General features: G+C 36.1%; 1 protein-coding gene across 1 annotated transcript; it reads left to right on the top strand.

Annotated features, from left to right (window-relative positions):
- The first annotated feature begins 31,974 nt into the window (after positions 1-31,974).
- LOC113322140 (condensin complex subunit 1-like) lies at positions 31,975-39,884 on the top strand. Its single transcript, XM_026570167.1, has 15 exons — positions 31,975-32,121; positions 32,242-32,570; positions 32,775-32,935; positions 33,027-34,215; positions 34,335-34,526; positions 35,364-35,993; positions 36,179-36,355; positions 36,431-36,498; positions 36,592-36,814; positions 36,890-36,989; positions 37,084-37,199; positions 37,272-37,329; positions 38,410-38,561; positions 38,641-38,845; positions 39,186-39,884. The coding sequence occupies exons 1-15, from the start codon at positions 31,989-31,991 to the stop codon at positions 39,515-39,517; spliced, it is 4,065 nt and encodes a 1,354-aa protein (XP_026425952.1). The 5' UTR covers positions 31,975-31,988; the 3' UTR covers positions 39,518-39,884.
- The last annotated feature ends 32,205 nt before the right edge of the window (positions 39,885-72,089 follow it).

Raw genomic sequence — 72,089 nt, 5'->3', positions numbered from 1 at the left:
CAAAACAAGTTTATGAATTTACTTCCTTTAAACGAATGTAAAACATTGTTTCCTAGGACGAAATCTTCACCCATACACATACATAACCACAATAGCATTCATACCATTATGTCGATGTCTTATATACGAAGTTCAAAAGATACACGTTATACTTCGTATTGTATTCCTTAATACTATGTCTAACTAGAGGATAATCATTCACAGCTTCGCATTTATGTTAATATGCACGACTTCAAAGATACGTTAGGGAACAAAACAGTTCAAGTCAAATATTACTAACCTCAAGTGGAAGGATGATGTCGTCATTGTAGCTCCTTACTTCTTCACATTCTTCAAGTCTTCGCGTAATACTTGTAATGTCTCATATCCTAATACTTTCAAGCTAACCTATACAAAGTTGACTCTAGTAAATAATCAAGCGACTCTTTAAATGAGTTTTGGTTCACTAAAATATGACAACCAAACTTGACATACTAACGCTTGGTGGGTCCAACCGAGCTACGCTCTAACAATCTCCCCCTTTGTCAATTTTAGTGACAAAACTCTTACATCATATGGATAAACAAATTACAAGAATTCATTACACATATGCTTGATTCCCAAATTCAACAACACAATAACTTGTATACATTCAATTCATCAATGTCGTTGTTGACATTATAATAACAAATCTAATACTCCCTCTAAAGGTAAGATAGGTAGATTTTCAATCCGCACGTCTTTGTTATTTCCATCATCATATGATATGTTACTCCCCCTTAGTCTATGCTTTACTCTTTCGTTAGATATAACATTTAAGCACCATTGTCCTTTCCCTTAGTGATACCAAATCAATACAAATCAATATCAATATCACTTGTTTACTCCATATATTTCTCCCCCTTTTTTTTCACAATATGACAAAGGTACGTGAAAAGACGAGGGTACCCAAATATACCTCAATCTAACACTTTTCCACCTATAAGTCCTTTATCCGAAAGTCATTGTCTATAGACCGAGTCGAGACAATACAAAAAATCGATTCACACTTCGTGTGATCATCTATGGATACGAGATCGAGACAATACGACAACAAGATAACTTGCATGATTGACTATGGATACAAGATCGAGACAATAAAACAATGAAGTATGTTTACTTGATAAATGGTTCGGACTTAACCAAACACAATAAGGAATTAACGTTTGTGTATTTTACTTCTAATGATAATAAAAACAATTATAATTGCGGGAATAGAAAAGTAAAAGACACAGCAAGATTTTGTTAAAGAGGAAACCACAAATGCAGAAAAACCCCGGGACCTTGTCCAGAATTGAATACTCTCAGGATTAAGCCGATATACAAAATCAAACCAACTTCGTATAGTTGAGACCAAGCAACTAAACCTATAGTTCACCTAGTTTTGTATGTATCCCTGCACCTCCAACTTGCAATAAGTCACGCATTTGGAATAATTCCTTTGGTTCATATTCCAAATAGTAAAGGAACGACAAATATGTTCGGTGACAACTATTTTCAACCAAGTGATATGAGTTCGACAAAAGGCTCTTCCGTTTATCCCAATAAACTCTCTATCTAATAACAACTACCAAAGTAATTGTCAAGATTTTGCACTCAATACTTTGAATCACAAAGAATTGTATTGATGCTGATCTACTCAACTAATCAATCCAATCTACCACAAGGATAAACCGATTGTAGTTGGATACTCTTTACCCGAAACAAGTATTGTGCACACCAAAGATTATGAACCCAAATCAGAAATCTTCTTTGTCTTCAAATTTTCTTATATCTTCAATAAATACCTGCACACAATCAACTTGAATCTCTTGTGATCAATCACACACATAACGGAGTCTGTTAACAATGGATTATCACAAGACATCTTTAGATCTACAAACAGTCTAAAGATCCCCGTCGAAACTTCGATCTTGTTTGAGTGAATCTTATATCAGAAGAGAAGATTCTCAAGCATAAACAAACTAGATGAAATCAAAGTTCAACAACAATTAGTCAATCAAATCAATCGAAAACTAATAATAAACCGCAATTATCTAGTTTCCCACCGACGGTACTAATAGAGCTTCTCAATCCCAAAGAAGTCTTTAAACCGAGCGGCCGTAAGAGATTTCGCCTAATTAGGTTACTCTCCTCTCCGAATAGGCGGCTCCACCAGTAACAACACAACAAGGTAGTTTTGCTGGCTCTGAGGATTAGTTTGCTCGAAATGCAAACTTTCATATTTATAGACCAAGGAAGTTTGGACACCAAGGAATTTCCAAAACCAAAAATATTCTCAAGATATGCAATATATTTCCAAATTCGGTATCCATAATTCCTGGAAATGCTTTGTCCAAATGTTGACCAAAATCTCTTAGAAAATCTCCAACTAGTAAATGCACATTACTAATTTTTATTTTCCAAATATAAAATTAAAAACCTTAATTAAAAGATTCTCAATTTATTTTTGATCCGGGATTCTCCTTTAGCTATTAAGGAATATCTTTGAACAATAAAAGATAAGCATTACTGCATATGTTCAAAGTATGTCGACATTTTTACTTTGTAAGTCCTCTTTCATACTTACAATCTTGGAATCGATTTGCCACACTTCCAAACAAGTTTAGAATTGGTTCATCTGACTTCCAAGAACTATGTGATTGATTATCCTATCAAATCACCAAACATGGGTTTCACGGTTCTACCAAAACAAGTTTATGTTCTACCTCCATGTGGGTACTAGAATTAGTCACGCTAGTTAACAAAACTTGGTTGACTAGGTACCAGGATCGGTTCCCACATATATATGGTATCTAACTTGTATTTTTTGCACATGTCCATAGGATCGGTTCCCAATAACTAAAAACGTGTTGCACGTGTTCATAGGATCGGTTCGCAATAACTAGAAACTTGATTCACCTCTTACAAGGATCGATTCCCCTCTTGTGATCGGTTGCACCTCTTATTAGGATCGGTTCCCCTTTGCCTAGAGTTGGTCATACCAATAACACTAAATCGATCATACCATCTCAAGTGATTACTTAAGATCGGTTTCACTAATAAAAGTCATAACAATACAAAAGTTAGGCATTGTGAATAGTTTTACCAAGAACATAAGTAAGTCATGAGCGGTTATACTAATCACACATATTGGTAGTTCAAAAGATATGCAATGAATAACAATACCAATAAGCCTAGCGATTTCCCTTTCGATTCACAAAACAACTTAATGAATTTACTTCCTTTAAACGAATGTAAAACATTGTTTCATACGATGAAATCTTCACTTCATACTCATACATAATCACAATAGCATTCAAACGATTATGTCGATGTCTTATATACGAAGTTCAAAAGATAAGCGTTATACTTCATATTGTATTCCTTAATACTACGTCTAACTAGAGTATAATCATTCATAGCTTCACAGTTATGTTTTCAATATGCATGACTTGAAAGATACGTTAGGGAATGAAACAGTTCAAGTCAAATATTACTAACCTCAAGTGGAAGGATGATGTCGTCGTTGTAGTTCCGTACTTCTTCACATTCTTCAAGTCTTCACGTAATACTTGTAATGTCTCACATCCTAATACTTTCAAGTTAACTTATACAAAGTTGACTCGCACATAATCAAGCGACTTTTTAAATGAGTTTTGGTTCACTAAAATATGACAACCAAACTTGATATACCAACGCTTGGTGGGTTCAACCGATCTATGCTCTAACAATCTCCCCCTTTGTCAATTTAGTGACAAAACTCTTATATCATATGGATAAACAAATTACAAGAATTCATTACACATACGCTTGATTACCAAATTCAACAACACAATAACCTGTATACTTTCAAAGGATCTTACAAATCTCACAAGACTTGCAACCTATAAGAGTTAAGCACGAGGGTTCGACACACCATTTTTGATAACCAATATCAAAACCGAAACTACAAAGTATTTTTGTTTTGATATGTTACCAAGGAATCAATTTCCCGAATCAATTTTTCCTAATAGTTTAGCAAACCAAAAAATCTACTAAGCACGTTAGTTCATTTGCTAAACCGATTGCACAAATACAACCGCTTGTTCGATAAGAACAAAATAAAGATAACTTTATTTTTCTCATCAGGTTCTAATTATTCATATAACTTAGACCTTTCACTTTTGAACAAGACAAGTACTAGTTTAGTTAACTAGCATTTCTTGTTAATGCATTCGATTATACATGAATAACCAAAACTTCCACTTTGATAAGTCTAACTAAGATCAGAATTAACTTAGTTCCTCTTAAACCAAACGATTAAACATATTGTGACTTTTTCACATATTGTTTCAATCATAATCCCTCGTGATCCTTTGATAAAGCCTACCAACATGGGCTAGAACTTAACCCTGCTAAACCAAAAAGTCACCCAAACCATAAGAGTTCACACATATGAGGTCGAATATTAAGGTTAGAAAACCGAAATCAAACATCCCATATACATACATGGAAATAAAATAAAGCATTTCAAGCACAGGCTATGTAAACCAAAACTATCACAAGAAAAATTATAAACCAATAATTTTATTCATAATAATAGTTTTATTTATAATAGACTTGATACAATCATTGAAAGAAATCAAAAATTGATGCCTATTTTTCCTGGATTAAGTATTCAGCATATAACTTAATCTCTAGTGGTGCTCTTGTTGTTCACTGAGGTTTCTTCAGTGTTCAAACTTTTGAAGCATGTCTCAAGAGACTTGTCTGCAACCACTTCTTGTTTCTCAAGCTTTTCAACTTGAACCTTCATATCAGCAAGATCAACTTTTGTCTCCTCAATTTTATCTTTGAGCCAATCTTGATTTCGAACCATCATTACCAGGTTGGTTCTTAGTTCTTCAAAACCTTGGATATAGTCAATTCATACAAACCAAATAATTGTGATTCTTCCTCTTCTAATCGAATGGTTTCGATATGGTTTCCTGTCAAGTGACTGAAAGTTGTATTCCTTAAGATCACTTACACGGAATCGGTTCAAAGTTTCTTTTGAAAAAGATTTCGTTTGATCATCAGTGGAGGAACAATCACAATTACCAAGAGCTTCTAATTTGACAGTGAGTTCAACCAAGTTTATGACTTTACTTCCTTTAAACGAATGTAAAACATTGTCTCCTAGGACGAAATCTTCACCCACACCCATACATAATCACAATAACATTCATACGATTATGTCGATGTCTTATATACGAAGTTCAAAAGATTGACGTTATACTTCGTATTGTATACCTTAATATTATGTCTAACTAGAGTATAATAATTCACAGCTTCGCAGTTATGTTTTCAATATGCACGACTTGAAAGATACGTTAGGGAATGAAATAGTTCAAGTCAAATATTACTAACCTCAAGTGGAAGGATGATGTCGTTGTTGTATCTCCTTACTTCTTCACATTCTTCAAGTCTTCACGTAATACTTGTAATGTATCATATCTTAATACTTTCAAGCTAACTTATACGAAGTTGGCTCTAGTAAATAATTAAGCGACTCTTTAAATGAGTTTTGGTTCACTAAAATATGACAACCAAACTTGACATACCAACTCTTGGTGGGTTCAACCGAGCTATGCTCTAACATAAGCAATTGAACAACTCTATGAGTAACCAAAGCAATATCTCTCCACCATTAGATGGTCTTAGCTTGAATATTAAATCAGGTTTTCATCTAACGGTGAATATTGATTGCTTTGTTTCAAAGCTCTCAAACCCTGATTTGAAGACTATATAAGGGAGAACTCTAGCAACTGGAAAACCTAATCCATACACCTCCTGTGTGATACTAGTTGCGACTAGAGTCGATTCTCCTTTAACCTAGGTTTTTCCTAAAACCATTATAGGTTAACGACTTAAAGACTTCATTGGGATTCTGAAGCTAGATCCAACTATTTTATCTGTAGTTGCGTGTTCTGATCTTACTTATTTTATCGTGTTGAGTATTATCTTCTCTAAGATTTGCTCGAGATTTATTTACGATAGGTAAGTTGTAAAAAGTAATCACAAAGCTTTTCATCTCATTCTTTGTGATTACACAATAACTTGTTCTGCTACCATATAGTTAATTTATTGTGAGGTGATTGATATTTCTAGGCTGTTCTTCGGGAATATAAGACCGGATTATCAATTGGTTCCCGTTCACCTTGTGAATTTTTCACATATTTTTTAGCAAAGGAACTAACATGGGAGACAGATTTCTAAAGACGGAACAAAAACTTCGTAGATATTTATGTGGGAGATAGATTTATCTATCAGAATAGACTTTTTTGTGGGAGACAAATTTGTTTATAAAGTCTTCGACTTTGGTTCGTAGCAACTCTTAGTTGTGGGTGAGATCAGCTAAGGGAATCAAGTGCGTAGAGTCCTGTTGGGATTCAGAGGCGTAAGAAACGCGATTATACCATAATCAGCGTGAGACTTGGTTAGGGCTCGACTACATTCCAGTCCGAAGTTAACTTGTAGTAGGCTAGTGTTTGTAGCGACTTAATACAATGTGGTTTTCAAATCTGGACTAGGACCCGGGGTTTTTCTGCATTTGCGGTTTCCTCGTTAAAAAAACTTCTGGTGTCTGTGTTATTTCTTTTCCGCATTATATTTTTTTATATAATTGAAATATCACAGGTTGTGTGTAGTTCAATCAATTGGTAAATCCAACCTTTGGTTGTTGATTGAAATTGATTGACATTTGAACATTGGTCTTTGGTACCGCTCAAGTTGTTTCTCATAATAATCAGGCTCAAGGATTTCTATCTGTTTGATTTGCTGATTACATTGAGAAACAGAGATATAACTCTTGAACTTATTTCCTTGATTGAGTATGACTATCTAGTTGATTCTATTGGAATTATATTGGAGTTAGTCCATACAGATTGCCGAACGAAATGTTTGGTGTGGTTGTTAGACCCCCCCCCCCTTTTTTAGTAATGCAAGTTAAGCGAAATAGGTTTAACGGTGAAACTAAAGATGAATTGATCCAAATAGATGCAACGATGTGGCAGCAAATTAACGGAATACCTTTTTCTGTTTTTAGGTTGTCTCATCATCCTTAGAGCTCTTCACAGTTTCGACCCGTTCTGCACTCTAGATGCTCCGCCAGCCGCTCCACAAGTCGCTCCACCAGCCGCTCCATGAAGGGGGGTGTTTTCTTACCTTGTTTATATAATTTGGTAATTAAGTCTAATGTAACGTTTAATGAAAGTTAGTTTGAGACTAATGTAACGTTTAATGGAGTCTAATGTTGTTTGATATAAACATAAGAGTGGTGCAAATACAAAGACATTTCCATTAATTAAGCTAATGATAACATAACGATGGTGGAATTACATCATACACTTAATCAATGCACTCCAACTTAAAACACGAAGGACATTCCCATATGTGTCTTCTTCAGTAGAATGTGCAAATGCATAAAAAAATTGCAACTAGGGCTTAAGCATTCACTAATCATGTATTTTGTAAACTCTACTTCTCCGTAGTGGTCGTGTTGTGGCTTCTTCAACATGATTTTAAGCTTCGAGTTTTTCCACGATGTTGCTTCTCCGCAGTGGTCGTATTGCGGCTTATCCCACCTGACTTTAAGTTTCAAGTTTTTCCATGATTCTGCTACCTTTTCATCTTCTTGCTCCTTCATAACATCACCTAACATTTGTGGTTCTTAACGATATTTGGGATCTTGACATTGCAAATATATGAGTTTTTATGGTTGTGATTCAATGACCATTTTGTTAGCTGGACAACCAACTTGTGTACACTTTGAATACATCAAAGGGCATTGCACCAAACTGTGGTCATCCATGAAACATAATGGACAAACCTCTTTTGCTTCCACACATACAAATTGTTTTCCTTTGCTTTTAAAAACATGATGTTGGTTGAGAACGTTTTCAGTTGAGAATGTTTGTGGCCGTGTTTTGAAAATATTGGTTACCATGTATGATTTATATAAGGAAATATATGACCGTTATAATTAAACCGTTATCTCGTCTCACATTGAGCCAATCGTCCTTGGTGAGCCGAAACGTGTAGTCTTATCCAAAGAATTTTATTCCACTCCCTATAAAATTTAAAGGATTTCAACTCCAAAACCACACCTTCTCTATCTTAATCTTTCATTCTCAAAAAATTGTACCAAAAATTCTCAAAAAAAATGTCTGCTAAAATTCGTCGTCCTAATTTATTGAAGAAGGGGATTTATCTATAAGCAAAGGCTAGGTTTTTCATAGGGTACAAAATATTATGCGCGATCAAGACATGGCGGACACGTCTTTTTGGCACAACATTTTCATAATGTTCGTTTCAGAAACGGGGAACCTCGGAAACCGAGATACTGGTGGTTTGTGTGGTCGTTTTCAATCAATTAATCGCGAGGTCACGCGATTCCTTGACCGAGTAAGAGAAATTGATCAAGAAAGATTCAACTATGTAACTGACGCTGAAGTGATCCAAATAGCTCTGGATGAATGGCAGAAAAATCATGATAAGCCTTTTCTTTACGAAGTTTGTTTCAACATCCTTAAGAATTGTTCCATCTCAATCACATCTTTACTGCAGCGCAAGGGATCTCCATGTCTTTACTATGGAAGATGTTACTCTTATTTGATGTTGGATATATATTTTTATCGATAAATATAACCAGTGACTAGTTTTGGGAAAAAGTGTTGCAAAGGTTTGTAGCGTTGCGAAATGAATATTTACGAAACAACAAGAGCCTAGAATTAGGGTTGTCAATGTGTCTGGGTCCTCCTAGGTAAGATCTTACTTATAAGAGTCGGGTCCGGTTCCTAAATTTGTGGACCCGGAACCGGACCCGCTAAAAATCCCGGGTACCCGTCGATTCCGGGTACCCATTGGGTATCAAGAAAACTGTTAAAAAAAATTAAAACTTAATTTCTTTCTCTTTTTGGCTTGAATCTAAATATCTTTTACAAAAAATCATTATTATTTCATTATTAACATATTAAATAAATATTAAATGTAAAAGAAAAAATGAAAAATGAAAAAAATATCTAAGCTAAAACTAACAAAATACTTAAATTTTTGCTAATAAGATGAATAGAAGTTAGAATAACCGGGTACCCAACGTCTATTACCCGTCGTTTCTTATATTGTTAACACTAAAAAACAAGTAGCTTTTAGGGACGGCTGTTTTGAAAAAACCGTCCCTAAAGAAGGATATTTGGGACGGTGATGGCCTGACTGTCCCTAATAGTCATAAAATATTTAAATCAAGGCTAAAATATGTCCGTCCCAAAAAGAAAACATGGCCAAATAGTATTAGTGACGGTGGAATAGGGGACGGTACATAAACCGTCCCTAATACCTCTTGGGACGGTTTTTTGTCCTCTTGGGACATTGTTTGGCCGTCCCAAGAGGCCTTCTGTTTTGTAGTGTAATGGGTCCGGGTAATGGGTGTTAGAGCATTGCTCGATCGAACTCGCAATCGTTGCTATCTCAAGCTTGTTTGTCAAGTTTAGTTGCCAAAAATGTAAGTCTTGATTTCTAGTCTACTATAGCTAAGTCTCGGACTAGGATAGAAAGTGTAGTTGAGCTCTAGACTCCACGGCGCATGAAAAGACGAAGAACTACTCAAGGAACTGGTGGAACTTCATCGACAAAAAGGTATGTGGAGACTTGAACTTATCTATCACTCAAAAGTCTATCTACTCTATCTCCTATCTTGAGACAAAAGTCGTATTGCTATATAGACTTTGATTATACACATTTGCTATTTCGAGCCGAGTTTATCTCGCTTATCTATTTCTCGAAATATGTGTTTCTAAGCCTTCGCTTTGGCCAAGTTCATCTTTATTAGTGACGAAAGTCATGTTGATTATTTCAATTACTTGAAAATCGCGTTGATTAAAAATAGTTTGTGAATAACAACTATATAACATCCTCTAAGAATGTTTCAATTATTGAAATGAGAGTTTAGAATATATAACCATGTTTAGATATAAACATTGTATGAGAATTCATACTTGTATAAGTCCAAAATCCTTGAACCAAAGCATGCGTACTTAGCTGTTCAGGATGACCATAGCTAAGTCCGCGTACTGTCGGAAGTTCAAATCCCGTGAATTTCTGCTGGAGTTTGTGAACTGGAAACAAGCTCAGTCCGGGTACTTAAGTATGCGTACCAGTATGCGTACTTAAGTGGGTTATTTTCTAAAACAGTTTAATTCGTGAACTACATTTATAAATTAAGTAATGCAATATTTGCAAACCGTGGCTATAATGTTCATGAATTGATTCGAGTGAATCAAAACTGTTTTTGCTTCGATTTTGTCTTGTATACTTCTATGAGATCTAAGCAATTGAACAACTCTCTAACTAGTTCTTTTGAGTCATTTGAACTAGTTATGGTGAAGAAGAATAAGGTTGATATGAAAGTGCTCATATGGCTAACCATTGGTTAACTACTGTTAGACCAACGACTTGTACACGTTTAGGTACGGTTACTCAAACCTAAATGAATTTACATTTCATGTGTGTATGAAAAGCTAAGTTCGATCTAACGGTTGAGAGATATTAACTTGAATCTAATCAGGTTTTCATCTAACAGTAAATATTGAATGCTTTGTTATCAAGGTAGCATTGATTGTAAATCCTGATTTGGAGACTATATAAAGGAGAATTCTAGCAACTCGGAAACCTAATTCCCACACCTCCTATGTGATACTAGTTGTGTAAGCTAGAGTCGATTCTACTTTAACCTTAGGTTTCTATCGAGACCCTGTAGGTTAACGACTTAAAGACTTCATTGGGATTGTGAAGCCAGACCCAACTATTTTCTCTGTAGTTGTGTGATCTGATCTCGTTGTTTCTATCGTGCTAGAGTGCAATCGTAAAATTGGCTTGAGATTAATTTCTCCGATAGGCAAGATTGGAAAGTAGTCACAAACATCTTCGTCTCATCGTTTTTTATTCCGAAATATCTTGTTTCTCTTGTCGATTAAGATTATTGTGAGGTGATTGATATTTCTAGGTTGTTCTTTGGGAATATAAGTCTGGTACATCAATTGGTTTTCACCTTGATTTATCAAAAAACGGAACAAAACTTGTATGTATTTCTATGGGAGACAGATTTATCTATTCATGTAGACTTTTCTGTGTGATACAGATTTGTTTATTAAAGTCTTCGACTTTGGGTCGTAGCAACTCTTAGTTGTGGGTGAGACTAACTAAGGGAATCATGTGCATAGTATCCCGCTGGGATCAGAGACGTAAGGAGCGCAAATGTACCTTGGATCAGTGTGAGATTGATTGGGGTTCAACTACAGTCCAGACCGAAGTTAGTTTGTAGTAGGATAGTGTATGTAGCTGCTTAATACAGTGTGTGTTCAATCTGGACTAGGTCCCGGGGTTTTTCTGCATTTGCGGTTTCCTCGTTAACAAAACTTCCGGTGTCTGTATTATTTCTTTTTCGCATTATATTTTGTTATATAATTGAAATATCACAGGTAGTGCGTTGAATCGATCAATTGGTAAATCCAACTTTTGGTTGTTGATTGAAATTGATTGATCCTTGAACATTGGTCTTTGGTACCGTTCAACTTATTTCTCTTGTATTCAATTGGGCTTGCAGATTTTAATTTGTTTGAATAAGGATTTAATCGAGAAATTGAGATATAACTCTTTGATATACTTTTTTTATTAAGATTGAGTCTAACTGTCTAGTTGATTCTCTTAAAAGTATAGTGGAGTTAGTCCATACAGAATGCTAAGCGAAATATTGGGTGCGGTTGTTGTACCCTCACTTTTTCAATGGGTACCCATTGGCAACAAGATTTGCATTCATTGGTAAGGATGTCAAATGTTATGCAGAAGTTTTATGGATGGTTCACCGTGAAAATTATGGATTTTCCAACTAAGAACTAGTGATTATCTTAGTACCCTTGTCCTCATTGAGAAACTACATCACAGTTTAATTAGAATCATATTAACTAACTTGTTGTTTATCTGTTTTTCAGAAAACCATGGCTCAAGCCTAGTTTATTGAAGAAAACGGAAGAGAGTTTAAGCATTTTGAATGCTTGGTGTTAATTTTATCGTTATGATATCAAGTTACTATATATGTAAGTCTAAATGTAACAAGTATCACTTAATATAAAATGGAAATAAACTTTTGCGGCCTAAATATTTTCATTAATTAATATTACAACCACTTCTTTTGCAAGATATAAACTTAGACAATAATAAGAACTTAAATAATTACATAAAAAAAATCTAGTACAATCTTTGGCCTCCTGATTTTATTAATTTGATGTAATTTCCATTCAACGCACTTGTGAACTGTTTCTCATTTGTTTTTGAAGTTTCGGTTGTTAACTCTCAAAACTGAAGCTTTTATTTGCTTTTTAACGAAACATTTTTCTGGATCAACTTCTAAAATTTGCATAGACCTTTCATTCTTACCATTTTTGATTTTTTAAAAATTACCGCACATTTTATTTACAGCAGCCTCAAGTTTTGATTCACAGAAAAGAGAAACTGCCTTATGAGACATTTTAAAAGGAAGTTGACTGGAAAAAATTCAAGAGAAGATTGAATTTTGGTGTGAGTTGAATGTTTGAATGGATTGAATATCTATAGGGTAAAAATAGTCGTTGGAAATATGACCATTACCGAAGCAGTTGGAGACGACCGGCCCACATGGTCGTCTTATTTTGCTTCGATAAACCCTTTCCCTACTGCCTGAAATTCAGTTTGTCCATCCACCTGGACAGGCATACCAAGAAATTAGATGGTGCCCAGTGGAGTTGCTCTTACTATTGTGGATAAACGAATTTTCCATGCCAGGTAATTTTATACCACTCTCCATTGGAATAGGCCTTATAAGGCTTATTCCTATGCACATGTCAAACATTAGATTTTGCCATATATGCACCCATTATGGGTATGCCAGAGTGCCAAACATATATGTCTATATGTCAAAGTGCCAAACATATATGCCTATATGTCCGATATAACATATATGCATACACGATAGGTTTTCCAGCGAGCGATAGAGTGTCCATCGCTAGATGGTCAAACAAGCACTCGTTGGTCATTCCAGCGCCAGCGATGGTCATATGTCGCTTGTTGACCTGATCATCGCTTATCAGTTCCTCATCCAACGGCTACAATTTCTCCCATCTATAAATCCCCAATTTCAAACTCATTTCAACTTACACCAGAATTTCTAAATCTCTCTACAATTTCTCAATCTCCAATTCCTTTCATCACTCTTACAATTCATCAAAGAGCATGGCTGAGTTCGTAGCAAACCAACATGCTGTCGAAAATCAAAGAGTTGTTAATCGTGCCAATATGCGAAGTCGAATTAGGAGGCGAGTACCAAAATTTACTACTGCGGAAGATGAATGTATTTGCAGGAATTATGTTTCTTTTACTGAGACTTTATTCGGAGATGCATTACATCCCCAAACATTTTGGCAAAGGATTTTTGGGAAATTTTAAGAACAAACAATGAACCTCAACAATTGTGATGTTTCAGGGTTGAGTTATTGCTTCACTATAATTAATCAAGAAGTTACTAGTATGTTGTTTTACTTCAGCAAGAAGGTCCAAACACGAGGGATGGTGAAACCATGGTGGAACTTCAACAAAGGTGTCGTGCGGAATATCGTCGCATCTATGAAAAGACTTCCAATTTGGAAGTTGTTTCGAGATTTTAAGATATTTTCCAAAATATTGTTCAATATTTATGTTTTAATTTCTTAGTTGTCCACTTAAGTGTCTAAGTATAAAGTTTTAATATTTGTTTAAACTATCAAATGTATCTCTAATTAAAATGTAAGATTAGATTAAGAATAAAAGTAAGCTTAATTTTCAACAATACTCGTCAAATTTTCAAATTCATTAAACTTCGATGTAATCATTAATAGTCATTTTACAAGACATAAAACTGGAAATAATAATTTGAAACATAGACTTTAAAAATAAAATTTTGGGATAATGTTCTTCATCTTGTTAATCTTCTTCATTTCACAAAACTTCCAATCAATGCGCTCGTGTTTATCTTCTTCGTTGGCTTCAAATTTGTTTTGCCTCTATTTTCCTTGCCTTGAACTTTTCTTTGCCTTTTCTTAGTTGCGGTTTTATAAAGATACGCAAGCTCGTCAACGCTATTAGACCAGTAAAGAGACGAGTTAACCTCTAATGACTCGATTAGTTAGCGCAGATTTTAATTAATAGAAATTAATATAACAATAATTTAGATACGAAACTAGTACCATTAAATAGATCTCGAAAAAGTTATGTGAAATAGACTACTCGAACGCATGATTTGGATATCGGATGAGAAAAATAATGCACTCGAAAGGCGGTGTCAAGATTAGTGAACAACCTTGACCATTGACCACGCAAGTCAAATCAGAGTTGACCACGAGTTGACCCTTGGGTGGGCTTATAGTTAGTACACAATTAGAAGTGTAGTTTATGGGCTTTGCTTCTAGTATAAGCTGGACCCATTAGTGGTAATAATTATATTTAGTAAAATCCGTTAGCATAGCCAAGTGTTTAGATTATTAATATTCTAGTTAGAGGATATGTACGAAACCAAATGGAGGTAATAACCTTTTCTTATGCCACCTAGAGTAGCTGCCTGCCTTTAGGACATTTAGAGAGAGTGGAGTATATAGTAATTAGAGGAGTAGTGGAGATGGGTAAAAATTAAGTTTGCTAAAGAGTTTAGGTTAACTAGAGAAAATAGAGAAGAGAGAGAGAGAGTGCTGTAGTGGTGGAGGGAGATTTAGTTAGGGAAGATGAAAAGCCATATTTGTGAGGGACAATTGTCGATGAATGGATTATGGGTGAATTATATTGGGAGATGGAAAACACTTGAGCATATGAACTGTTAGTGGCTGGCCGGTGGGAGAGAAAATATGAGGGATGATTTGGTCGTGACAATGGTGAATGTTGGTGATTAGATATAGACGAAGGAATAATAGATTAAGTGGAATTGTTGATGGACTGATATGATTTGATGGTTGAGTTTCAATTTCATTCATACCTAAACCGTAAGGTATAATATTGCTACTTGGCACATGCAGATATATATGTCGTTGTGGTATTAATAATATGTCTTTGGGTATTATTAATTCTTGATGTTTGTCATAGCTGAACAAAATTAAGAAAACATACTTAGACCAAGGGAATTATTAAGATAGTTTTATTTGATCTAGAATGGATAGATAGTGCAAGATTACAAGCTGGTCATTTCTTCTCGAACTAGAATAGTTATTGCAGTTAATTAGCTTATCATTAATTTGTGCTAGTTGAATAGATTATAACCAAGATTAGATAATTAAATAAACAAACACATGTTTGATCAGGGGGATTTGAGCATCAACAGATGGACTGGTCTTTTCTATAAAAATCCATTTAGGCAGTACCAAGATGAGCTACGGTGTAAAAAATATAAATGGTCAGGGAGAGTCACCTAGAACTGTAGAGAGGAAAATTAAAGTGAGGAAGAAAATTGAAGATGTTGGGAGAAATAGACAGATAAAGAGTAGTAGCTGTAATACGGATGCGTATTAATGTAGATGTTCATAAGATCACCAGTGTGTGGAAACATTCGAGTCTTACTACTCAGATTTAAATTAATTGGTTGATTGAGGGTGTCCTTTATGTGGGCTGGACTCCATTTTCTTCTTCCGGCACTGTGCATACCTAAGATGATCATGGAATGAGATTGTACATGATTTAGACTTAAAAGACAACTCTGGTTGGTATATAATGGAGTCTAGTAATAGTCAACGTTGGCTTGCTGTCACTTAGGCTCATATACATTAGTGTGTACCCATATAGAGATGGAGTTGTGAATTATTAACAGAAGTAGGTAGATAGTAGATATTTATTTAAGATAAAATTAGAGAATACCATGCTACGGAATCGTCCATAAAAATAGAACAGTTAGTAATTTCAGTTAAACATTAACGGGAAACTTGTATGATATTACGTTATGAACTTTGTTTGAGTCTTTTGGCTAAACTCGTAGATTTATTGTGTGGTTAACAGTTATTCTTTATTAACAATGATCGATTCAAAGGATGAACTAGTGAATTTTGGATTTCAAGGTAGGCGTGGCTTGTCATCAAATCAGGTGGGAACTCTGTAACCTTCTTGTAATCATTAAGCTTTATTTATTTGCGAGCATGATGAGACTTTACTATCTATGTGAATGATTGCGTGTAGTTTAATGTGCTACTCATGTATTTTGAGTATGATGTATATGTTGCATCTGTATGTGCGATATTTTGCTGCGATGTTTTGTATGTGATATTCATAGTGAGATTTCCCTGCGAGGAGTGTCTTTGTTTCCCCACGGCTCTTAGCTAAGCTAGGTAAGGCGGTAATTTATAGGTCGACAATATTACCTAGTAGGGCAGTAACTCATCCTTTTTAATAGTATTATATCTATTTCATTAGTTGCGCGGTAATTCATCCGTTATAGTATTATTGCTTATTAATATAGTAAGGCGGTAACTCATCTGTTTGAATATTACCTAGTAGGGCGGTAATTCATCCGTTATGATATTATATATACTATTTTATTTTAGGGAACTCACTCGTGTGCATATTATACTTGTTTGACTAACTTTCTGATCTTGATAGTGATATTCTGAATCATGGTTTGTATGGGAACTCTGTGTGGACGATGTTATTATTATTGATTAGGGATGTTCTCACGTCATCTTCTCCAATGAGTTTGGCGAGGTTAGAGTGACACTTGCTTCGTGTTGCATGAATTGCAGAACTAGATTAGTTTCTTCTTGTTTCTTTCAACTTATATTCATGTAGAACTGTGAAGCATGTTAGTGATTACTTGAGAGTTACATGTTTTCACTGAGCACCCTTCTGGATGATGTGTTCACTCGTTCCCACTTCAGTTTTTCAGTAATCAGAAAGAAAGGAACGCTGGAAGATATCCGTTTTCGTAGTTTAATGCTTTACCGGATCTGGTGTTTTCGGGTATCTTTTATTATATGTATTCTTTCTTTATTCTGTATAACAACATAATTATATATTCATATAACACGAGAGACTTTCAAATATACTATATTAGAGAGTTTGGGATTGTTTGTAGCACTTTATGTGAAGATGGTTCTTTAGATCGGTAATCTGGATTCTGATGCTTCAATTAGGTTGTAGTCCTTCTTGCTAAGTAGGTATTTAGGTTGGGGCGTCACAGGTTTTGACTTGGTTAATGTCCAAAACTTGAAGACTTTATTTGCTTTTTACCTATTTCTTTATAATTATTACATATATCTTCTTAGCGGCACTTTCAAGCACTACTCCACAAAAATCAAGTTGTGTTGCTGAATCAAGTTGGGTTTGAAGTTGTGCCATTTGGGAAAATTTGAAAAAAATAAATCAGATTGAGAAAGAAATAAATAGAGAAATTAGATTAATAAATTGAAAAAAAAAATTTACATAAAAAATTTGGGGTAAGTTATGAGTTTGAAAATTACCTATTTATAGCGATAAAGAACCAGTCGTTGGCGCTAGAATCAATATCAAGCGATATTCCTGGCAGCGCTGGCGATATTATCAATATCGTTCGCTAAAAACTCTGTCGCTCAGTGGTTTTCTCAAACTAACGCAACACGTTTTCCATGCCACCTGGTATGCCAAATAGCATTTTTTTGGCATGTGCATAAGAATAGACCTAAATGGAGGTTTTATTGGACAGTGACTGTCACTAAGGTTTTACATTAAGGCCTATTCCTATGCATATTCCAAAAAAAAAGTTGTTTGACATATCTGGTGGCATGGTAAACCAATCGTGCTACTATGGAAAAACCACAGAGCGACTGAGTTTCTAGCGAGCGTTATTGACTCCAGCGCTGGCATTATAATCAATATCATCGACGTTTGACTTTCTAACGCCTATAAACACCGCACCTTGTTCTCAAATCTTCTCAACTCTTCTCAAATCTTCTGCTCAAATCTTTTGTTCTTAAACTTAAACAATTATCTTTCGTTTTAAACAAATATGGAGAGAAGAAAAAAAAATAAAAAATCCAAAGTATGTACTAGTACCCAAGCTAGTGGAATAAGTTTTGTTGTGGATACAAATCATGAGTTTGATAATGTCAGACAAGTAGCCGGTGAAGGTATGTTCTCTAACCACTTATATGACCATGAGGAGCGAGTTAATTAGATAACTCTAAGAGGTGGATGGACTGAGTTACATACGATTTTTCAATTACTTCCCCTGTTGTTCAAGAGAGAGTTAGAAGATATCCTTGGCGACATCTATATCATATACAACCTAGAAACCATAGGACTCAAGGAGTTCAAGTTATATTAGAACGATGGTGGAAGACTACAAACACGTTCTTTTTCAAGGACTTTGAATGCGATAAGTCAGTTTTTTTCTAGTAATTTAATTTTTTAATTATGTGTTTTGTTTTATAAAAATCAACAAATTCTAATTATGAATAATTATTGTTAATAAGAGTTACACCGATAGATTTGTACATGTTAACGGGAATTCCATGTACTGGAAACCTACTTCCATTTAACAAACTAAATTGGTTAGCAGAAGATAAATAGAAACAAAGACTTCCCTTATTTTCAAGTGATGTAGAAGGAAATGTTTCATATAGACAATTAAAATCGCATGGGTTAAAAGTAGCTGGGTTGAAAGCATTTTTTATACGTTATGCTAGGAAAATGAATGAAAATAGGGTAGCTGGTAATGAATATTTGTTCCCCGGCCATTATGAGGAGCTCGAACGTCTGTTTGTATTGTGGACACTAGGCTAATGTATATTTCCAAATGCTAGCTCAGTGGTGTTAATTGGGTTTATCGAAGCATTAGAAGTTTTAGAGCAAGCACCAACATATGATTGAAGGTCTCCGATTTTAACAGAGATTTACATGGCCCTCAGTGATTGCTCAACGTGTGTCAAAGATAGTTTTAATACATTTTGGGGAGTTCTGGAGGTACGAACCAATATTTTTCACAATATTTGTTTGTTATTTTCATTTGGAAAATTTAATAACCAATAATGTTAATATTTTCAGTATTGGTGGTATACATGGTTTCGCGTTTCAGAACCTTCTCTTAAGAATCATACCTATGTATTTCCGATCATACGAGAGTACGATTCCGAGAATTGAGAACCTATACAGATTGAAGATGGTCAACATACTACTATTGTTCATAAGATTCATCAGTTGTGTAGAATAAGCCTTAACTTTATCTACCAGTCGTATGAAGCAATACCTTAGTTCGAAGAAGAACAAGCTCAAAGAAAGGTACAGCTAAGCCTTACAAGGATGGTGTTATACATCCTTATTTCTGAAAAGGGTGTTTGGTATTATGGTGAAAGACAACTTCTTCAGTCACAAAGAAGATCAGTGATAGTCGTCAACCCTTACCCAAGTTTAGAGGTTTCAGAAGACGATTACTTGAAATTGATAAGGGAAGGTCATCATTGGAAAGAAGCTGATCAATTGATCCAGGAGCCAATGGACAGAAATGAATACCTAGTTTGGGTTAACACTAACACTATTTTCAAGCCCAATATTGCTATGCAACCGCAAACTTTGGGTCAGATGGATTTCCCAGCTTTAGGTAGGATGCCACTTTTCGGTGAATTTCTTCATTCCCAACCTCCACCAGAGACGGGTGATGCATTTGCATATCCTTCTCAAAGTTCATCGTCAACCATGCTACCATTTTCTTGGGAGGTACAAACTATTTCCAGCACATATGGAGAGGTTGTTACTTATCCTATTGCTTTTAGTGCACTTGATCGGACTTATACATATTTGGGGATCAATGCTACAGAGTTGCAGTATCAGACCCAGTTGAACGATTTCCATGCTCTACTTCAGGGATTTCAGAGATTGCACTTGGATGAGTTGAAAAAACTGAGGGACAACATGATATTTGACATGAGTCAAGGATCTGAGGGCAATGATGGTTCATGTAGTAGTAGTAGGGGAATGAGTCCCAATGTTAAAGGAATAAGTCCCAGTGGTAGAGCTGTTAGAGGAATGAGTATCAGTGGTAGAGGAATGAGTCCAACTGGAAGTCAGCAAAGTCGTGGAAGTGAAAGAATATTGAGACGTCGTTCTATGCAGGAGTTACTAGAAAGTTCTACTCCAAACCTAGTGTTATATAGTCAAGTAGTACGTGGTGGTGAAGAAAACATTGGCTTGGCTACAACTCCTGCACGTATGTGTAGTCATTTGCCAACTGACATAATGAATCCAGGTGGTGGTGTGAACATGGAAGTAATTACGCAATCGACTCTGTATACCCCAATTGCCTCCACCACCACCACCACCACCACCCCTCAATTGCCTCAAGCTTATCAGCATTTCAACCATTCCAGCAGCCATTGCAGCAAATTCCTTAAGAATATCAACAACACGTATTTCAAGATATGTATCGTGTTCCCATGCGCCCTGAACCCATTGCTTATTGATGTAATTTTGATAGTGGTAAATAGGTTGTCCCTCACTCGGACTTTGTTGAGATTTATTCTAGGCTTAAATACTAAAAATAAGAAAATATATACAAAATATGTCACAGGATGAAGAATTTACTGGGACTCAGGATTTCACTGTTTTTCACATTCAAGTGGTTCAGAAATTAATCCTGAGAAATTATAGCTCAAAATAAAAGAAATATTAACTCTATTCTTTGCCAAAGTAGATTTCATAAAACATTAGTTGTAAGTTGTGAGCATGACGCATCAAAAGTAATCAAAACTAAGCATGCGACATCAGACAAAATAACAAATAATTAATTGAAATCATAAAACAATTAAATTCTATGCACATAGTTATAAAAGAATTAATTTAATTACCATATGGGTGAAAAACAGCTTCCTCCATCGTCCCAGTGATGGGTTTAGCTTCTCATGATGCAAACACACTCAAAAAGATAATTCATTGCTCAAAAGGTGCTTACACAAATGATAATATGAGAAAATTATTAAAGCAGTGATTTTCTTTTCTCCCAAAAACTCTCCCCAAATGTGCTCTCTAGTTCTCTATTTATACACACAAATACATATCACTCAAATATATTCTTCCATAACTCCAAAATCTTCTTCTTTTTAATTAAAACTATCTTCAGGAATTTTTCCTTCTCTTTATTGTATATATTTCTTTACTAAACCCATATCTTCTTTAATTCGCATAATAAAATCCAAGATAAAATCTTCTAAGGATATCTTTCTTGTTTAATACAAGATAACTTCTTTTTCTTCAAAACTTCATGTTTGTAAGGAAAGAAGATATTCTTATCTTAAAGATAATGAATCCTTTACCGTTGAAACCAAATTTCTTTTCAAATCAAGGAAGAAGATGGAGTCCTCTTAACCAATGATGGGGTGCGATTAGCAGTTGGCTCCATGGGGTGCCCCTTATCAGTTAGGGGCCCCTTATCCAAAACCGAGAGTCCGAATAACATGTGTCCTCCGGGTGCCTATACCAACTTTTCGAGCCGAATTTTCCAAAAATACCTACAAACACATAAAACACCATAATAAGTAGAAAATCGAGTACCAACAATACTGAAAATTGAGGACAATTCAGTCACAAAAATGTGTCTATCAAATACCCTCAAACTTATTATTTGCTAGTCCTCGAGCAAATCTAACCTAGAAAAATAAAAATGACTACACTTAGCACGTGCAACAAGCCGTTAAACCGCTAGGTGGCCCTAGCGGCGGAGTGTTGTCTCCGGAGGGTTTACCAGAGGTGTACCCACAAAAACTTTACTCCGGACCCTAGCTCTCTACGCAAAACCTTGGAAGGCACTAAAGAATCTCCTTGGATGGCATACTCTCATTGACTACAGGAGGAAGTACCCTGATGCGAAATTCCAATTGATGTACACGAGTTTGCACTCAAGCATACTAAAATTCATATAAGTGACAGAGCTCTACTCAGATAGTTTATGTACATCATAATCGGAGTCAACCAATCACATGGAAAGATTAAGAAGATGGATAAAGAGAAAAATAGATGGTTTAAAGTGAACGGTGTTTCCCATATCTGTCTGAAGGCCTCTGCCAAGATGAACCTATCTTAATGGACTGAGATACCAGTCTGACTAATATCAACACAACTGGCATATACAAGGGGACCAGTGGTCGGTAAACCTAACTCTAGGTCAACACAACTGGCATATACAAGGGCACCAGTGGTCGACTTTATTGAATTTATTCCGGTTGGTCTAATGGTATGTTCTTTTTTTTTTTGGTATCTCAATCACTCTATTTCACCCTAGCAATGGTAACAACTTGAATCGTGTACCCCACCAAATCACTTAAAAAATAAAAACAGAAGGATTGGGATTCAACGAGATACGGCGAAACTACCATGTTTTTTTTTTAAATTCTAACACCCGAGCTTTGTGCTTTTATGAATAGACTCTTTAGATGTTTCCATCTAATCAGATTAGTTCCTCAATTCCTACAACCAAGATGTTCCCCTCCACTTAGATTGGTTAGTGCCAATCTTAATAAACATAAATTTCTAGGCTTTGGAGTTTATTTATTGCAACTAAAAAGTTTCTCCCATACCCCCAAACTTAAATCTAACATTGTCCTCAATGTTCTAAAGATAAAATTAAAAGCAGGAACAAGGAGAAACTGTTACCACTCGAAGCAAAAGAGTTAAGGAAAGATATTACCGTGTTGCATGAGATTGGGTTACCTCCCAAGAAGTGCTAAGTTTAATGTCTTCAGCCAGACATCGGAAGGAATTAATCACCTCATAGAATCATAAAGCAGTAGCCGGAATAATTGTGGATCATCTGGATCAAAAAGTGTTAACCAAAAGAAAAGGAAACTACAATAAACCAAGAAGACATCGAACATACCCTTGTTTAAGACAACTACATCTAGTTGTGGTTCAGGTTCAGGCTTTATAAAAGGGTCCAAATAAAAAGATTTCATCGGTTGGGTTTCCTCAAAGGCACTCTGAATATCAGGCTGAAGAGTCTGGAAATACTCAACTAAGAACTTATAAGCACATAACAAAAGCCTGAATAATTTAGGATCCTCTAAGTCAATCAGATTTGACTCACACAACTGACCACAATGAAAGAGGTGGTCTTCCTTAAGAAAATGTGTCGACCCTATTTTCCTAAAGTAATTAGGTTTAATCTCAAAACTTAATAACCGACACATCTGAAAATCATATGTTCCCACAATTGGAAGAAAAGTTTTAGGTGGGAAAACAAAGTCAATCTTGGTATCATAGCCTGGGTTAACCACATCAACCAGAGGATGGGTTTCTAACAACTGAGCTCTCTTATGGACACAACTAGGTTCAGGAAAAAGTGTATGAAGATAATCTTGTAAGATGGTTGAGGCACAAATGTTAAGTCCTACACGAGGGAACTTTCTAAGAGTTAGAGGTAAGGCACCAGGAAAGTGATAATCAACCTCAAACTTAGAGTTTTCAGTGTCTCTAGGTAGACTGGTCACAATTTCCCTGATTTCTAAATCATTAGATTCCTGAAAATGGTCAATTGATTCTTCTAAGTTGTAATCAGGTGCATCCTCACTCATTTTTACGAGTTCAATTTCTTTGTCTAAGACTGTTGTTTCTAAATCGCTAGACTCAAAATAAACTCGTTCCTCTAAACCATCATCACAATCATATAAAGGATTATCAGAGAAAGTTTCTAGTAAAGGCTCATTTACTAAGGTGTTAATCAAAGTTACTTCCTCCGATTCACTGATAGACACATCTAATAATGGATTATCCAACACACTGCAGGCTAAAGGATTATGAACTACATCGTCTAAAACGGTGGTATCCCTAGTCAAATCCTCATTCTTTTGAATAGGTGAATAATTATTAAAATTATTTGGATTTGTACTAGAAACAAAACTATCATTATAAATCTCAATCTGAGTAACAAATTCCTAATCACTATGCCTACATATTTCATGTTTTTCATCAATACTATCCTCATCATAATCATCATTATAGTAACATGAAAATGATCGAGCCTCATCTAAACAAGTAGTGTTACCAATTCTAACCTCGTTATCTTGATTATGTGAATAACTATTTTCATTCTCAAGGGTATTATTGGATACACTATTTTGGAAATTCAAGTTATTTCGAGCAATACTTTCGTTCGTCTCTAACTTAAGTCTACGTGTCGACCCGGCTATCCTCTCAAGGGTCTCTTCCAGAGAAAGATCCCTTAGTGTTGGATCTAAGTTTTCAGTTAACCTATCGAGGATATCTTCTAAAGAGGATTCAGTCATTGTTCCAGTTCTTTCGTCCATAACTTCGTTATTCACCTTAGCTAACTTACATGTCGATTCAGCTAACTTACGTGTCGACTCAGCTAAACCCCTGAGGGACTCTTCTAGGGAAGGAATATGAACAGATGGACTTTTAAAAAGTACTACTTTTCAAAAGTTTTATTGTATCCTCTAGAGACGAAGAACTAGTACTATAATCTTCTTGCTCGTATAACTGATGCACGTGTGGATAGTAATTGGGATCACCATGGTATGACCCATAACCTTCAAAAGGTTGGCGTTCCCAACCACTATTCACACTATGGTCATAAAAAGAGTAATGTACATATTGTTCAGTTGGATAATCATATTCATTCTGATGGCTATTATAATACCAGTTTGACATCCTAACTGCAAGATAATTCTACACAAACACAAACAAAGATGACTCGACCAAAACAAGCCTATTTTATCTAGCAAACAAAAAGCATGATGGCTCCCTTAGATTGTTTCTAGACCAGCTTCTATTCTTTCGAAAGACAATTCGTTACAATTTCAGCAAACCCCTCTGGAATCAATCTGAGTTAAAGTAAGTTGAATAGAGACGAGGGAAGCTCAGTGGAGCTTTGATACCCAAGGCCTCACCGGTATTACAAGGCGGCGTATTCAATTTCCAGAAACCATCATGAACTTCGAAGTATGCTCAATAGAGCAACCAATATTTTTCGAACGACTTTCCTATTAAGCTCGTTACCCTATCGGTCTCGTTCTAGTCCAAATTTTAAGGCTTAGGTTCGCGTAGGTTACGTGTTCCTAAGGCGGGAAAGAAGGAAACGATGATGAAATCCGAGTCCTTATCTTGATTTGGCCAGGCCTTGCCTTGTAAACCCGCTGAGAGGGGATTCGCGGGTGTTTAGAATTCTTACCTACCGTTCCAGACGGGGGATGAACAGTTGAAGTCGACTCGGGCCACGACTCCTATGTCATGTACGAACTCGAGGGGCCGAGGCGATAACGTAATCTCCGTCCTTCTCTGCAAACAGTTTATTTAAAACTACCCTTCCGTAGGGTTTTAAAAATAAAGTCCAATGTTCAATGTCCAAAAGAAAAGAAGAAGAAAAAAATGTCCAAAAATAAAATATTACAAAAATAAAAACCTTAATTACAATTTCTAAAAAAAATAAAAATAAAATTATTTACAAAATCTTCTTCTTCACTCGTTTTGGATTTCTCTTTTCTTTCCTTTTTGGGTTGTTCCTTTCTTTTCAGCACTTTCTCTTTTTCCTTTAGCTTAGCTCCAAATCTGAAAGCAAACAAAAATACTAAAACGCGTAAAAAAGTACAAATAAAATAAAACCTAAAAACAAATCCGCGTCGGCGGCGCCAAAAATTGATGTAATTTTGATAGTGGTAAATAGGTTGTCGTTCACTCGGACTTTGTTGAGATTAATTCTAGGCTTAAATACTAAAAATAAGAAAATATATGCGAAATATGTCACAGGATGAAGAATTTATTGGGACTCAGGATTTCACTGTTTCACATTCAAGTGGTTCATAAATTAATCCTAGGCAATTATAGCTCAAAATAAAAGAAATATTAACTCTATTCTTTGCCAAAGTAGATTTCATAAAACATTAGTTGTAAGTTGTGAGCATGACGCATCAAAAGTAATCAAAACTAAGCATGCGACATCAGACAAAATAACAAATAATTAATTGAAATCATAAAACAATTAAATTCTATGCACATAGTTATAAAAGAATTAATTTAATTACCAGATGGGTGAAAAACAACTTCCTCCATCGTCCCAGTGATGGGTTTAGCTTCTCGTGATGCAAACACGCTTATAATTTTCCAAAAATGTTTATTTTCCAAAAATACCTACAAACACATAAAACACCATAATAAGTAGAAAATCGAGTACCAACAGTACTGAAAATTGAGGACAATTCAGTCACAAAAATGTGTCTATCACTTATCAAGGTTATGGTGATTCTGATGAGACTCAAGCACCAAGTGAGTCTCAAACCGGCTCGCTAACTGATATGTTGAACAACACTCTTGATCCAGAAAACGCGGGTAATTGGATCTTTAGTCAGGGAGGAAGTGGACAAGGTAATGAGTAGTTTAAATGTAAGCAATTTAGTTGAAATGTAATTATTTTTTTAATTAATGGAAACTTTTTTTAAAATTAATATTCAAATACAAACTAGTTTTACATTTCATTAAAAATTAAGATTGCAAATACAAAGTTATAATTTGAATCCATGCACATGAACATTGTAGAGTTCATAACATTCGTCGTGACCAAACCATCTTCCGTTGTCTTCGGCGAATTTGGTACGAGCTCTATTTTTTAGTTCTTCATTTGACAACCCAGAATTATCCCCTTTTATCAACCACATAATTTGCTAATACTTTCTAACATTGTTATTGATGAAACAATAACAATTTTGAAGACACTCATTTGTTCTTCTTGGATTTACGTGACTTAACGTCGTGAACCTTTGAAACGCAGTGTCCCATAAGTTAAAAGTATCTAAATTGAAATCTCTATTGCTTGCAACTGAAACCCAACATCGAATTAGAGAAACATCTTCCTTTGAAGTAAAATCCACTAAAGTTATGCGAGCACTAGGCATGTTGAAATGAATTTGAAGTTGGGTTGGAATGGGTAGAAGTTAGATATTTATAGAGAGGTAAAATGGTAGTCGTTGGATGAAGATCTGATAAGTGTTGATCAGACCAGCGAGCGATAGCTTGACTAACGTTAGCGCTGGAATGGCCAGCGAGTGTTGACTTGACCATCGAGCGATGAACACTCAGTCGCTCGCTGGAAATTCTGTCGTGTATGCATATATGTTATTCCTGACATATAGGCATATGATTTTGGCAGTTTGGCATACCCATAGTGGGTGCATATATGCCAAATATCAAATGTTTGGCGTGTGCATAGGAATAGGCCTAAGAGCAGTTCCTATGGAATGAACAAACTCAAAGTTTGTTCATTTGCTCCCACTATGGAATGAACAAACATGAAAAATGGATTTTCAAATCAATATATTTGTTGATTTGAACATCGAGATGGACAGCCCAGCGCGCGTCTGTGGTAACGACGGGCGACCTTGCTACGAATGCTGGCGTTTGAACGTTGAATGCGCGACATGACGTAAAGCGCCAACGTCCTTACTAGAAACGCCAGCGTCTGACCCAAGGGCGCCAACGGCTGAACGTTACATTTTTTGAATTTTATAAATACTCCTCATTGCAACTCCAAATTCACACATTCTACACATTCTTCTCTTCACACTCAATTCTTGATTGAACATGTCTCGACCCCGGTTAGTTCGGAGAGTTCTGTATACTAAAGAAGAAGATGAATCTATTTGCAGAAACTATGTTTTTTTATTTACTCGGCTTGCTTCGGCAAACTATCCACGGGTGAATTTCTGGGCGATTATTCACGATGTGACACTCGTAATCCGAGTCGTCGTGCTACATGCGACATAGAAAATCGTTTTGGTACAATTAAGAAATAAGTAAGTGAGTTTGTAGCTTTAACCATACAAGCAAATCGATATCGACTGAGAGGTTAAACTGATGCTGAGATGGTAATAAGATCTTTGGCTGAATGGCGAAGATGGAAAAATGTGGCTTTTCCTTTCGAAAAATGTTTTGAAATCCTTAAGGTGTTGAATAGTTTCAACCCCTTCTTTGTAGTTGTTGTTCCACCTGGTACTTCTTCTCATTAGTGAAGCTAGTGTAATGTAGTCCGTCGTAATTTAGTGAAGCCAATGTAAAACACTTACTTTTAAACATATGTGATTTTATTTTATTAAGACTGTCGTACTTTAAAAACTAAAACTACAAATGTAGCAGAATTAAAAATTATAATAATCTCTCTAACGTCGCTCATCTCTAGCTCCCCCATTGTTATTTTCTGGAGACAAAAATTCAGAAAGTCATGGGGATAGACCTGGGAAATCCCCAGCCAACATAGTATATAAATTTTTAATTGCTGATAGACCTGGGGATAGACCTGGCTGAACAAAATTAGGCGATTAGAAAGTACTATGTGTACTCGGTCCTCTAAGCATATAAGAGGTTTGTTGTTGTGGTGGTGTTGGTGTGTAGCATTCATTTGGGTTTTAGGGCGCATTTGGGTTGTAGGGAGAGAATGATGATGAAATGCGCCTAGGTTCAAGCCGAAATACTTGAGGTTGAGATACAAACACAATTTTTGGTGCAGTATTGTGCTATACAACATGTGGTGAAGAACTCTGTCGTACCTGTGTTTCTCCCACCACCCTTTCTTCACTATCGTGCAATGATCCTGTTGCTCCTGGTGGAATCAGAAGACTGTGACCGCCCCCATCATCATCTACAGTTGGACTCAATCCAAATATTGTGTCTGTATACCATATTCGTAGTTGTTCCAAGTGCAGCGCCTCGACTTGCCGATTCCGCCAATGAAAATCGTTGAGCTGCCTCCGCAATTCTTCGTCAGTGGCAATGACATTGTAGTAAGGATAATCACGATCCATACCTTGTGAAACAATGAGGATAGTGGTTGGCTCACCTTGTGAAGTAATACTTTGCATCTCCCAACGAATTTCGGGCATATATGACGAAGATGATGAAGAACTTGTACCCGTTCTGGGATAAGTCATAAAGCTTGGCTCGTTTGGAGGTGGTTGGATATGAACGATATTTGGATCATGGTACAAGTTTGATAACCCTGGGAAATCAAACCCATAGACGTGCATGTTCTGTGTCCCAATCACAGGCTTCGCAATCGACTTGTACCAGGTGACATACTGCGCTTTACTAATATCCGTCTGTGTATTTAGTTCATACCTCTCCCAACTGTTTATTCTCAGCCGATAAAAATCTGATGCAGAGGTTTGCATTTGTTGTAGCGGGTTAATTGTAATTGCAAATATACCTTGTATTTGGTACTGCACTCTTTCTCCCAGATACCAAACCCCTCTTTGTGATTCCGGACTGTAAAAAATAACTCTACGCATAGAATAATCAAGGATACTTACTCCAACATCATCACCATACTGAGGTAAATCAACGTAAGGGGGAACAACTACGTTGTTGTGGCTCCGAGTCATATGATGTAACCTGTAAATAAAACTGGAACTCATGACGTCGCTGCCAGTGTTCTTCTCTAAGTTGTTCTTCATATACATGTCCAACATTGGAAATATAACTGTCCAGTCTTTTAGGATTGGTTTACCAACACGGAAGTAGGTATACCACCGATACTGCAAAATTACTCCATAATTCATCTGACGTAACCTGTAAATAAAACTGGAACTCATGACGTCGCTGCCAGTGTTATTCTCTAAGTTGTTCTTCATATACATGTCCAACATTGGAAATCTAACTATCTCGTCTTTTAGGATTGGTTTACCAACACAGAAGTAGGTATACCACCAATACTGCAAATTACTCCATAATTTTAGTATTTTGACTAAATAATCTACAATTGTTCATAAATATTATTTAAATTTAGTAATGATAATGAATTTAAAAATAATAATTTTGATATTTACCTTTATGATGCCCCAGAAACCAGTGAAGTTTTGATCGCCCACAGACGCTTTATCCAGCGCACAATACAATTCTGATAGAATTGCAGATCCCCAGTCATAATCTGGTGCTTTGTCGAGATCTTCTAAAGCTTCAAGCCAGCCAACATGAGCAACAGAAGTTGAGTTTGGAAAGAATGCCTGACCCAACACCCATAAGATAAACATCCTTTCGAGTTCAGGATAGTCATCCACATATTCTGGGTTTTTGGGTTTGGTTAGGAAAATCTTCAAGGCCACACATCTAATCCCACCTCCTTTCAAATCTTTATAATCTCGACGCATGTCTGTTTCCACAAACGAGGGACAAAGCGTCTCCCATTTACTATTTGACATCCATTCGTCTTGGTTGAATGTTGGCGGGTCTCCCATTCCACTTTGAATCACAACAATAAAATACAAATCAAGGGGAGTAATTCCTATTACAAGTATAACATCAACTATGATTAATTCTTTTGATTATTCAACAATTATTTAAAAATTTTAATTTAATTTAAGTTAAAAAAACTTACCAATTTCGAAATCCATAAAATGGAATATGTGCGTCGTCATCCACCACCTTTCTACCACTATTTTCGGAATTTTTTGTTATGTTTTCTAGGCTTCATTCTATAAAGCGCACGCCAAGGATATATGTCAGCTCTTTCTCGGACTGCAGGCGGTAGACCAACATAAACGACATTTAATTATGAAAATCCACCTCTCGTGATATAATAATCCTCAGACCGTTCATGATGCCCCGACGCATGACCTGGGACTAATGATGAAGCAACAACTATTCTTCTCGATTTTGAGAAAAATCTACACCTGTGTGAGGCAACGGTGTCGATTCATTTTTTCGATCTCTTTTCTTCTTTATACTATTCGCCGCTCTTCTCAATGTGTTCATATTGTATTCGAAATTTTTGATTTAGAAGAGTTTTAGAAGAAGGAAATGGCAGCGGTGTGACTGAAAATGAAATCAATAGAACGAATTTATAGTGTTGAAATTCGACCGTTGGAAATATAGGCGTTAGAGAGTCGACCGTTAGAGATTTTGTGTCTAACGTCCGCGTTTGGACACCGAACGCCCGCGTCAGGTCTTCGAACGCCCGAGTTTTGTCTTTCAGTGCCAGAGTCTGTCTTTGGGTTGCGCGACTGATGGTCCAACGCCCTACGCTTTATCATAGTGGAAAACCCAATTTGGCCATCCACGTGGCTCAACAAATGTCTGAGTTTGGCCATTGCCATAGGAATTGCTCTAAGTGTCATAGAAGATTAGGGCTGCACATGGGCGGGTATGGGCGGGTATAAGCTAAAACCAACCTCGCACCCACAGACTGCGGGTTTTTTTTTTCATAACCAACCCCGCACCCACAAACAGCGGGCGGGTTTTGTTACCCGCCCGCTACGGGTTGGGCGGGTATGGGTTTAAACGGGTTTAAACCCGCTTTATATTCAAGTATTTAGATTAACTTCTATTCTCCTTGATTAAGTGAGAAAAAAAAACCAAAACCCCCAAAATATTCATATCTAGGAAGTTCACAGATGAAGATTAAGTGTTGAATCTGTTGATTTTTCGATTGTTGTCGATTTCTGGTGAAGATTCGAAGTTGTTGTTGTCGATTTCTGGTGAAGATTTCTGGTAATTGTCGTTCGTAGGTGAAGAAGAAGAACTGAGGAGGAAGAAGAGGAGAGGCCGAACAGAGAGAAGAGTGTAGAAAGTGAATGAGGGTTATCAGTTATCCTATCTACTAGTATTAGGGTTTCATAATGGACGACTAGGATTAGTTTTATCTAATGGTATATAATCTGCGGGTTTTTTGGGCGGGTATGGGCGGGTATTAGCTTAAACCAACCTCGCACCCACAGACAGCGGTTTTTTTTTTCATAACCAACCCCGCACCCACAACGGGCGGATATGGATTAAAACCCACGGATTTAACGGGTACGGGTGGGTTTGGGTATCGTGGGTGGGTCTTGTGCAGCCCCATAGAAGATAATGAATTTGAGTTTAACAAACAACGCCTAGTGTACTTTTCACCTTCCCGCTCCTGATTTTGAAAACTTTATTTGAAGGCAAATCTGACATTTGACTGAACAATAGCCCCCCACCTCTCTCTCTCTCTCATGGCTCCATCTTTCATCTTTCCGTCAAATCTCCGCGACCTAGAAAAAGATCACGGCGAAGATCGATTCGTTGTTCAATCTCTTACCGATGTATCTTCCTTTCACACTTCACAGCTCGAGGATTTCGTCAAAGGTCAGTGAAATGCTTCTACAGAAACCCTAATATCTTTCTCTCTCTCTCTCCCTCTCCCTCTCTCTCTCTCTCTATAATTCTAATTTTGAATTTCAAATTTCATTTTTGTATGAAAAACAGAAGTGGCATTTGATTTATCCAACAAGGAATTGTTCTGCATAGAGGAACAAGAGGTGTTTGATAGAGTTTATTCACTCGTTAGGGATTTCCCTACACTCACTGCATCTTGTAAGGTTAATCTTGTTGAAGCCCTAAGGTCCAATCTCAGTGTCCTCATCCCAAGTATCGAATCTCTTTCAAGAGCTTCTAATGATGATGACGACAACACTTCAAACATTTCTGACCGGATTGCTTCGCATCGAAATGCTTTTAAAATATATACGTTTTCGCTTCTATCCATCGTTGTTGCCGAGGAGACTGCTAATCAGTCTACAGACAACATTTCCAAGGTAATTTATTTAGGTTTTATTTTTCTTTTTTTAGTTTATGCTTTCTACGGTTTGTTTGTTTAGTTTCCTAGCTGATTATTGCAATAAAAAATTGGGGTACTGGTATTTTCTAGTGTTGGAGTTATTTTATTCGCGATTTGTTGGGTACTGATTTTCAACATTCTCTTTTGTGTGTTGTTTTTGATCTTTTGCTTTGTGAATTAGGTAGGAGCAACAAACCGAAAGAAACATAGTGTAAAGTCATGGGATTGGGAACCTCAGAGGGGACGGATATTGACATTAATAGCTAATTCTCTTGAAATCAATCTGGGGTTACTCTTTGGATCTTCTGGTCCTGATGAAAATTATCTTTCTTATGTTGTGAAGTAAGTATTCCTTCAATTCCTTGTACTTATTCATATTTTCTTCTTTGTTTTGGTTGATTTCAAGTTAACCAGGAATTTTCCCCCCTTCCAGAAATGCATTCTCTTTGTTTGAAAAAGCAGTACTCCTGAAGGACTCTGACACAAAAGAGGCACTGTGCCGGATAATAGGCAGCTGTTCCACTAAATATCAGTATAAGGCACAGACATGTGCTTCAGTGTTGCATTTGATCCACAAATATGATTTCACTGTGGTCCACTTGGCTGATGCTGTTGCATCAATGGAGAAAAAATACGGAGATGGCAGCTTAGCAATCTCACTCATAAGAGAGATTGGACGGGCAAACTCAAAGGATTATGTGAGGGACACTGTTGGGGCGGAAAACATTGGACGATTTCTTGTTGAGCTTGCTGATCGTCTACCCAAGCTAGTATCTACAAATGTTGGAGTTTTGATTCCTCATTTTGGTGGAGAATCTTATAAGATAAGAAATGCACTGGTTGGGGTACTGGGGAAGTTGGTCTCCAAGGCATTTCAGGATGTCGAGGGTGATGTTAGTTCAAAGTCTGTTCGCTTGCGTAGCAAACAAGCCATGTTGGAGATCTTACTTGAACGGTGTCGAGATGTGACTGCATATACTCGGAGTCGGGTACTTCAGGTGTGGGGTGAGCTATGTGAAGAGCATGCCGTCTCTATTGGTTTATGGAATGAGGTTGCAGTGGTGGCTGCTGGGAGACTGGAGGATAAGACTGCAGTGGTGAGGAAATCTGCTTTGAATTTACTCATCGTGATGTTGCAGCATAACCCATTTGGCCCACAACTCAGAATTGCTTCTTTTGAAGCAACCTTGGAAAAGTACAAAGATAGATTATCTGATCAGGAAACGTCGGACCCTTCAGAGAGTGTCTTGGATGGGATACCATCTGATACCGATACCTGTGAAGCAGGCAATGATACTGATCATATAAACACTGATAAGATACCAGCAGATCAGCAAGATAGTGTAAGTGACAGCTGTTTACCTGATGGTGGAAAGGTTGATGAGCCTAAGGATAGTTCCATGCCAAATATAGGTAATTTGGAACACATCAGGGCCTTAGTTGCATCTCTCAAGGCTGGCCTAACATTCTCAAAGTGCATATCAGACACGATGCCGACACTTACACAGCTGATGGCTTCATCTTCTGCCACCGATGTTGAACACACCATTCTCTTGCTTATGAGGTGCAGACAGTTCCAAATTGACGGATCAGAGGCCTGTCTACGCAAGATGATGCCTCTGGTAATGAAACTGACGTTCACATTCTTTGTGACAGTATTAGATTTACTGAGGAAGTTCATTGTCTTTCAATGATCTTTTATTTTTATATGAATTTGAATTTTATCCTTGAATGCTTGCAGGTTTTTTCACAGGATAAGTCAATATATGAAGCTGTGGAAAGTGCATTCATCACCATTTATGTAAGAAAAAGCCCCGTGGAAACTGCTAAGAATTTGTTGTCTCTTGCCGTCGAATCAAGTATTGGTGATCTTGCAGCTCTGGAGTTTATAGTTTCTGCCTTGGTGTCTAAGGGTGAAATTTCGACGAGCACGGTGTGTTCCTTAGTCCACTTTAGTCATACTCTTGCCATTCCAACCCCTTCAGTATTAGATTTAGGTCTAACTGGCTACTTGACCCAAACAAAAGGTTAAGACCTTGTTTTACTGTCTTTAAGTATCAAAACCAAACAGTTAGGTTGTTTTCAGTATTGACATCATATCTTATGCGAAACGGAAAACGGAGTTGGGAATATTTTCTGACCTTGGGCGTAGGCTGCTGTTGTATTATGCTTTACTTCATATGTAGTTCCTTACATGATCATGTATCAGTAAAGCTTATCATTCCTGAGTGTTATGTCGAGAATGAAAGGTGCATACTTTGTGCCTTTTCCTGTCCTATATGTTGTCCTGAAGACTAACATGATGATAGTTGTATGTGTAGTGTTTTTAATGCCTTCCCTTATGTTCACGTGGGCCAAATGAACACTTTAGCTGTAGAAAAGAAAAGGCTCATTACTAACAAATGATGTGCATGGTTACTGCATCTGGCACTTAAGTTACTGTTTATGCAGCATATGCTCATTTCCCACTGTTGACCTCATTTCTCATATAAATACGAGAAGAAAGTGGTTTGCTATGAGATTGATGCTGAAGCTATAAGAGTAACAAAGAGGGTTTTGATCCTTATGAGTAACCAAAATTATAATCACTATCATTATTTCTTTGCAAGTTAAAAAGATTGGGAAGTGAATTAAATTTGGATTTTTGATCCGTACGAGTCAGCATCTTTTAATTGGTTTTATTTCAGCACATACCTTAATGAATATGACATTAAATTTTGATTTAAACTCTTTCATCTGTTGACATGAATCAAACTTGTTTGTCTTGCAGATATCTTCCTTGTGGGATTTCTTTAGCTTTAGTGTCAGCGCAGTCACAGCCGAGCAAAGCCGCGGAGCCCTATCAGTTCTTTGCATGGCAGCAAAATCTTCTGCTGGTGTTCTTGGTTCTCGTCTGCAGGACATTATTGATATTGGTTTTGGTCGTTGGGCGAAAGAGGACCCTTTGCTCGCCAGAACGGCATGTGTTGCCTTGCAAAGATTATCTAAAGAAGATAAGGAAAAGCTGATTGCTACAAGTGGCAGTAGAGTGTTTGGTATTCTGGAAAGTTTGGTCACTGGGTTGGGGCTACCGCAAAACATATGGTATGCTGCAGTAGATAAAGCCATTGCTGCTATATATGCTATTCATCCAGCACCAGAAACATTAGCTGCTCTGGTGGTGAAAAGATCGTTTAGTGCAGTGTTTCATTCTAATGGAGACGAGTTGCCAAATGGCACAAATATTCTTTCCACTGTGCAAGTAGACAAACTTGGTAGATTTTTATTTGTTGCAAGTCACGTAGCTTTAAATCAGCTAGTTTACATTGAATCTTGTGTTTTAAAGATTCGTAAACAAAAAACGAAGACAGAGAAGTCAAATACTGAGACTCAGAATGTCCAAGGTGATGAGTCCTCAAAGGTATGGAAAGGAACTTTAATCTTATTAAGTCGTTTGTACTGACTGATTACATTTGTGCTATTCCGTAAATCCACTTATCATCTATCGACCTCATTTTGATGTTTGAATGTTTCTTTTGCAAAAATTATATTATATTTTCATTGTAAATTTAACTGAACCATTTTTGTACCGAATGTATTGTGCAGGAGAATAATATAAACTCTGAATTAGGTCTTGCGGTTTCTGAAGATGCAATAATTGATGCACTCTCTGAAAGAGCAGAGAAAGAAATTGTTTCAGTCCATTGTGCTGAAAAGACCTTAATTGGACACTGTGCACCTTTTCTCTCAAGTCTTTGTAGAAATTATGTTTTGATGCAAAAGGTGATTGGCTTCATTTCTTTTTACCTTTTTTGTTGGTGTATTAGAACTGACTTGAATCAAATGTGCATTTTCTAGTATCCAGAATTGCAGGCTTCTGGAATGCTGGCACTTTGTCGGTTTATGATTATTGATGCAGATTTCTGGTAAGAATCTAATGTGGCATCTTGTTTGTTATACATAAAGAATAATAGAAAACAAAGTACTGATTTATGGTCTTTAACTGATTGACTGATCAGTGAAGAGAATCTTCAGCTTCTCTTCACAGTTGTGGAGGGCGCACCGTCAGAAACTGTTCGATCTAACTGCACAATTGCTCTGGGAGACTTGGCTGCTCGGTTCCCTAATCTCTTAGAGCCATGGACTGAGAAGATGTATGCTCGACTGCGAGATCCATCAATCTCGGTTCGGAAAAATGCAGTGTTGGTGCTTTCGCACTTGATATTGAATGATATGATGAAGGTTTGCTCAAAATCCTTTGTCCTTTGAATTTACTAACAGTGAGTGCATGCTAATTTAGAGACTGACTGTTGATAGGTGAAAGGTTATATAAATGAAATGGCTGTCTGTTTAGAAGATGAAGATGAGAGGATTTCAAGTCTTGCAAAGCTTTTCTTTCATGAATTATCTAAGAAAGGTAACTTTTGAGTATTTTATAATATGATAATGTTAATGTGATTTTACATTGCTATCCACGATATGCTTGTCTAAACTGGATGTCATAAATGCAGGGAGCAATCCAATTTATAATTTACTTCCGGATATTCTTGGAAGACTATCCAACCAAAATCTGAAGAAAGAGGTTTTCTACAACATTATGCAGTTCTTAATAGGCTCAATTAAGAAGGTATTCAAGTTTCAGTTGCTTTAATATACCAACCTTGTTTCCCCATATTGATACTCTGTGGATCTTTGTCAGGACAAACAAATGGAATCTCTTGTGGAAAAGCTTTGCAACAGGTTTAGCGGAGTCACAGGTATATCATATAGGTTCCTGTTCATACATTCTTTAGTCTGTATATATCTGGCTATTCTCTACTTTATGTTTTTCTTACAAAACTCATAAGCATAAAATAAATGCGATAACCTATCTGGTCTAAACCTTCAAATAGCCTTTTTAGTTCTTAAATTTCTTTCAACAGAAAATAATGTCACTTCAAAAGTTGAACATAATCCAAAATGTTTATTATCAATCTTAACCTAAACTTCCCCAACTGGTAAGTTACATAATTCACAGCTGTTTATTGTCTCCTTTATGAAATTTGGTAAGGTTGGAAAGACCCTATAAACCTTTGCAATAAGGGCACTCTCCTTTATGAAACCGGTAAGGTTGGAAAGGTCAGTTCAGGGACTTGAACGTACTACTGACCTCAAGTATTAAGTTTGGGGAAAGTTTGGAAAGGTCAGTTTAGGGACAAAGGTTGGAAAGGTCAGTTCAGGGACTTGAACTACTACTGACCTCAAGTATTAAGTTAGTTACTCATCTGGCCAACTGGGCCATTCCCACTTCCCAGTTGGATTTCAGCAGGTACTCATAAAAACTATGTGACGTGTTGTGTTTCTTGCACATATTGTGTTTGAACAATAGATATTCCCAAGTTAATGATTAGCATGTCTATGCAGCCTTTATAGATCTGACAAAACAAAGTACAATATAGCAAAATAGTGAAGTACAGAATTAGTGAGACAAGTAAATATGCAGCATACAGTTATGTCTGAGTTTTGGCTTTCTCTTGCCACCATGTGCAGCACCTTGTTCCACTGTCTGATACCAACATACGTACTTGTAGCATTGTTATGTATCTGCAAACTCTACTTCTGTCATCCTTCTTACACCAATTTCTGCATGTTTCTGTCCTGGATTTGAGATTGCCGAGGAAAGAATTCTATAGCTACTCATTCTTTCTGATCATCTAGAGTGCCATCTTCTCATACATTAATCGTCTTTGTGAATTAAGCTCAGTTAATTCTAATCTGATCAAGCTTCTCTGCCCAATTTCTTCTTCTATTCATATTGACCGAGTTATATATCCTATTTGTGTATAATTTGGTTGCAGATAAGAAACAGTGGGAATATATTGCCTACTGCCTTTCACAGCTAACATTCACCGAAAAGGGGATGAAAAAACTTATGGAATCCTTTAAAAACTATGAACATGTTCTATCTGAGGATTCTGTTATGGAAAGTTTCCGGAGCATAATCAGCAAGGTAATGCATATAACTACTTTTCTTAAGACAAGCATGGTTTAATAAAACGATATCTTCAATATTTTATTATCTAAATCAGGGTAAAAAGTTCGCCAAGCCTGAGCTTAAAGCTTGTGTTGAGGAGTTTGAAGAGAAATTGGATAAGTATCATATGGAGAAGAAGGAGCAAGAGCTAACTGCCAGAAATGCCCTGATGCATCAACAAAAGTTAAATAGTTTGGAAGAGCTTGTGGTAGGAAAGGATCAAAAGGGACAAGAAGATTCAGATACCGATGCTGCTGAAGGTAGGTTTGGACTCATTCTGTTCAATATCAATTTGCTGCAGTTTTTTATGGAACTCCCGTTACGCCTCACCGTTAAGTCCTTTGACATCCACTTGACAAATTAAGTATCCGCTATTCAAATTCATCTTGATCCACTGGGCACGTACATTGCAAGTGTGTTTTACGCTTGAGTATAATTCCACGTGTACTTATTGTACCGTATAGATATTTTGCATTGTGCCAGTTGCAAGGCACTTCACTATCTCATCCTTGATTTGCATACTCTTATTTGGTTTCTAATTTTACCTTGTGCTGGTACTGGAATGATGTGGTTTAATCTTTTATGTTGGGAATGGAACAGCTGGTGAGGTGATTGACCCTTCAAATGAGTTGGATGACGAATTAGAAGGCTCAGAAGAGGTTGAAGATCAGATAGACGAAGCCACGGAAGAAGTTGAAGGTGATATTGAAGCTACAGAAGAAGTGGAAGAAGGCACCACAGAAGAAGATGAAGGCGACGTAGTAGCTACAGAAGAAGTGGGGGCTACTACAAAAGCGGTAACGAAAGAATTTGAAGGTGACTTAGAAGAAGTAGAAGAGGAAAGAGATGATGCCACAGAAGACACCTTGAGTGAGACAAATATGTCCACAGAAATGGATGAGGATAGCGAAGATGAAGATGAAGAAGCTTAAGCACCAAAAAGTTCTTGCACAGGTATAATTCTCTCTCACGCTGTTGGTCTATTAAACTTCACATTGTTGGTCAGATTTTTTTATTTTAAAAAAGGGAAAGAAAACTTTTTCCCTGAAAGCATTAATTTGGTCAAATCACAGGTTGACTTTTGGTTAAGCTGTTTCCTTTTTTCTTTTTAGCGCTGGTGTATTGTAATTACAGTTCTCATTTTCCAGCATTCCATGTAAGAAAGGAAGTAAGGGAACTCGCTTTCTTCCGTGATAGGTGTTTGTATGGTGTTGTAAGTCTCGATCAGTATATTTGTAATGTGAATTTTTCTGGAGTTCAGGTTATGCACTTCTTTTTAAGCTATTTCAGAAGCTTAAGCACTCCATGATATATGAAAATAAAATACATGGTTTCCAACTCTCACAAAAACAATGCTAGGCTTGAAACCCGGCTGTATAAAACATGATTTATATGGGCTGATAGATACCAGTCCATCGATCCAATAGTTAGAAACGCCAGGATCTTTTTTGTTCTATATGGAATGATATCAGCCCTTAGAGCAAGGGATATGGGGGTTGAGAGTCTATTTCAAAATGAAAGACTTGATTAAATTAGGTCATCCTATGGATAGAATAAAACACCTTTTCATCCAAAACTCTATCACACTCTCTTTCAATCGAAGGAGTCCCAGGAAGTGTTCCCTACACGGCTAATCATTTGTCGTCTGAAATAATCAATAGAAATATGACAAATTATTTGCCGCATATGAGTAAAATTGAAACAGCAGGCAAACTGTTTGTCGTTTAAATTTGTTTCTCCAAAAACGGCTATTGAAATGTTGTGTAAATATATTTGCATTTAATACGGCTAAATGTCCGTTGTTTAGGTATAGAATTCAAAAGCTTAATAGAGCCGTTGAGATACATTCTCAACGTCTCTATATTTTCAAAAAAAATTTGAACCGTTGAACTTCTAATCGTTGGTTTTCAAATGGTTTCAAACATCTATATATATGTCTTCTCTCTGTACCTCCTATGCATTTCAATCCTGTTTCTTCTCTACTACTCTTCATCCTAATTTTCTTTCTTTACTACATCATGTCTTCTTCAAAACCAAAATCAAGAAAACCTAGAAAGCAACAAGTGAATTTCACTACAAAAGAAGATGTCGCACTTTGTGAAGCACATATCGCAATCACGGGAGATGGTTCAGGGTTGGGGTTGGGGGGGGGGGATTTTATAGCGAAATTCATCTATTAATATTTACATGATATCTCATTTCATGTTTAAAATAATGCAGGTAGCGCTGGTGTATTTTAATTACAGTTCTCATTTTCCAGCATTCCATGTAAGAAAGGAAGTAAGGGAACTCGCTTTCTTCCGCGATAGGTGTTTGTGTGGTGTTGTAAGTCTCGATCAGTATATTTGTAATGTGAATTTTTCTGGAGTTCAGGTTATGCACTTCTTTTTAAGCTATTTCAGAAACTTAAGTACTCCATGATATATGAAAATAAAATAAATGGTTTCCAATTCTCACAAAAACAATGCTAGGCTTGAAACCCGGCTGTATAAAACATGATTTATATGAGCTGATAGATACCAGTCCATCGACCCAATAGTTAGAATCGCCAGGATCTTTTTTATTCTATATGGACTGGTATCAGCTCTTAGAGCAAGGGCTATGGGGGTTGAGAGTCTCTTTCAAAATGAAAGACTTGATTAAATTAGGTCATCCTATGGATAGAGTGAAACACCCTTTCATCCAAAACTCTATCACACTCTCGTTCAATCGAAGGAGTCCCTGGAAGTGTTCCCTACACGGCTAATCATTTGCCGTCTGAAATAATCAATAGAAATACGGCAAACTGTTTGCCGCATATGAGTAAAATTGAAACAGCAGGCAAACTGTTTGTCGTTTAGATTTGTTTCTCCAAAAACGTCTATTGAAATGCCGTGTAAATATATTTGCATTTAATACGGCTAAATGTCCGCTGTTTAGGTATAGAATTCAAAAGCTTAATAGAGCCGTTGCGAGACATTCTCAACGTCTCTATATTTTCAAAAAAAATTTGAACCGTTGAACTTCTAATCGTTGGTTTTCAAATGGTTTCAAACATCTATATATATGTCTTCTCTTTGTACCTCCTATGCATTTCAATCCTGTTTCTTCTCTACTACTCTTCATCCTAATTTTCTTTCTTTACTACATCATGTCTTCTTCAAAACCAAAATCAAGAAAACCTAGAAAGCAACAAGTGAATTTCACTACAAAAGAAGATATCGCACTTTGTGAAGCAAATATCGCAATCATGGGAGATGGTTCAGGGTTGGGGTTGGGGGGAGGAGGGGGGGATTTTTATAGCGGAATTCATCTATTAATATTTACATGATATCTCATTTCATGTTTAAAATAATGCAGGTAGCACTGGTGTATTTTAATTACAGTTCTCATTTTCCAGCATTCCATGTAAGAAAGGAAGTAAGGGAACTCGCTTTCTTCCGTGATAGGTGTTTGTGTGGTGTTGTAAGTCTCGATCAGTATATTTGTAATGTGAATTTTTCTGGAGTTCAGGTTATGCACTTCTTTTTAAGCTATTTCAGAAGCTTAAGTACTCCATGATATATGAAAATTAAATAAATGGTTTCCAATTCTCACAAAAACAATGCTAGGCTTGAAACCCGGCTGTATAAAACATGATTTATATGAACTGATAGATACCAGTCCATCGATCCAATAGTTAGAATCGCCAGGATCTTTTTTGTTCTATATGGACTGGTATCAGCTCTTAGAGCAAGGGCTATGGGGGTTGAGAGTCTCTTTCAAAATGAAAGACTTGATTAAATTAGGTCATCCTATGGATAGAGTGAAACACCCTTTCATCCAAAACTCTATCACACTCTCGTTCAATCGAAGGAATCCCTGGAAGTGTTCCCTACACGGCTAATCATTTGCCGTCTGAAATAATCAATAGAAATACGACAAACTGTTTGCCGCATATGAGTAAAATTGAAACAGCGGGCAAACTGTTTGTCGTTTAAATTTGTTTCTCCAAAAACGGCTATTGAAATGCCGTGTAATTATATTTGCATTTAATACGTCTAAATGTCCGCTGTTTAGGTATAGAATTCAAAAGCTTAATAGAGTCGTTGTGAGACATTCTCAACGTCTCTATATTTTCAAAAAAAAATTGAACCGTTGAACTTCTAATCATTGGTTTTCAAATGGTTTCAAACATCTATATATATGCCTTCTCTCTGTACCTCCTATGCATTTCAATCCTGTTTCTTCTCTACTACTCTTCATCCTAATTTTCTTTCTTTACTACATCATGTCTTCTTCAAAACCAAAATAAAGAAAACCTAGAAAGCAACAAGTTAATTTCACTACAAAAGAAGATGTCGCACTTTGTGAAGCACATATCGCAATCACGGGTGATGGTTCAGGGTTCGGGGGGGGGGATTTTATAGCGAAATTCATCTATTAATATTTACATGATATTTCATTTCATGTTTAAAGTAATGCAGGTAGCGCTGGTGTATTTTAATTACAATTCTCATTTTCTAGCATTCCATGTAAGAAAGGAAGTAAGGGAACTCGCTTTCTTCCGCGATAGGTGTTTGTGTGGTGTTGTAAGTCTCGATCAGTATATTTGTAATGTGAATTTTTCTGGAGTTCAGGTTATGCACTTCTTTTTAAGCTATTTCAGAAACTTAAGTACTCCATGATATATGAAAATAAAATAAATGGTTTCCAATTCTCACAAAAACAATGCTAGGCTTGAAACCCGGCTGTATAAAACATGATTTATATGAACTGATAGATACCAGTCCATCGATCCAATAGTTAGAATCGCCAGGATCTTTTTTGTTCTATATGGACTGGTATCAGCTCTTAGAGCAAGGGCTATGGGGGTTGAGAGTCTCTTTCAAAATGAAAGACTTGATTAAATTAGGTCATCCTATGGATAGAGTGAAACACCCTTTCATCCAAAACTCTATCACACTCTCGTTCAATCGAAGGAATCCCTGGAAGTGTTCCCTACACGGCTAATCATTTGCCGTCTGAAATAATCAATAGAAATACGACAAACTGTTTGCCGCATATGAGTAAAATTGAAACAGCAGGCAAACTGTTTGTCGTTTAAATTTGTTTCTCCAAAAACGGCTATTGAAATGCCGTGTAATTATATTGCATTTAATACGTCTAAATGTCCGTTTTTAGGTATAGAATTCAAAAGCTTAATAGAGTCGTTGTGAGACATTCTCAACGTCTCTATATTTTCAAAAAAAAATTGAACCGTTGAACTTCTAATCATTGGTTTTCAAATGGTTTCAAACATCTATATATGCCTTCTCTCTGTACCTCCTATGCATTTCAATCCTGTTTCTTCTCTACTACTCTCTTCATCCTAATTTTCTTTCTTTACTACATCATGTCTTCTTCAAAACCAAAATCAAGAAAACCTAGAAAGCAACAAGTTAATTTCACTACAAAAGAAGATGTCGCACTTTGTGAAGCACATATCGCAATCACGGGTGATGGTTCAGGGTTCGGGGGGGGGGATTTTATAGCGAAATTCATCTATTAATATTTACATGATATTTCATTTCATGTTTAAAGTAATGCAGGTAGCGCTGGTGTATTTTAATTACAATTCTCATTTTCCAGCATTCCATGTAAGAAAGGAAGTAAGGGAACTCGCTTTCTTCCGCGATAGGTGTTTGTGTGGTGTTGTAAGTCTCGATCAGTATATTTGTAATGTGAATTTTTCTGGAGTTCAGGTTATGCACTTCTTTTTAAGCTATTTCAAAAGCTTAAGCACTCCATGATATATGAAAATAAAATACACGGTTTCCAACTCTCACAAAAACAATGCTAGGCTTGAAACCCGCTGTATAAAACATGATTTATATGGGCTGATAGATACCAGTCTATCGATCCAATAGTTAGAATCTCCAGGATCTTTTAAGTTCTATATGGACTGGTATCAGCCTTTAGAGCAAGGGCTATGTGGGTTGAGAGTCTATTTCAAAATGAAAGACTTGATTAAATTAGGTCATCATATGGATAGAGTGAAACACCCTTTCATCCAAAACTCTATCACACTCTCGTTCAATCGAAGAAGTCTCTGGAAGTGTTCCCTACACGGCTAATCATTTGACGTCTGAAATAATCAATAGAAATACGGAAAACTGTTTTCCGCATATGAGTAAAATTGAAACAGCAGGCAAACTGTTTGTCATTTAAATTTGTTTCTCCAAAAACGGTTATTGAAATGCCGTGTAAATATATTTGCATTTAATATGGATAAATGTCTGCTGTTTAGGTATAGAATTCAAAAGCTTAATAGATGCGTTGCGAGACATTCTCAACGTCTCTATATTTTCAAAAAAAAAATTGAACCGTTGAACTTCTAGTCGTTGGTTTTCAAATTGTTTCAAACATCTATATATATTCCATCTCTATGTACCTCCCATGCATTTCAATCCTGTTTCTTCTCTATTATTCTTCATCCTAATTTTCTTTCTTTACTACATCATGTCTTCTTCAAAACCAAAATCAAGAAAACCTAGAAAGCAACAAGTGAATTTCACTACAAAAAAAAAGATGTCGCACTTTGTGAAGCACATATCGCAATCACGGGAGATGGTTCAGGGTTCGGGGGGGTTAGGGAGAATTTTATAGCGAAATTCATCTATTAATATTTACATGATATCTCATTTCATGTTTAAAATAATGCAGGTAGCGTTGGTGTATTGTAATTACAGTTCTCATTTTCCAGCATTCCAAGTAAGAAAGGAAGTAAGGGAACTCGCTTTCTTCCGCGATAGGTGTTTGTGTGGTGTTGTAAGTCTCGATCAGTACATTTGTAATGTGAATTTTTCTGGAGTTCAGGTTATGTACTTCTTTTTAAGCTATTTCAGAAGCTTAAGCACTCCATGATATATGAAAATAAAATACATGGTTTCCAACTCTCACAAAAACAATGCTAGGCTTGAAACCCGGCTGTATAAAACATGATTTATATGGGCTGATAGATACCAGTCCATCGATCCAATAGTTAGAAACGCCAGGATCTTTTTTGTTCTATATGGAATGATATCATCCCTTAGAGCAAGGGATATGGGGGTTGAGAGTCTATTTCAAAATGAAAGACTTGATTAAATTAGGTCATCCTATGGATAGAATAAAACACCTTTTCATCCAAAACTCTATCACACTCTCTTTCAATCGAAGGAGTCCCAGGAAGTGTTCCCTACACGGCTAATCATTTGTCGTCTGAAATAATCAATAGAAATACGACAAACTATTTGCCGCATATGAGTAAAATTGAAACAGCAGGAAAACTGTTTGTCGTTTAAATTTGTTTCTCCAAAAACGGCTATTGAAATGCCGTGTAAATATATTTGCATTTAATACGGCTAAATGTCTGTTGTTTAGGTACAGAATTCAAAAGCTTAATAGATCCGTTGCGAGACATTCTTAACGTCTCTATATTTAAAAAAAAAATTGAACCGTTGAACTTCTAGCCGTTGATTTTCAAATGGTTTCAAACATCTATATATATGCCTTCTCTCTGTACCTCCTATGCATTTCAATCCCGTTTCTTCTCTACTACTCTTCATTCTAATTTTCTTTCTTTACTACATCATGTCTTCTTCAAAACCAAAATCAAGAAAACCTAGAAAGCAACAAGTGAATTTCACTACAAAAGAAGATGTCGCACTTTGTGAAGCACATATCGCAATCACGGGAGATGGTTCAGGGTTCGGGGGGTTAGGGAGAACTTTATAGCGAAATTAATCTATTAATATTTACATGATATCTCATTTCATGTTTAAAATAATGCAGGTAGCGCTGGTGTATTGTAATTACAGTTCTCATTTTCCAGCATTCCATGTAAGAAAGGAAGTAAGGGAACTCGCTTTCTTCCGCGATAGGTGTTTGTGTGGTGTTGTAAGTCTCGATCAGTACATTTGTAATGTGAATTTTTCTGGAGTTCAGGTTATGCACTTCTTTTTAAGCTATTTCAGAAGCTTAAGCACTCCATGATATATGAAAATAAAATACATGGTTTCCAACTCTCACAAAAACAATGCTAGGCTTGAAACCCGGCTGTATAAAACATGATTTATATGGGTTGATAGATACCAGTCCATCGATCCAATAATTAGAATTTCCAGGATCTTTTTTGTTCTATATGGACTGGTATCAGCCCTTAGAGCAAGGGCTATGGGGGTCGAGAGTCTCTTTTAAAATGAAAGACTTGATTAAATTAGGTCATCATATGGATAAAGTGAAACACCCTTTCATCCAAAACTCTATCACACTCTCGTTCAATCGAAGGAGTCCCTAGAAGTGTTCCCTACACGGCTAATCATTTGCCGTCTGAAATAATCAATAGAAATACAGCAAACTGTTTGCCGCATATGAGTAAAATTGAAACAGCAGGCAAACTGTTTGTCGTTTAAATTTGTTTCTCCAAAAACGGCTATTCAAGTGCCATGTAAATATATTTGCATTTAATACGGCTAAATGTCTGTTGTTAAGGTATATAATTCAAAAGCTTAATAGAGCCGTTGCAAAACATTCTCAACGTCTCTATATTTTCAAAAAAAAATTTGAACCGTTGAACTTCTAGCCGTTGGTTTTCAAATGGTTTCAAACATCTATATATATGCATTCTCTTTGTACCTCATATGCATTTCAATCCTGTTTCTTCTCTACTACTCTTCATCCTAATTTTCTTTCTTTACTACATCATGTCTTCTTCAAAACCAAAATCAAGAAAACCTAGAAAGCAACAAGTGAATTTCACTATAAAAGAAGATGTCGCACTTTGTGAAGCACATATCGCAATCACGGGAGATGGTTCAGGGTTCGGGGGGTTAGGGAGAATTTTATAGGGAAATTCATCTATTAATATTACATGATATCTCATTTCATGTTTAAAATAATGCAGGTAGCGCTGGTGTATTGTAATTACAGTTCTCATTTTCCAGCATTCCATGTAAGAAAGGAAGTAAGGGAACTCGCTTTCTTCCTTGATAGGTGTTTGTGTGGTGTTGTAAGTCTTGATCAATATATTTGTAATGTGAATTTTTCTGGAGCTCGGGTTATGCAATTCTTTTTAAGCTATTTCAAAAGCTTAAGCACTCCATGATATATGAAAATAAAATACATGGTTTTCAATTCTCACAAAAACAATGCTAGGCTTGAAACCCGGCTGTATAAACACATGATTTATACGGGCTGATAGATACCAGTCCATCGATCCAATAGTTAAAATCTCCGGGATATTTTTTGTTCTATATGGACTGGTATCAGCCCTTAGAGCAAGGGCTATGGAGGTTGAGAGTCTCTTTCAAAATGAATGACTTGATTAAATTAGGTCATCCTATGGATAGAGTGAAACACCCTTTCATCCAAAACTCTATCACACTCTCGTTCAATCGAAGGAGTCCCTGGAAGTGTTCCCTACACGGCTAATCATTTGCCTTCTGAAATAATCAATAGAAATACGACAAACTGTTTGTCGCATATGAGTAAAATTGAAACAGCGGGCAAACTGTTTGTCGTTTAAATTTATTTCTCAAAAAAGCGGCTGTTGAAATGACATGTAAATATATTTTCATTTAATACGGCTAAATGTCTACTGTTTAGGTATAGAATTCAAAAGCTTAATGAGCCGTTGCGAGACATTCTCAACGTCTCTATATTTTCAAAAAAAAATTGAACCGTTAAACTTCTAGCCATTGGTTTTCAAATGGTTTCAAACATCTATATATATGCCATCTCTATGTACCTCCCGTGCATTTCAATCCTGTTTCTTCTCTATTATTCTTCATCCTAATTTTCTTTCTTTACTACATCATGTCTTCTTCAAAATCAAAATCAAGAAAACCTAGAAAGCAACAAGTGAATTTCACTATAAAAAAAAGATGTCGCACTTTGTGAAGCACATATCGCAATCACGGGAGATGGTTCAGGGTTCGGGGGGGTTAGGGAGAATTTTATAGCGAAATTCATCTATTAATATTTACATGATATCTCATTTCATGTTTAAAATAATGCAGGTAGCGCTGGTGTATTTTAATTACAGTTCTCATTTTCCAGCATTCCATGTAAGAAAGGAAGTAAGGGAACTCGCTTTCTTCCGCGATAGGTGTTTGTGTGGTGTTGTAAGTCTCGATCAGTACATTTGTAATGTGAATTTTTCTGGAGTTCAGGTTATGCACTTCTTTTTAAGCTATTTCAGAAGCTTAAGCACTCCATGATATATGAAAATAAAATACATGGTTTCCAACTCTCACAAAAACAATGCTAGGCTTGAAACCCGGCTGTATAAAACATGATTTATATGGGTTGATAGATACCAGTCCATCGATCCAATAGTTAGAATCGCCAGGATCTTTTTTGTTATATATGGAATGATATCAGCCCTTAGAACAAAGGATATGTGGGTTGAGAGTCTATTTCAAAATGAAAGACTTGATTAAATTAGGTCATCCTATGGATAGAATAAAACACCTTTTCATCCAAAACTCTATCACACTCTCTTTCAATCGAAGGAGTCCCAGGAAGTGTTCCCTACACGACTAATCATTTGTCGTCTGAAATAATCAATAGAAATACGACAAACTATTTGCCGCATATGAGTAAAATTGAAACAACAGGCAAATTGTTTGTCGTTTAAATTTGTTTCTCCAAAAACGGCTATTGAAATGCCGTGTAAATATATTTGCATTCAATACGGCTAAATGTCTGTTGTTTAGGTACAGAATTCAAAAGCTTAATAGATCCGTTGCGAGACATTCTTAACGTCTCTATATTTAAAAAAAAAATTGAACCGTTGAACTTCTAGCCGTTGATTTTCAAATGGTTTCAAACATCTATATATATGCCTTTTCTCTTTACCTCCTATGCATTTCAATCCCGTTTCTTCTCTACTACTCTTCATTCTAATTTTCTTTCTTTACTACATCATGTCTTCTTCAAAACCAAAATCAAGAAAACCTAGAAAGCAACAAGTGAATTTCACTACAAAAGAAGATGTCGCACTTTGTGAAGCACATATCGCAATCACGGGATATGGTTTTGTAGCTACGGGCCAATTCAAAAATCGATATTGGGATAGAATAGTTCCATTATTTATTGAAAAAATGAATGGAAATCCAAATGATAGGAACAAAGAGAGTCTTGAAAATATTATATGCAACATCAAAAAAGAAATCAAACAGTTCGTTTCTATCATGGAAAAATTACATCGTGGAAAAAGTGGTTGGGGACCCGAAGATTGACCATATAAATCATGGTATAAAATGGACTGTTTGTATGGGAGGAAAACACAACGGTTCAACGTGACAATCATTGTGGAAAAAAAAAATAGACACACCTATATCTGACCATCCTTGTTCAAGCTCGCTTGTCGGAGCTTGGTTTGAAGTGAGATATTTTTCTATTATTGATATTTTAATAAGAATACTAGTTTAGTTGAGTGTTTTGTTTATATGAGAAGTCGATCCTAGAAGTTAGAACCAAAACATTTTAGTTTGTGAAAAATTTTGTGTTCTTTTTTTTATTTCAATAGTTATTCTAAAATCGTGTACCTAAATTAATTTTTTTTTTTTTAAGAAATCATTCAAAAATTATGTGCTCAAATTAATTTATAAGCTTTTTACATCTAGAAATCAAAAATTAATTTTAAGCGCATGTGCTTTCAGCATTGGGTAAGTCTTTACACCTATAACCTTTATTTTAGGTTCTACCTATTTTACCACTCACACGTTTCTTGTTTGCCACTCTCATTAATTACCACCCCTACTTATCCTATTTGCCACCCATATATCCTAGATACAATAGAACCTCCATATAACATTACACTATAAAAGAATAAACTATCACTTTTTGACTTTTGTTTACACCCAACAATTAGTGATGTTAAATATAGCACCACCATTAAAATCACCACCGTTAAGACCATAATCGTCACCCCTTTCTCTAAATCAAAGTTTAATCAGTCAAAAATTGATTAGTAAAGGAGAATCAACATTTATCTAACTCTGATTATCAAATTATCAAAATGCATTTTTAAGGGAGGTAAACTGGATCTCTCAGATGGATTTTTATCATCTTTATTTACAGTTGTGCGTACCACTTCTCCATTTTTAAATCTCTAACTAAAGTAAATGCAATTTTCTCCACCCTCTGGTTCGATAACTTCTTATCCCACCAGCCTTTTCTTTTTTTTTAAGCATACCCAAACTTGTTCGATCGGATTGTTATCACTTGTCCAATAATATGTAAAATTAGTTGTGTGGGCAAGTTACACAGACCTAAACTAATTGGAAAAAAAAAACGGGATTTCAAACTCAATCATAAACATAGTAATATGTTTAGTTTAAACTTAAAAACATAAATCACACTGCATAAATTTAAAAAAGTTCATTTTCATTCTCTGTATGTTCCATCTCTTATCCATCTAGGGATAAAATTGACAAGGTTTTAACATTGCATTCCATAACTATAGATTTGATATAATAGAATTTAAAGTTTTTTCTCCTGGCCGTTCTCCAATTCGACGGCAGCTTTCTCCGGCCCCTTTGCTGGTTCTTCTATTTTCTCATCTATTCTCTTTCATAATCCATTCGTATTTTCCCATTTCTCTTTTCCTGCTTTTTCTTTTTGAAGATTAATGATTTTTGTGCTTCGAATTAATTTTTAGTCAGCGTCCCTAGTCTCTCTTGGCTTGCATCTCTTCCTCTCTTTTTCTCGCTAATGTCCATCCAGGAGGCTTTACACCATTTTCTCTTCTTCTGGTGGCTCGGAATGGGACCTGGCTCATTCAAGGCGGCTACGTTTTGGCTTCATAACCCCTCTTTATCTAATATGATAAGTTTTAAATCTTTCTTTGCTTCTAAGATTAATTTAAATCATTCTACACTTCTCTTTCCCTGGTTTCTAAGATTAATAACTAATAATCATAGTTTATCCTTTTTTTTAGTTTTGAGTAACCTCTTTTTCCATTTTCTTACGTTGTCTTATCAACATTTAATTCCCTTATGCTGTCCAATATTCATTGGAGCTCAATTTTTAAGTAACCAATCCCTGACTTATTCTCTGTTCTTCTCTTGGGTTCGCGTCGTCCGACCTTAGATAATACAAATTTCAAATTATCTTTGTTTAAATTCTCTTCCTGGTTTATGCATTAACTTTACATGGTCTTGTCTCTCCTTGTCTTCTGATAGCATCCTAGCTAATCGCGCTTTTCCTGTCAATTCCTTAAATTTTTTGAAGGCTCTGCCGACTCTATCCCTGAGCTATTCGCTCAATCAATTCTGACATATTTCGAGTTATTGTCTCGACCTTTTCCGGCGAGTCATAACTGTTCCCTGCTACGATACTTCTCTAGGATTTCCCTATCCTAGTTTTAATTAGACCAAGACCATCTTCTTCTCTCTTGGATTTTTTTTCTCCTATCCCTTCCTTTGTATTCCCTCCGTCCCACCATTAAGTGACTTATTTACTTTTAGATTTTGTCCCACCATTAAGTGATTTATATCACTAAACAAGAGGTATTTCTAAAATTATCCTTTTAATTGATTATAAGAAATATAAGAAATATGCATAGGCATGTTTATATTCGTTACATAGGTGTTTTAAAATGCTTTTCAATGGTATGAAGTTTGCGAACATCCGTGGTGTAGTTTGAGAGATAAATCATTTCAAAATTTCACTAGTAATTATCTATAAGAGTATAATTGTAAAAAAAATGCTTGAATATACTCATTTTCCTTGCTTGCCTTAAAAATTGTGCAAACTTGAATTAGGTCACTTAATAGTGGGACGGAGGGAGTATTTTGTAGGGAGTCATTTGAATCCCCACTGTCATTTGCATTTATTCATCCCTTTTCAAAGGATTACAACCTCTGATCTCAACCCATATTTTCGGCTTATCATATGCATCTACACATCGTCTAAATTGCATTATGTACCAAGTTTTTAAAATTTTAGCTAATGATTTTAACCCATGTTCTCTTTCGAATTTATTCTTCTCTCCGAAAATTGGATATGCCCCCTCGATTGCTCAATACAATTTGCTTCTGAAAGAACGACTCAAAGGAAAAGAACCACAGTTACCTTTATCCTTCTCCCTATCCCCTCCATCAAAGCATAAGGAAGCGATACATGTATTTTCCTTAATTCTTTATTAATTTTAATTAAATACTGTCAATTTTTCCCTCTTTTGTCACAATAGTCACGTTACTTTTAGTTTTTAGCTGAGAAAACATAGTCACAATTCATATTTTAACTGTTGCATTTTTTCCTTTGCTAAACTCTATTACTGCTTAATTTCGATTGAATTGATCTGCTTGCATATTTCCTTGATTCTAGACTAAAATAGGATTCTATCCTCCTTTATTTGCTTGATTAAATTGCCATGTGTTTTAGTAGAATTATGAAAATCATTGCTTGGAATGTTCAGGGTTGTGGTAACCCTTTCACTCAAAACCATTTGAATCAATTGGTTACTGTAGATAAACCTGAAATTTTGTTTCTCTCTGAAACAAAATCCCAAAAAAAACTGGTTAAAGACCTCCTTAAATTTTTTCCTAATACACATCTTGTAGATCCTATAGGACTAGCAGGAGGCCTTGCAATAGCATGGGTTGATGGATTCTCCTTTGAAATTGTTCACTGGAGCACTAATATGATCAATATCCTTGTTCAAACTAATTCTAAATCTAAGAAATGGTTGTTAACTTGTTTTTATGGAAGCCCTTATCCTGCTTATAGAAATATAGCTTGGGACTTCCTTTCTGAGATTTCTGAACAAGTAGATAAACAATCAATGCCATGGATTCTCCCAGGGGACCTCAATATGATTTTCTGTCAGGAAGACAAAATCGGGGGATTAGCCTTTAAAAAATCAGATTGTGAATACTATCATAATATACTGAGCAATGCAGGCCTTCTAGATTTAGGTTTTACAGGTTATGGTTACACTTGGAATAATCATAGAGAGGACGCTGCTAATATGCAAGAGAGATTAAATAGAGCAATAGCTAATGTACAATGGAGCACCCAATTCCCTAATGCTGAGCTCACACACTTAGTGGATGCTGGATCGGATCAGTGCCCTATAGCCTTGAACTTAGATACTAACTTCAGCAAACTAGAATATACTTTTAAATTCTATGATACATGGCAAAAGGAAAGCTCGTGTGTGCAAATCATTAAAGAATCCTGAAATCATGTTATCAGAGATAATCCTACTAACCCCCTAATTTTGAATCTTGAATCTCTTCAAATTAATCTAAATTTTTGGAAGAAGAACATCTTTGGTCTTCCCTCTAAACAAATAAAAAATACCTTACTCCAAATAGATATCTTGAATAAGTCTAGTCATATGTACAAAAAAGAAGATAAGATAAAAGAGAAACATTATCAATTAGAAAAACTCTATGATGTCCAAGAAGCAATAGCAAAACAACAATCTAGGGACAATTTACTACATTTAGGAGAAAAAATACTAAACTTTTTCATACTAAAACTTTGAAAAGAAGAAAATGGAATAATATAGAATGTCTGAGAAAGAGTAATAATGAATTAACTTTCAAAATACCTGAAATTCAAAAAAATCTTTCGGACTATTTTCTGAATCTTTTCTCTGCTCCTTCTCCTCCTCCTTCCCCTAATCCTATTTTATTTCAAAATATCTCTCCTTGTGTTTCTATGGAAGAAATTTTTGTTCTCAACTCTGTCCCTACTGCTGAGGAAATTTGGTTAGTTATTAAAAAATTAAAACCAAATAAATCTCCGGGACCGGATGGCTTCCCAGCTAGTTTTTTCAAACTCAATTGGGAAACAGTATGAGAACAAGTGGTCTCTGCTATCCAGAATTTCTTTGAATCAGGAGAGCTTCATCCTGAATTTAACAAAATATTCCTTTTTCTTATTCCAAAAAGTAGGCACCCCAAAGACCCTAGTGGGTTTAGACCCATAGGCCTTTGTAATATTATTTATAAAATAATAGCTAAAATTCTAGCTAATAGGATGAAGCCTCTTCTAAACTCCATAGTATCCCCTTTCCAGGCAGCATTTCTATCTAAAAGGCAAATCTCTGATAATATTGTTATTGTTCAAGAGATAATTCATTCCTTTAAGAAGAAGAAGGTGAAACATGCTGGAATGGGAATCAAAATTGATATGTCTAAGGCTTTTGATAGAGTAGATTGGAATTTTTTGATTACTGCAATGAAGGCATTTGGTTTTGATAACAAGTTTTGTAACCTCATTTTTCAATGAATATCAACTTCATCCATTGCAGTTTTACTTAATGGATGCCATGGTAGTTACTTCAAACCTTATAGGGGTCTAAGGCAAGGGGATCCCCTTTCCCCTTACCTGTTCATAATTTGTATGGAGATATTTTCCAGATTACTCCTTTCTGGTGAAACAGAGAAGTTAATAAATGGAATCAAAATATCCCCTAAGAATAGCCCTATTTCACACCTTTTCTTTGATGATGACTGTCTTCTCTTTATTAGAGATGATCTTAAAGAATGTCATAATATTCTAGCTTTGATTGACTCTTTTAGTAAAGCTTCAGGACAATTAATAAATTTTGAAAAATCAGGAGTTTTCTTCAGCAAAAAAGTTCAACCCAAACATCAAAGAATGATTAGTAAGTTATTGAAAATAAAAAAAAAAGATCTTAAAGACTCTTACTTAGGAACTCCTCTTTTTATAAATAACGCAAAGATAAAACTCTTTGAACGAATTGTTGAAAAAATGGAACACAAAGTTCAAGGTTGGATAGGTAAATTACTAGCTCAGGCTAGTAAAATGGTTCTTAATAAAGAAACTCTGGCTAGTATGTCTAGCTATCAAATGAGTTGCTTCATTTTACCAAAGAAAATAACAAAAAAAATAGATGAACTGCAAAGAGACTTCTGGTGGGGTAAGGAAACTAACTACAAAGGTTATTACCCGAAATCTTATTTTGTCTTTGTAAACCTATAAGCAATGGGGGATTAGGATTTAGGAATGCCCATAAGTTCAACTTAGCAATGATAACAAAATTAGCTTGGAGACTGCTAACTGATCCTGAATCCCTTTGGGTGACACAACTTAAGCCTAGATATTTCAGACAGTCTTCAGCTTTCAAAGCAAAAACTCCATCTAAAAGTTCACGGATTTGGAAGTGCATAAGTAAAGGTGTTAATCTAGTTGAGCAAAATAGTATTTGGGAAATAGGAAATGACAATAGTACCAATATATGGGAGGATAGATGGATACCCAACTTGGAAGTCAATCTTAGTGGTTTTAGAACTACTACTAACTCTCACTTAACACTTGTGAAGGATCTCATTGATCCAACCACCAACAAATGGAATTCTCCTCTAATCTGTGAATTGTTTCCAGTACATATTGCTAGGAAAATCAATAACATTAGAATAGACATAAACAAACCAGATACTCTCAGATGGCTTCTTACTAACTCATGCATTTTTACTATTAAGTCTATGTATAACAAGCTCAATGAAAGAACAGTGAACCACTACAATTTATGACAGCCTGACTCTTTTTTGGAAAGATTTATGGAGTCTTAATGTATCTCAAAGAATTAAAATATTTGCTTGGAAGTGTCTACAAAATGCTATATCTAAAAATCCGAAATTATCTAAATTTATGAAGGATATTCATCCTAACTGTTCTTTTGGTTGTCAAGAGCATGAATCCATAGAACATCTGCTGCTTTTTTCCCCCTTTTCCAAGACTGTTTGGGCTGCTGAGCCATACCCAGTTGAACTAAACTTTGATAGTTTTACTACCTTCTTAGATATTTGCAAAGATTGGTTAGGAAAAAAGAACCCAATTATACCCATATAAATCATATTAACTAAAGCTTGGTTCATTTGGAAGGAATGATGCAATAGAACATTTGAAACACACCAACAAACCAGTTCTCAATTAGCCCTAGAAATACAAAGATCTCTAGACTTCTGGTATAAGGATAACCCTTCTTTTAGACAACTCACAACAGATAAAACTGAAACTCCAAAATGGTTACCTCCTAAGAGAACACAAAAGAAACTTAATATTGATGTTGCTTTGATTTCTAAAGATATGCCTGCAGGTTTTTCATTAATCCTTAGGAACGACGCGGGCAAGTTTGAACAAGGCAGAGCAGGTCCAGTCACAGCTTTTAACCCAGAAGAAGCGGAAGCTCTAGGACTCTTACAAGGAGCTAAATGGGCGACAGAAAGAAGGTTAACAAACTTCAGTATGGAAGGAGACTGCAAGAACCTGTCTGATTATTTGAACGCGTTACCTTCTCAAATCTCATGGCAGAATCAAGTTATCATGGATGAAGTAAAAAGAGACTTTTATTGCTGTCAAAACTTTTTGGGTTTCTTCTATATTCCAAGAACTACTAACAATGTGGTAGATACTCTTGCAAAATAGGCAAAAACTTTTCTTAGCTCTGTTGATTGGATCAGTGATCCACCTAATTGTATTTTTCAAAGTTTAGAAGTAGATACATCTAATGTAATGGTTACTAACTCCCTGAGTTAGGCTTTTGAATGCATTTGAACTTACAAAAAACAAATCTATATAAGAATTAAGAATATGCATAACTAACTAACTACATGTCCCTGTTTTGAGATTCATATCAGCGGCACACATGGACACGAAACCCTAACTTTTTAGGAAGGAAGAAGAGATAAGTTATAATTTCCCATCTCTCATACCGTTTTTGTTCTCTATCTCTCCCACCGATCACTACCTTCACCAGTAATTTGTTTGATTTTTAAGCAAAATCTCTATTAAATTTGAGATAAATTTGTTACATAGCAGGCAAGCGAGCAACAAGCTGCGCCGCAAGCCCTTTCTGGATTGTAAAACCTATCCTCTTAAAAACAAACTCTCTCGAACCGGGAGTCATGACATTACTGTGCATGACCTTCTGAACTCTCTTGAGAAGTCCAACCGCCTCTGGAGCCAAATAACCAAAAGCATCAAAAGCAAAAGGGATAAAAGCATGTCCATTATCAATACACGCTTTCCCATGCTTTGCTATCTTACTTGAAGCAGCTCTCAGAGCTGCTTGGCCGACTGTAAAGGTGCCATGTCCAATGCCCACTAATGGAGAAACCCACGTGAGGTCAACACATGCATGTTTTCCATTAGCCCATCCAAAGATAAGAACGTCACCTGGCCTAAGTGTAGATCTCCCTTCATGTGGGTTAGTCAAAAATTGACAACCGCTTCTTTCTTTGCTGAAATGCCAGCTCTCCACAATACATCATACAACGTATCCCTCACATGATCATGTATATATATAAAACCAGGACCTACCTTGATTTTTGATTTTAAACAAAATTTTAAACTAGTTAGGGTTAAACCTCTTTTAATGGGTTTTTATTGAAAAAGATATTAATGGACAAGAAGACAAATTGTATTTGTGATAGTTTTAGTCAAACTTAATTTGACTTTTGTGGGTGGTAAACAGGAAAAAATATAATCGAAAAATAGAATTTCTCTACAAATTCCGATGAGGGTGGCAAGTAGGAATAGTGTGGTGGCTAATAGGTGGAACCTTATTTTAAATTTTACTTTTTGGTAGTTACCTATGAGTCATGTCCTTTTTATATTTGTATTTTTTTTATTTTTGGAATTTTCTTTTTCAGATTGATTTATCCAAATTTAAACAACACAAAAACACTGTTGACATGTATAATTCAAGTTATTAGAGCATTGCTCGGTCGAACTCGCATGTGTTACTATCTCAAGCATGTTTGTCAATGTTAGTGATCAAAACTACAAGTCTTGATTTCTAGTCTACTATAGCTAAGTCTCGGACTAGGATAGAAAGTATAGTTGAGCTCAAGGACTTCATGGCGATTCATCATACAAGAAGAAGAGCTACTCAAGGAACCGGTGGAACTTCTCGACAAAAAGGTATGTGAAGAGTTGAACTTATCTGTCACTCAAAAGTCTATATAATTTATATCCTACTTCTTGAGACAAAAAGTCGCATGCTATATATATAGACTTAGATTATACACATTTGTTATTTCGAGCCAAGTATACCTCGCCTATCTATATCTCGAAATATGATTGGTAAGCGTTTCGCTTCAATCATGTTTATATTTACCTAGTGACGAAAGTCATGATACGTTTCAATCACTTTGAAAATTGCTTTGACGAGAAATGGTGTAACAACTATATAAAGTCCTCTAAGAATGTTTCAATGGTTGGAATGAGAGTTTAGATTACATAACAAATGATGGACATAAGTATTGTTGTGGAAACACATATGTGCATAAGTCCTATCCCTTGAACCAAAGTATGCGAACTTTGTTGATCAGGAGAAACCGGAAGAATGACTTGTTTCCAAGTCCGCGAACTCAGTCCGCGAACTGCCGAACTTCTCATCCCGAGAAATTTTGTTGGAGTTGACAAACTTGTTGCGTGAGTACCAGTTCGCGAACCGACGAAAAGTATTTGCCGAGATTTTCTGCTGGAGTTTGTAAACTCCGCCCGGTTGCTTAATTCCGCGAACCTAGTGTGCGAAATTAAGATGGTTATATATCTGAAGATGATTTCTGAACTTAAACTTATTAAGACTAAGGAATGCAGTTTTCAAACCGTGGCTATAAAATTTCATGAACCGATTCAAGTTAATCAAATCATCTTTGCTTCAATTGTGTCTTGTGTTGTACATAAGATTTCCTTGCAATTGAACAACTCTCTAACTAGTTCATTTGAAGTCATTTGAACTAGTTATGGTGAAGAAGAATATGGTTAGTATGAAATGCTCATATGGATAATCTTTTGGTTAACTATTGTTGAACCAACAAATGTACACGTTTGGGTACGGTTAACAAACCTAGAAGCGTGCATTTCATTTGTGTATAGCAAACTAAGTTTTCAATCTAACGGCTGAGAAATATTAGCTTGAATCTAAATCAGGTTTTCATCTAACAGTGGGTATTGTTTGCTTTGTGACCAAGGCGAAACCCTGATTTGAAAGACTATATAAAGGAGACATCTAGTATTGTGCAAAAATAATCCCCACACTTCACGTGTGATACTAGTTTGCGTGCTAGAGTCGATTCTCCTTTAACCTTTGGTTTTCTTCTTCTAAAACCAGGTTAACGACTCAAAGATTTCATTGAGATTGTGAAGCCAGACCGATACTACTTTTATCGTAGTTGTGTGATCTGATCTTGCATCTTATATCGTATGAGTACAATCAGATTGATTGGCTTGAGATTAATATCTCCGATAGGCAAGATATAAAAAGTAGTCACAAACATCTCCGTCCCATTGTTTGTGATTCCGTAACATCTTGTTTCGCCACCATACAATTAAGATTATTGTGAGGTGATTGATTTATCTAGGCTGTTCTTCGGGAATATAAGACCGGATTATCAATTGGTTCTTGTTCACCTTGATTATAATCAAAACACAGAACAAAAACTTCAGGGTTTTTCTGTGGGAGACAGATTGATCCTTTGATAGACTTTTCTGTGTGAGACAGATTTGTTTATTGTCAAAGCCTACGATTTTGGGTCATAGCAACTCTTAGTTGTGGGTGAGATCAGCTAAGGGAATCAAGTGCGCGGTATTCTGCTGGGATCAGAGGCGTAGGGAGTACAACTGTACCTTGGATCAGTGGGAGACTGATTGGGGTTCAACTACAGTCCAGTCTGAAGTTAGCTTGGAGTAGGCTAGTGTCTGTAGCGGCTTAATACAGTGTGTGTTCAATCTGGACTAGGTCCCGGGGTTTTTCTGCATTTGCGGTTTCCTCGTTAACAAAATTTCTGGTGTCTGTGTTATTTCAGTTTTCGTATTATATTGTTTTATCTTTATAATTGAAATAATATACAGGTTGTGCGTTAGATCATCAATTGGAGTAACCTAACCTTTGGTTGTTGATTGTCATTGATTGATCCTTGGATATTGGTCTTTGGACCATCCAAGTTATTCCTTGTATTTGATTAGTACTCGCAATTTATGTTTGAGGAAATCAAATTAAGAGAAAGCGATATAAACTCGTTGATGTACTTTTAATTGATTGAGTCTTGTTGATTCTCTTAAAAGTATATTCGAGTTTGTCCATACAGATTGCTAAGCGATATATTGGGTGGTGTTGTTAAACCCTCGCTTTTTCAATTGGTATCAGAGCAGGAAAACACGTTCAAGACCTTACAAGTCTGTGTTTGTAGCGATCTGACTCTATGGATAGAGGTGCTATCTCTATTAACATACCACCAGTCTTCGATGGCTCTAATTACTTATGGTGGAAAATTGCTATGCGAGATTTTCTTTAAGCGCGTGATTTTTAATCATGGGTATATGTTGCTATGATGCTCCCGTTGTGGCAGTTGGATATGTAAACGTTCCCAAGAATATTGGTGAATATAATCCTGCCGAGATACTTGCTGCAAAGAAAAATTCCGACGGTTTGAATGCCATCATACATGCCATTACCCCAAATCTTCAGCACCATGTGTCAAATTGCACTAGGTCTAAAGATTTTTGGGATATCTTAGAAACCGTAATTGAAGGAAACTCCAGTGAAAAGGAAGCTAGGATTCAAAACCTTAATTCCGATTGGGAGAACCTTCGTATGGCAGATGAAGATACAGTTGATGAGTTTCATCACAGAGTGTCTGAAATCGTTAATGCATCTTTTGCATTAGGTAAGATGATAGACGCATTTATGTGTCTATTTTCATCTCTATTGTGTATATTGTTAGTACCCATTTTTGTACTTATTTCGGTATTTTATCTCTTTGTAGGTGTTTTTGGAGAAATAAGCTTTTGCGGCGAAATTGGCTCGAAAAGTTGTTAAAGGCACCTGGGAGGACATTTTCTATTCGGACTCTCGCTTTGGATAGGGAGACACCCTTCTTCTTCACGTTTAAAACGGTTTTTGGCGGGAAAAATGCATGCAGACGCTGTTGATTTTGGATTGAAGATTTGAACGAGTTTCAGGGTGATTCAACACTGGAAATCAATTGGGCTGGACTTGATAGAGCAAAACAGGTTTAATACATGCGTTTGGATCGATCGAATTGGGCTGGAATTTCCGGTACAAGGAAATAAAGTAAAAAAGGAAACACGGTCCATGTCGAGTTTGTTTTTGGACATTCAGAGAGATTAAATGCAAGAAACTCTTTCCAAAGATACATATATATCTAAGGAAGAGTTTGAGATAAGTGGGAAAGCTCAGAAACGCGTAAAACAATTTCTGGAAGGAATTATTTCCGTGACTTCCAAGGAAGGAAACAATAGATTTCGATGCGATTTGGGAGAAATTTAATCGACCTGTGGTGTATAAATAGGTTTCCTAGGGTCTCAAGAAGGGGAGTCGAGAGTTTGGGGTCGAAAGGAGAGATCAGGAGGATAGAATCGGAGATTACAGGAAGCCTGTCTCTGCTGCTGCTGCTGCTGAAGAACAAGCGTTGCAACGAAGAACAGCGTCTCAAATTCGCAACAGTGCTACAGTATTCTCTCTGTAACAGCTGAACAGCCACATTTATCTTCAGTTAGCCACACCTCCTGTAACAGTGAACTCTATAACACCAGTACGTCGTTGCATATTCACTGAATCATATCATCTCTTCAATAAAAACAACTTTTGAGCCATGATTTATTCTTTTGAGCCTGTTTTTGATATGAGAAGCTAAACCCAAACACTGGGATGACGGAGGAAGCCCTATTTCACGCATGTGGTAATTCTAATAATTCTTTTATGACTATTTGCATTGATTTTTAATCGATTTATGATTTTTATTGAATGAGTGTGATTTCGTTTGATGGTGTATGCTTGGTCTATGTATTTTTGATACATTATGTTTTTGATTTACAGTCATTGCTTTTCAAAAATCTATTTTTGGCAAAGAACAAGAGTCCATATTTTTATTATTTGAACTATAATTGATTGGAATTATTATTTGAGTCGCATGAATGGAATTTGGTGGAATCCTGAGTCTCAGTCTCTCTCGACATTGTGACAAACCTTTTGTATATATATTTTCTATTTTTATTTTAAGTCTAAAACCCAATCTTATCGAGTCCGAGTTGAACGAATCTTATTACCACTTTTTCTACCACTTTAAAAATCACATCAATTTTTGGCGCCGCCGACGCGGATTTGCTTTTAGGGTTTTTAGACTTAGTTTTCTTTTATTTTTTTTTATTTTTTAGGTTTTTATTATTTTTGTTCTTTTTTACGCTTTTGGGTATTTGTCTTTTGTCTACAGGTTTTGGATCATAAAGCGAATTGAGCCAAGGAGTTTGGTGATTTCGTAAAGACTGGAACTTAAAGCATAAAGACTTGGAGCAAAATATTAAAGCGAAAAGAACGGAAAAGAAGACAATTTATTTTTAGATATTTTATTTTTTTAGGGTTTGTTTATTTTTCTTTATTAAAAAAAAAAGAGAACTGTATTAGGGTTTGTTATTTTTGTAATTTTTTCTTTTCTTTTTGGACACTTGGACATTGGACTTTGGACATTATTATTTTTATAACCCTAAGGAAGGGTTGGTTTAAATACAAACTGTGTGCAGGGAAGGACGGATATTACGATATCACCTCGGCCCCTCAGGTTCGTACATAACATAGGAATTGCGGCCCGAGTCGACTTCAGCGGTTCTTCGCCCGTCTGGTACGGGAGGTAAGTTTTTCGAAACACCCGCGAATCCCCTGTCAGCGGGTTTACTGTATTCCTTAAGGTGAATATATGCTGAGGACTTGAATACGGTTGCTTTTAATTCCTAGTAAAGGGCAAGGACTGGCCATACAAGATAAGGGTTCGAATTTCATCACCGTTCTCTTCTTGCCCGCCTTAGGAACACGAAACCAAACACGAACCTAAGCCTAAAACTTTGAATAGAACGATACCTATAGGGTAACGAGCTTAATAGGAAAGTCGTTCGAAGAATATTGGTTACTCTTTTGATCATACTTCGAAGTTCTTGACGGTTTCTGTGAGTTGAATGCGTGACTGCGCCGCCTTGTAACCGGTGAGGCCTTGGGTATCAAATCTCCACTGAGCTTCCCTCGCCTTGACTCAACTTACTTTGACTCGGATTGATTCCAAAGGGGTTTGATCAAATTTTAACGAATTCCCCTTCGACAGATAGAAGCTAGTCTAGAAACAATCTAAGTGGAGCCATCATGCTTTTTGTTTGCTAGAAATTTAGGTTCGTTTTGGTCGAGTCAGCCTTGTTTGTGATTGTGTAGAATTCCCTTGCAATTAAGAATGTCGAACTGGTATGATAGAAGCCAATACAATGATTATCGACCTGAATTTGAATATGGACATCATCTTTTTTATGACCATGTTGGGAATAGTGGTTGGGAACGCCATCCTTTGGAAGGATATGGGTCATACCCTGGTGAGCCCAATTACTATCCACACATACATCAGTCTTATGAGCAAGAAGATTATAGTACTAGTTCTTCGTCTCTAGAGGATACAATCAAACTATTGAAAAGTAGTCCTTTTTATGATCCCTCTGTTCCTATTCCTCCTTTAGAAGAGTCCCTCAGGGACTTAGCTGAGTCGACGCGTAAGTTAGCTGAGATGAATAGTGTAATTATAGACGAAAGAAATACAATAATGAGTGAACTTTCTATAGAGGAATCCCTCAAGCTGATGGCTGAGACGAACGAAAGACTTGCTCGAAATAATCTTACTTTCCAATACAGTGATTCCAATAGTACCCTTGAAAATGAGGATAGTTATTTGCATAATCAAGATGACGAGGATAAAATTGGTAACACTACTTGTTTAGATGAGGTTCAACCATTTTCATGCTATTATGATGATTATGACGAGGATAGTGTTGATGAAGAATTTGAAATATGTAGGCATAGTGATCAGGAATTTGTTACTCCAAATGAACTTTATGATGATAGTGTTATTTCTGGTTCAGATCCCGATAATTTTAATAATTATTCACCTATTCAAAAGGACGAGGATTTGACTAGAGATACCCTCGTTTTAGACGATGTAGTATTTCCTGTTTACAAAGCCGATAATGATTTGGAGAAACGAGTTTATTTTGAGAATAATGTTTTAGAGTCTAGCGATTTAGAAACAATAGTCTTACACGAAGAAGATGAACTCGTAGAGATGAGTGAGGATGAACCTGACTTAGAAGAATCAATTGACCATTTCCAGGAATCTGATGACCTAGAAATTAGGGAAGTTGTGACTAGTCTTTCTAGAGACACGGAAAACTCTAAGTTTGGGGGTGATTATCATTCTCCATGTGCTTTAACTATTAGAAAGGTCCCTCACTTGGGACTTGACATATGTGCCTCAACCATTTTACAAGATTATCTTCACACACATTTTCCTGAACCTAGTGATGTCCATAAGGAATTTCAGTTGTTAGAAACCCATCCTCTTGTTGATGAGGTTAGACCAGGCTATGATACTAAGATCGACTTTTTTTTCCCACCAAATATTTTTCAACCAATTGTGGGAACGTATAAATTTCAGATGTGTCAATTATTTAGTTTTGAGACTAAACCTAATTACTTTAAGAGATTAGGGTCGATACATTTGCTTAAGATTGACCACCAGTTTCATCGTGGTCGATTGTGCGAGTCAAAACTGATTGACTTTAAGGATCCACAATTATTCAGGTTATTATTATGTGCTTTTAAATTTTTACTTGAGTTTCTTCAGACTCTAATACCTGAACCGGATCTTAGCTTTGAGGAATTCCAACCCATGAAAATATTTTATTTGGACCCAGTTATAGAACCTGAACCTGAACCACAACTAGATGTAGTTGTCTTAAACAGGAAACTAGACAAGGGTGTGCTTTATTTGTTTATTTTCTTGACAGGTTGCAGATTCCTTTTATTTGTGATAGCTCTATTTGGTTTTGATGACCCACAGAAATTTCGGCTATTACTTTATTCTATGAGGTGACTAATCCTTTTTTAGTATGGCTGAAGACTTTAAACTTAGCACTTCTTGGGAGGTAACCCAACATTCATGCGACACGGTAATATCTTTCCTTATCTCTTTTGCTTCAAATGGTAACAGTTTCTCCTTGTTCATGCTTTTAATTTCATCTTTAGAACATTGTGGACAATGTTAGATTTAAGTTTGGGGGTATGGGAGAAACTTTTTAGTTGCAGTATGAATAAATAAACTCCAGAGCTTAGAAATTTATGCCTATTTAGGATTGCACTAACTAATCTAAGTGGATGGAACCATTTTGATTGTAGGAGTTGAGGAACCAATCTGATTAGATGGCAACATCTAGAAGAGTCTATTCATAAAGCACAGAGCTCAGTTGTTAGGAATAACATGATAGTTTCACCATATCTCGTTGAGTCCTTTTCACTTCTATTTTTATTTTATTTTATTTTGTTTTAAACTATGTTTCTCTAAGTGATAGGTGTGGGCCCACGATTCAAGTTATTACCAATGCTAGGGTGAATTAGAGTGATTGAGATACCATGAAAAAAAATGGTAGTTACCAAAAAGTTGAAAAAAAATTATTATTATGAAAAAAAAAAAATTGAGACCAGACCATTTGACCAAAAGGAATAAATTCAATAAAGTCGACCACTGGTACCCTTGTATATGCAAGTTGTGTTGACCTAGAGTTAGGTTATCGACCACTGGTTCCCTTGTATATGCCAGTGTGTTGATATTAGTCAGACTAATATCTCAATCCATTAGGATAGGTTCATTTTGACGGAGGCCTTCAGACAGATATGGGAAACGCCGTTCACTTAGTAAACATCAAAACCATCTATGTTTTTATATATCCATCTTCTTGATCTATCCATGTGACTAGTTTTGACTCCGAATATGATGTCCATAGTGCAACTATCTGAGTAGGGCTCTGTCACTTATATATGAATTTTAGTATGCTTGAGTGCAAACTCGTGTACAGCAATTGGAATTTCGCATCAGGGTACTTCCTCCTGTAGTCAATAAGTATGCCAACCAAGGAGATTCTTTAGTGCCTTCCAAGGTTCGTTGTAGATAGCTAGGGTCTGGAGTAGTAAAGGTTTTGTGGGTATATCTCTTGTAAGCCCTCCGGAGACAACACTCCGCCATTAGGGCCACCTAGGGGTTTAAAGGCTTATTGCATACGCTAAATGCAATCGACGATGCCTGCGACAGTGAGTTAGGATTTTATTTTGTAGTTTTGATTTTGTCGGGACTAGCAAATAATAAGTTTGGGGGTATTTGATAGACGCATTTATGTATATATTTTCATCTCTATTGTGTATATTGTTAGTACCCATTTTTGTACTTATTTCGGTATTTTATCTCTTTGTAGGTGTTTTTGGAGAAATAAGCTTTTGCGGCGAAATTGGCTCGAAAAGTTGTTAAAGGCACCTGGGAGGACATTTGATATTCGGACTCTCGCTTTGGATAGGGGGACACCCTTCTTCTTCACGTTTTAAAACGGTTTTTGGCGGGAAAAATGCATGCAGACGCTGTTGATTTTGGATTGAAGATTTGAACGAGTTTCAGGGTGATTCAACACTGGAAATCGATTGGACTGGACTTGATAGATCAAAACAGGTTTAATACATGCGTTTGGATCGATCGAATTGGGCTGGAATTGCAGGAAAAAGGAAACAGAGTAAAAAAGGAAACACGGTCCCTGTCGAGTTTGTTTTTGGACATTCAGAGAGATTAAATGCAAGAAACTCTTTCCAAAGATACATATATATCTAAGGAAGAGTTTGAGATAAGTGGTAAAGCTCAGAAACGCGTAAAACAATTTCTGGAAGGAATTATTGTCGTGACTGCCAAGGAAGGAAAGAAGAGATTTCGAAGCGGTTTGGGAGAGATTTAATCGCCTTGTGGTGTATAAATAGGTTTCCTAGGGTCTCAAGAAGGGGAGTCGAGAGTTTGGGGTCGAAAGGAGAGCTCAGGAGGAGAGAATCGGAGATTACAGGAAGCATGTCTCTGCTGCTGCTGCTGCTGCTGAAGAACAAGCATTGCAACGAAGAACAACGTCTCAAATTCGCAACAGTGCTACAATATTCTCTCTGTAACAGCTGAACAACCACATTTATCTTCAGTTAGCAACACCTCCTGTAACAGTAAACTCTGTAACGCCAGTACGTCGTTGAATATTCACTGAATCATGTCATCTCTTCAATAAAAACAACTTTTGAGCCATGATTTATTCTTTTGAACCTGTTTTTGATATGAGAAGCTAAACCCAAACACTGGGATGACGGAGGAAGCCCTATTTCACGCATGTGGTAATTCTAATAATTCTTTTATGAATATTTGCATTGATTTTTAATCGATTTATGATTTTTATTGAGTGTGATTTCGTTTGATGGTGTATGCTTGGTCTATGTATTTTTGATACATCATGCTTTTGATTTACAATCATTGCTTTTCAAAAATCTATTTTTGGCAAAGAACAAGAGTCCATATTTTTATTATTTGAACTATAATTGATTGGAATTATTATTTGAGTCGCATGAATGGAATTTGGTGGAATCCTGAGTCTCAGTCTCTCTCGATATTGTGACAAACCTTTTGTATATATATTTTCTATTTTTATTTTAAGTCTATAACCCAATTTTATCGAGTCCGAGTTGAACAAATCTTATTACCACTTTTTCTACCACTTTAAAAATCACATCATAAGACTATTCCTGAAAAGGACATTGTGATGAAAATTCTCAGATCGCTGCCATCTAGATACGAGTCTAAGAAGCATGCCATCGTTGAGGGAAATAACCTTGATAATCTTTCCAGAAATACATTGGTTGGAAAGCTAAAGATCTTTGATCATGAGCATACATCCAAAATTGGAAAGGATGTTGCATTTAAAGCACAGAAGAACACTTAGTTACTTGATAAAAGTAAAAGTGTTTATGTCTCTGAGGATGATCAGTCTGAGGGTGATTTTTCGGATGAAGATCTTGACAAATCATTCTCCTTGATCACAAGACAGTTTAGGGATCTTCTATTGAAGAGAAGTAAACGGTTTTCAAGAGACAAAACTAGGTCGTCAGATAAACCTCACAATCGCGTTCCTCCTAAAAACAGGGATGCTGGCGAGGATGATGACGAGGATATTCCACGCTGCTTTAAGTGTAAAGGTTGTGGTCATTTTGCAAACAAGTGCCCAAATCGTAGAAAATACACTAGGAACAAAGGTCTTGTTGTAACACTTGATGAGATGTCTGAGATCTATGATTCTGATGAAGATAGGAAATCAAGTGTTGGCATTCCATGTGAAAACATTGATTTTGACTTGTAGCAATACATATATCAACCTTGATGGTTTCGGTGAAGAAGAGAATCCAATCAAGCTGGAAGAATTTATTGACCCATCCTTTGTAAACTCTGGTTGTAATGTTTCAGGATCTACTATGTGTCTGGCTGCTTTCACACCACAGATGCCTGAATACTATCCAAGTTTGACGTGCTCGTTTTTTTCTCGGAAGGGTCATGAACTATCAAGATGTTACAAGTACAAACATCAAGTGAGGCACGCCAACAAACTTCAACGAAGATCAAATCGATTGGCAAGGAAGCTTAAACTTGCTCAGAAGACTGCTGAGGTATGTAGGATTTTATCTTCGTCTAAGAAGTTGGTTTCCAAAGACAAAATAAGACCATTAGAGAAGAAGGTATGGTCAAATCGCTTTGATAGACAGAAGTCTGAGGATTCCTCTCAAGAGGAAAATGGTGGACAAATTGTTGTTCACCACAACACAAATTAATTGTGTTGTTTGGTAAATCTTGTCTCATGTGCCTGATAAAACAGAGATAAGATTGTCTACCGCTCAGGCTTTAGGAAAAGTTTTTTTTCTTAGGATTGTTTTTCCTGTCTATCAAATAAAGTAAAGGGTTATTATCGACAATTATACTCTTTATAGGGTTTAGAATTGGGCGTCCACGAACCTGTTTAAAGGTTTTGAACCCTACATTCCTTTTTCCCCTCTCATATCTTTTATATCTTAAGACTGCTTGATGAGATTGTGATTCCTCTCACAAAAACAAGTTGTTTATAACTGTTCTCTAAGCATCATGTCTTTGGATGGAAAAGATGTCAATATGATTTTTAAGCCATCAATCAAGGAAAAAGAGGAATCTCCAGTAACTCCTTCCTTGAAAAGAAAGAGGAGGAATACAGGAAAGCCAAGGGTTGTCCCTTCTAACTCTCAGAAGTTTTCCGATGTTCTTGATGAGTTGAAGGAAGTAAGAAAGGAGATTAGTGAAATAAAGGATTTCGTTTTAAGATATTTGGAAATTAAAAAGGCCGTGGTTCGACATCATCAGCCAAGACGGCTTGTTTGTATTGACTCCTTCCTCCACGAACCTTATATTCCGATGGATGTTGACGACAAGGAGTTCGAGAATGATAAGGAATTTCTCAAAGATATTGTTTCCTAGTATGTCTTATTTTTGGTTTAGTTGGAAGAATAACTAGTGCTTTAATATCAATGACTGTGACTACACATAGCTATTATTTTTCATCTTCTTGTTCTTTTTTAGGTTTATTGGTTTAAATTCTAAAAATATTTGGAGGATGATGGTTTGCAGTATTTAATCTTTATGATTTGTTATATGCAATTTGTTATGGGATATTGGTGTTTACGTCCGTGAACTATGTTGTCCCATATTTTGTCAAAGGTAAAGTCGTTCATCATCGGTATTCATGTATTGATTTAAGGATGAATAGACTTTTGACATTTACAAAATTTAAGCTTATATTGTCAATTCTTTGATGGAAGATAGGTTAAAATCTTTTGTGTTCAAGGATTATGTCTATTAAATATCGTTATGCAAATAGTGATGGAAGATAGAATGAATCCTTGTGTATTCCACAATATTGATCTTTACTGATCCATATTTTATGTAATACTGTGAGGCTCCGTAATATGTCTTATGTTGAGCACGATACAACCAAGTTGATTAATTTTTGATTAGTTGTTCCGTAAGGTACTTTATGTTGAGCGTTCTTGAACTAAATTAATCATCTTGTTTGGTTATTTAGTTATTGCTCCATAAGTCTTTTTATGTCGAGCAAAACATCTGACAATTAAATTGATTACTTTTGTAATTAGTTTGGTTGTGTATTCCAATTAGATTAATTATGGGTTATCTGATAATTAATTTAGTTGAGTATTTCCATACTCCGTAAGATTTCTCTTATGTTGAGTATATGAACGACTATCCTATTCATTTTCTAATGGTTATGTTAGTCGTATGCTCCGTAAGTTCTCTTATGTCGAGCATAATCAACTAAGTTGATCACTTTTGTGTTTAATTTGATTGCGTATTCCGATTAAATTAATCATGGGTTTACTTGTGATTAATTTGATTAAGTTTTTGGATATAGAAAATCATTCTCATGGTTTTTGGTGTCCAATCAAAATCCTTTTTTTCTTTTGAAATTAAGGTCGCTCTTGTTGTTCCCTTGGGAATGACATCTAATGGGGGAGAGTTCTTTTGAACTTGTGCTTAATGGTCATATCTTGAGGGGGTGTGGCTGTAGAATATTAAAGGGGTTATCTTGTATCTTTAAACTCCTTGATGAATGCTATTAGCTTCGGCTATATGATTGCATCTATATTAGATGGTATGTATTTTTTATTTTAGTCATGAAATTTCTCTTACGGAAATTTCATTATGATCCCGTTCTTGTACCTTTGCCAATTTTATTGACAAAAAGGGGGAGAATTAATATGTAGTTCACACTACAAATACATATGGTTTTCGGATCATTGTGTAAGAGGGAGTAGTTTCCATGTGAGATGGAGTATTGACTAAGGGGGAGTGATACATATCACCATAGTATTATTGTTGAAGTTGTGATACAACTGGAATTTGACACTGTGTAATAATACTATGACACTGTATAACAACGATCGAGACCGATGCTTTCTCATTGTTATAGCTATGGATCTTCAACAACGGTGATGCTAAACTTACAACCTTTGGGATCATTGGAGTACTTGGAAGTGACGAAGATTTCGAGGAATGTTGAAGGTTAGACATGTGGAATAGGAGCTACTAAAGTTTCTTTATATTTTTTGTATTTCATATGTATTGATAGTTTTGTCACTAAAATTTACAAAGGGGGGGATTGTTAGAGCATTGCTCGGTCGAAGTCGCATGCGTTCATATCTCAATCATGTTTGTCAATGTTAGTGATCAAAACTATAAGTCCTGATTTCTAGTCTACTATAGCTAAGTCGCGGACTAGGATAGAAAGTGTAGTTAAGCTCAAGGACTTCATGGAAATTCATCATACAAGAAGAAGAACTACTCAAGGAACCGGTGGAACTTCTCGACAAAAAGGTATGTGAAGACTTGAACTTATCTGTCACTCAAAAGTCTATCTACTCTATCTCCTACTTCTTGAGACAAAAAGTCATATGTTGTATATATAGACTTAGATTATACACATTTGGTATTTCGAGCCGAGTATCCCTCGCCTATCTATATCTCGAAATATGTGTTGGTAAGCGTTTCGCTTCGATCATGTTTATCTTTACCTAGTGACGAAAGTCATGATATGTTTCAATCACTT

The sequence above is a fragment of the Papaver somniferum genome, chromosome 11 (genome assembly GCF_003573695.1).
Source record: "Papaver somniferum cultivar HN1 chromosome 11, ASM357369v1, whole genome shotgun sequence".
In the NCBI taxonomy this organism is placed as follows: domain Eukaryota; kingdom Viridiplantae; phylum Streptophyta; class Magnoliopsida; order Ranunculales; family Papaveraceae; genus Papaver; species Papaver somniferum.
The sequence above is the reverse complement of the archived record's forward strand: the minus strand, read 5'-3'. Positions and strand labels throughout refer to the sequence as shown.

What these genes read in the sequence shown, in the direction of transcription:
- LOC113322140 (XM_026570167.1), top strand. Translation starts at nt 31,989, where the DNA reads ATGGCTCCATCTTTCATCTTTCCGTCAAATCTCCGCGACCTAGAAAAA. An exon ending in TATCTTTCTTATGTTGTGAA is followed by an intron (nt 32,936 to 33,026) that starts GTAAGTATTCCT and finishes CCCCCCTTCCAG; the next exon opens with AAATGCATTCTCTTTGTTTG. An exon ending in AGATACCGATGCTGCTGAAG is followed by an intron (nt 38,846 to 39,185) that starts GTAGGTTTGGAC and finishes GGAATGGAACAG; the next exon opens with CTGGTGAGGTGATTGACCCT.